The sequence below is a fragment of the Pipistrellus hanaki genome (genome assembly GCF_964339955.1).
Source record: "Pipistrellus hanaki genome assembly, chromosome: 3".
Taxonomy (NCBI): Eukaryota; Metazoa; Chordata; class Mammalia; order Chiroptera; family Vespertilionidae; genus Pipistrellus; species Pipistrellus hanaki.
In genome coordinates, this window is record NC_140505.1 from 130,814,376 (window position 1) to 130,886,464 (window position 72,089).

General features: G+C 38.7%; 1 protein-coding gene across 3 annotated transcripts; it reads left to right on the forward strand.

Moving 5' to 3' along the window:
• Positions 1-11,897: 11,897 nt before the first annotated feature.
• Positions 11,898-50,969, forward strand: MDM1 (Mdm1 nuclear protein). Of its 3 annotated transcripts, XM_084878880.1 has the most exons (15): positions 11,898-12,062; positions 13,108-13,222; positions 17,363-17,733; positions 18,985-19,119; positions 26,311-26,478; positions 28,228-28,331; positions 28,416-28,515; positions 35,376-35,405; positions 35,737-35,912; positions 37,136-37,411; positions 39,460-39,572; positions 39,668-39,777; positions 46,860-47,106; positions 48,638-48,694; positions 49,959-50,966. In XM_084878880.1, the coding sequence occupies exons 1-15, from the start codon at positions 11,916-11,918 to the stop codon at positions 50,018-50,020; spliced, it is 2,211 nt and encodes a 736-aa protein (XP_084735006.1). In that variant the 5' UTR covers positions 11,898-11,915; the 3' UTR covers positions 50,021-50,966. The 3 variants fall into 3 exon arrangements, with proteins under 3 accessions (XP_084735006.1, XP_084735007.1, XP_084735008.1); XM_084878881.1 differs by lacking the exon at positions 35,376-35,405 and having other exon boundaries at positions 49,959-50,969; XM_084878882.1 differs by lacking the exon at positions 48,638-48,694 and having other exon boundaries at positions 49,959-50,965.
• The last annotated feature ends 21,120 nt before the right edge of the window (positions 50,970-72,089 follow it).

Here is a 72,089-nt window from a genome sequence, read left to right on the forward strand (position 1 = left end):
TGATTGGTTAATTCTTGGTACCAGAAATCCTGATTTACAAATTTAGGCAAAAGATTTTTTAAAAAGTCACTTTGGAGCTAAAAGTATAGGTAATTACTATTACTATCTTTATTTGTATAAATCAATCAAAATTATACCTATCTTTTTTTTATCAGATTGGCAAAAAATATATTTTTAGTGTGTGCAGAATTTTAGAAATTAGTTTATGTGTGTCATGAGATGAAAAAGGTTGAAAATCACTGCCCTACCCTCCCTAAGCCACTGATAATGTTTGCCTGGACTAGTGTGGTCTTCTATTCCCACACTAGTCCCGTACTATTTGCCTCACGGAAGCAAGGGTAGTTCTGTAGCAATGTCAATCGTATCTTGACACTCTGATGTCCAGAACTCTGCAGTGGATCTTCATCTATCTCAGAATAAAATCCAGAGTCCTTGCCATGGTCTGTCCATAAGAGGTCATTGCCTACCATTTCTCCCCAAGCTTCCTCTACTCCACCTGCACTGGCATTCTTGAACAAGCCCAGGAAGTTCTTATGTCAGGACCTTTGCACATGCTGTTCCCTACGCCTTGAGTTACTCATTCAACAAATGTTTCTTGAGTGCCTACTATGTGTTAGGCACAGGTAGTTGGGATATAACAGTATACAAGGTGGACAAAGAACTTTGTCCCTGCTGTGCTTATATTTACAGTATGTCTGCATCTCTTGTTCCCTCTGTTCAACTGTCACCTTGTCAGAGAGACTTCCCTGACCACATGACCTACGATAGCAATCCCATCGTTCCATATTCCTTTATCCTGATTTATTTTCCTTAATAACACCTATTACCATCTAACACATCATATCACTTGTCTCCTTCCAGTAGGATGCAAACTCCTTGGCAGGGACTTTATCTTGTTTTTTCCTTTGCTGTAGTTCTAGAATAGGGTGCTTTTAAATATTTGCTAAAAGAATTAAGGCAAATGCTTGGTGAGCACTTTTAAGTTGGACACTAATTTTTTCTTTTTTTAAAAAAATATATTTTATTGATTTTGTACAGAGAAGAAGGGAGAGAGATAGAGAGTTAGAAACATCGATGAGGGAGAGTCATCGATCAGCTGCCTCTTGCACACTCCCTACTGGGGATATGCCCGAAACCAAGGTACATGCCCTTGACCGGAATCGAACCTGGGACCCTTCCCAATCAAGACGTCCCCAAGCCGACGCTCTATTCATTGAGCCAAACCGGTTTTGGCAAGTTGGACACTAATTTTTTCAATTCTGGGATGATTTCTTGCATTTTTTTGTAATTTATTTTTATATATTTTGTTCCTGTTTTCTCTTCCTCAACTCCTATTATAATGTCAGAATTTGAACCTCCTCAATGACCGTTGATTTGTATTGTCTTTTATTTGCTTTTATGGATTTTTCTTTTTGACCTAACTTCTAGAAGGTGCCCTGAACTGTATTTTCTAACTCTTATATGACAGTTTAAGATTGTTTTATGTTTTTAGTTGCCAAAGGTTCTTTTATGTTCTCCCATTGTTCCTATTATACTATTGGTATAATACCATGTTTCCCCGAAAATAAGACATCCTCCAAAAATAAGACCTAGCGCATGGAAAGATAAGACATCCCATGAAAATAAGACCTAGCGCAACTTTGGGAGAAAAAATTAATATAAGACACTGTCTTATTTTCGGGGAAACAGGGTAATCTTACCTACAAGATGGACTGCAAAGGATAAAGCAGAAATTGACTTTGTTCTTTCCCATTTCTCCCTGTTAAATCCCATTCCTGGATGTAATCTCAGTTAACTCCAAAACTTTTCAGTCACTCTTAGGAAAAGAAAAAGGCTTGGTCATGTCTAGCCACAAGAATAGCCTTCTATTGGTGGTTTAAAAAGTTCCCATGTAGAATAAAACTATGATCCAGTTCCTTTTTCCTTTCCTTTTGCCATCCCTCTCCAAGCCCCAAATTGTGCCTGGTTGGGGACAGATGCATAATTGATTTCTCTGCTTCCTTGTGTTCACTGTTCTTCAATTTCTCCCTTTTCTTCTAGGTGCCATTTCTGACATTTCCAGGGCCAGACTCAGAAGGAGAGGGGATTAATGAAAAATACCTTTTGTGGCTAGTGCTGTCTGTAATCTGATGATTTCCTCTGAGGTGGCAGGTGCACGATTGCTCTTTCCCTGGAGGGACGTTTTGGAGGTGTGCCCACTAAGACTTCTGACTGCAGCTCCCTTGGTGTGGGTGGGGTTGCACCGCCAGAGCCACCATGATCCCATCCTTGGTACCTGGACTGTAGCAACCCACCAGTGGGTCACATTTACTCTCTAGGCAAAGCGTGTCACATTTACTCTCTTAGGTAGGAGTGAACATGATCCCAAATTGGCTCCCTCCTATTTAACTTAACCCACAAGGCAACTCAGACATTCTTGTCCTACTGTGGGCATAAGTGCAGTTTGTTTCTTTCACTTTCTTCATTCTGCCATTACGCCGGCAACTCTAGCTGTAATCCTTTACCATTGTGTTTCCCTACCAGGTAGGAAATAGACAATAGCCTTTCTGTTTCACAAAGTCTCGGGAACATGTGTCAAGCGCTCCAATTTTTCCTTGAAACTCTTCTAATTCAGCTTGAGATAATGGAAAGCATACCCTTCCCTTTATCCAAAAGGCGGGTTCAATGTAGCATTGTGTAGGGCACAGTAGGTGGAAAGACTGGGGAGGAGAGGAGCACAGACATTGATTTCTCCCCAGCCAGTAAGCTGCCTAACAATTCACCTGATACCACAGGCAGCAGAAATGTCCCTGACATATCACTTTAATTTTGAGATCTGTATCTCTTACCCACAATGCTTTAGAATAGTCAAAACATATGCCTCTGGTACTCACAGAGACAGAAAATAATATTAAGAGAAATGTTATGACAGTTAATCAGTATTTATAAAGATTTTTAAGGGCCATTAGAGAATACTTGTTAAATATGATCATAGGCATCTGACAGACCTGGGCTTGAATTTTAGCTCAGCCACCTATTAGTGTGTAACCTCAGGCAAGTTATTGAACATCTCAGAATTTTAACTGCCAAAACATGTTAATGATTGCACTTACATCCTCGATATTAGAGTTGTCTGGTTGCTGCCTTGCCTGTTGGTAACTTGACCCTATCAACATTACTTCTGTCTAAGGCTGGGAACTATCTTTCCCAGAATCCCCCTTCCTATGTGGTTCTGGGATAGAGTTTGTGTATGAGACTGAATTGACTTGTGCAAGAGTCAGAAGGCAGAAGTGAAAAGAAACCATTGTATTTGAGATAATGTATTTTCCATTAAGCTATGGCAGAATTATTGGACAACTTCCTCCTTCCCCTCTTTCAGGAGCTGAGTTTCTCCACCCACACTCCAGGACTTCAGACTGAAGACATCAGTGACTCTTTTCCCACTCATCTGGCTGCCACCTTCTAGACCAGGGGTGGGGAATGTGTGTCTTGCACGCCATATAAGGCTTATGAAGTCATTTGGTCTGGCCCTGACAAGCCGTTAGGAATGAGTTGATTAATTGTTTGAACAAATATAGCAGGCTAGTTTTTAAGTTGATAATTTTATACGACCCACAAATGATGTAAAAAATATCCAAACGGCCCTTGGCAGAAAAATGGTCCCCAATCCTGTTTGAGACCTTTACTCCCACAGCTCCTTACTCAACCATGTAAGCTGTCATTTCTATACAGGAATAAATCCACATGCAGTGGCTGTTTTCCTGGTGGAAGCATTCTAATACAGCATATTCTTAAGACATGTAGCAAGCACTCAATAAACACTAGAGAATAAAAATAAATTTGAGCCTGAGAGATAAATAATGTTAAACTATGTGAATTCCACTGTTTAAGAATGGCAAAGATGAGTGGTATAAAAGCAGACTATTCTTAATACTAATACCCAATGTGCTCACATTTCTTTAACATTTTTCAATTCATGAAGCATCTGCACATATTTTACTAGTACATTTGGGTAAGATGAAGTATATTTGGAAATAGACACTACTTTCTTAATAAAAATCCATGATCAAGAGAGCATCACAATTCAACTAGGAAACTGGCTTATATTGTACAGAGAACATTTATTTGAAACAGATTTGTTTCACAGAGTTTTCTCTCATCAGGAGAGAATGACATTGTCCTCTGGCTCATGTGCCCTCTAGTGTTATGGATCCTTGGATTATAAGGAATAAGTAACAAATCCTAACACCTCTCCATATAGCACAGGTTTAGATTTCTACTCAATTTATAAAATGCACTTTATGACATGTACACTCCTTACTATACTGCAATAGATGTCAGTGCTGAGGCAGATTTATTGCCATAATAGAGAGCCAATATTATTTTTTCTTCTTGGTTCACTGATACAATTTTTCTTAATACTGTGTTTTATATGCCTACAAATCCTGGGCTCAGCTCCTCAGGTCCAGTTCCTTTCCCCTTCCTCCCTTCTAGGGTTGGGGTTCTTGTGCTCCTCTCGGCGCCATTCTCATCCTTCCTTTGCTTGTGGAATTCATGTCTTATTAGCCCCTGCATTTGGCTTTTCTAATTGCTTTAAATGGCACCAAACACCATCAGCAGCTCTGGAAGCACAAGGTTGTGGATGGTCTGCCACAGGTCCAAGCATAATACCGTACCTACAGAGGGGAGAGGGAACAGCAAAACACAGGTCCAGTGTTTTGTCTGGAGTTTTGAGCCAGAGCAAGGGCACCAATAGATACCCTCTTACACCAATGAAAGTTTGGGGACTAAGACTCTGAGAGCTGCATTGAGACTAGCTCCCAGCAGGAGGTATTTATGTCTATGGCTTCAAATATGTGTTGCTTGTTAGGAACACTGACTGCTTAGTAGTTTATGAGTACTCTTCATATCCTGCCTCAAGGAAGGATAGTTGGGAATGCTCTTTATTGTCATTCCTTTAGGGATTGTTGGATTTATACAACAGAGAGCCACTTTCCCCCAGGCTATGCCCTTCCTAGGGAAGTCCATTATGGTCCAATGAAGGACAATAGTGATAGGCCATGTTAGTTCTGGACTCCCCATGTGGGGACAGTGAGGCTGTTGTCTGGCTTACTTTGCAGCCCGACTTCTACTCAGTCCTGCTCCCTTGCTGTCCCTTCCACAGGTGTGGATTCCAAAAGCTCTCACTAATAAACGCTCAATACATTCACCTTCATTGTGGGGCCTGCTTCCCAGAGAAGCCAGCCTGCAACAGACTCTGCTCCCCACGTCCCCAGTTTCTGTCAATATTTCAATGCTGCTGTTGTCTCCTCTCCTATTCTCTTTGACCTCACCAGTTTCACTCATTTACTATCATTTTATAGACTTTTAAGAGGGAATAGAGATGAAAGTGTCTATTCCACCATTGTATTGGTCAGAGAACATAATTTATTCTAATATATATATATATTTAATTTTTATTTTATTGATTTTTTTATAGAGAGGAAGAGGGATAGAGAGCTAGAAACATCGATGAGAGAGAAACATCGACCAACGCCTCCTGCACACACCCCCTCCCCCACCGGGGATGTGGCTGCAATCAATATACATGCCCTTGACCGGAATTGAACCTGGGACCCTTCAGTCTGCAGACCGACGCTCTATCTACTGAGCCAAACTGGTTTTGGCCAGAGAACATAATTTATTCTAGTTATTTAAAACAGAAATATTATTTTCAGAATATTCAGTGCTGAAGCAGATTTATTGCAATAATGGCCTCAATTTTGCATATTTCCTTAACAGTGTGATTCTGTAACTTTCAGGAGTTGAATCTATTTCCATAGTCCTTGGATTCTGGCCAGCCTCTTGACTTGCTTTGGCCAATGGAATGCGCTAGAAATGATGTGCCATTTCTAAGCCTGATCCTCAAGGGTCCTTCCATACTTTGTTTTTCCACTTGGAACTCCATGAAAACAATCCAGGCTAGCCTGCTGGAAGATGAAGGCCCACATGGAGCAGTGATGATGAGACAGGTCAGCCTCTAGCTAACCATCAGCTGACCACAAATACATGAGCAAACTCAGTCAGGTCAGTGAAGCTCAAGCTAGACCAGTAGAATCGGCCAACTGACCCACGGATGAATGAGCAATAATAAATGATTACTGTTTTAAGCTGCTGTATTTGGGATGCTTTTTGTACAGCATTATTATAGCAACAGATGATGATACAAGTAGTTTACATTATTGGGAGAGATGAATTAGACTCTAGGGCCAAGATTCAGGAAGGCAGGTAGGTAGCATCCTTTGATCTGACCATGGTATCAGGTTTTAAGTGGCCAGAGAATGAATGCTTCCAAATCTGTAGAGTTGGCAATTCCAGAAAAATCTGTGGCCTGGTAGGTGCCTTTGTAGGGATTGTGATTTAAGACAATGAATAATTAGTAAAGAAAAGGAAGGCAATTCTTAGATAACAGAATCATCAGCAGTGAGGTGTTAAATGAAACATTTTTATGAGGCCAGATTTGGTTCGCTGTGTCTTGTTCAGCAGATTCCATTATATTATTATGGTGGCCTGCAGTGGTTTATACCTTACTGAGAATTACTGTAGTCAACCACAGCCTTATAGGGCTAGGAGTCCCTCAGGCATGCGCGCGCGTGTGCGCGCGCGCGCGCGCGCACATACACACACACACACACACACACACACACACACACATATCTAAGCTGTCCAGAGAACCTAGAGTCTTTCTAAAAGGTGCCCTATGAATTTAAAGTGCAGACACTTTGTCAACAAAGGCAATCCATAGCTATAGGTATGGAGGGAAATTGCACTGGGCTCAGTGGTAAGTCTTAATCACAGACTCTGTTTATTCTTACTGACATTAATATACAATATCAGCAATTTTGCTTCTGAAAAACAATCTGTTGATTTTTTCTTTTTTTTTCTTTAAAAAATATATTTTATTGATTTTTTAGAGAAAGGAAGAGAGAGGGACAGAGAGCTAGAAACATTGATGAGAGAGAATCATCGATCAGCTGCCTCTTGCACACCTCCTACTGGGGATGTGCCTGCAACCACGGTACATGCCCTTGACCGGAATCGAACCCGGGACCCTTCAGTCCGCAGGCTGACGCTCTATCCACTGAGCCAAACCAGTTTCGGCGTCTTTTTTCCCCCCCTTAAATTGTGCAATCACAAATCCATTCAAAGGAGAATAAAGAAGTTAATACCTATGGAAAAACCAAAGAAAATGTGCTCAGACTGATTGCTTTTTGGCAATCCAGCTGAGCTTAGGATTTACCAAGGAAACTCCAGTTAAGTGTGAGCCTAGAAGAGCTCAAGAGCTTTCCCAAGCCTGGAAATTGAATTTTCAAGTTACCTAGGTATCTCAGAGAAAATCATATGCATGCAAATACAGGCTGAAATGTTAAGAAAACTGTAGTTTCTAAAGCTGCTTTACTCCGAAACAATAAGGAAATATTTTTATTTTTTTTTTTTATTTTTTTTTTTTTATTAATTAATTAATTAATTTATTTATTTATTTTTTACATATTTTCTTGATTTTTTTTTTTATTGCCCCCCTCCCTCCCTCCCACACATCCCCTCCCTCCCCATAGTTTTATGTCCATTGGTTGTACTTATATGCATTTATACAAGTCCTTCGGTTGATCTATTATCTCCCCCTGATATCCCTACCCTCCCCACTGTAATTTGACAGTCTGCCTGTTGCTTTACTTTCTCTATATCTGTCTCTTGGTTCATCAGTTTATAAAGATCTTTATCATCCACCGATGTGTGAGGTCATGTGGTGTTTCTCTTTCGTTGATTGGCTTATTTCACTCAGCATGATGCTCTCCAATTCCATCCAGGTTGCTGCAAATGATGAGAATTCCTTCTTCTTTATGGCAGCATAGTATTCCATTGTGTAGATGTACCATAGTTTTTGGATCCAATCATCTGCTGACGGGCACCTAGGCTGTTTCCAAATTCTGGCTATTGTAGATTGTGCTGCTATGAACATAGGGGTGCATATATCCTTTCTGATTGGTGTTTCTAGTTTCTTGGGATATATTCCTAGAAGTGGGATTACTGGGTCAAATGGGAGTTCCATTTTCAGTTTTTTGAGGAAACTCCACACTGTTCTCCACAGTGGTTGCACCAGTCTGCATTCCCACCAGCAGTGCACGAGAGTTCCTTTTTCTCCGCAACCTCGCCAACACTTGTCGTTTGTTGATTTGTTGATGTTGGCCATTCTGACAGGTGTGAGATGGTACCGCATTGTTGTTTTGATTTGCACCTCTCGGATACTTAGTGACTTTGAGCATGTTTTCATGTGCCTTTTGGCCTTCCTTCTGTCTTCTTTTGAAAATATTCTGCGAAACAATAAGGAAATAGAAGAGACAACAGACAGCACGTAATTTGCCTTGCTGGGAACCAATATTGAGAAAAAGTTAGTTAAATCTTCCCCAGGATCATCTGGCCTGGATTCAGCTATCGAGGGCAGAACAAAAGAGAAAGTGAAAGGTCCTCTAGATCAGGTGTTTCCCAGGGTGGAATTGAAAAGCATCTCCCTTATCCTGTCTGCTTTTGAGCCCTGTCTTAGATCAAACTTTCTGGCACTAGATTTAAAAGCATCTTCAGAACAGGAGGGTGCTCACATTAGCTCCTTCCTTGCTTCCTTCTTTCTATGCATTTCCTGTGGCGTTTGTGTCTGTCCCCCTAAAACGACTGCAATCAGATCTGAAGGCAGGGGCTGTGTCTCAACTCATCTTTGTATATTTTCTTTCAATCCTTGTTGTCTGACAATGTTTTTGCTTATATATAATACATTTTTGTTTGTTAAATAAAATGAAATATATAGTTAGAGGCAAATACATATTATCCAATGTCTCAATTGCTGAGAAAATGAAGATACATTATTAGATTTGTGATGTGATTGACTTTATGTTATTAATAGAATGATTTATATTTCAAGTGCAAATAAAAGTTGCTTTAAAGGACTTTGATATGTATTTTTCTTAAAGAAGGAATAGCCTTACTGTGATATACATAAATGAAAGCGAATTTAGAAAAGGCTCAATGGAAGGAGTTATGTAAAGAGGATAGTTACCGATATCTTAGTTTCCATATAGTTATAAGTTGAATAAAATGTTTTTCATCTTTATAGCTACTGCTAATGGTGTTAGACTCATGAGTGAGGGGGAAAGTTATCTGTGAATGATGTCACTTTAATATATCATTTTTCTTTTCTTCATCTTTCTTTTACCCCAGCTTGTGGTATAGTATTACACTCTTCCACACATTGCTTTTTTTTTTTAGATCCCACCATTAGGTCTGCTAAGAGGGGATACTAGTGACCGAATACACTCTTTTTTTTTTTTTTTTTTTAATCTCAATAACACCTTATCAATAACCTTTTACTCCAGGGTGGGCAGTTCTCCACCCCCACCCCTTTTTCTTTTTGGTCTTTCCAAAGGCAGCCTCCTTTTGTCCCTTCAGAGGGACCAGCACCAGCTAAGCAGTTACCCCTTCTCAGAGCGGACCAACTTCATGAGGCCTCTCCAGCAAACCTCAGTGTTCAATTAATTTCAACATTTTCCTTCTGTTCTTCCAGCCTCAAGGGAGTGAGCTGCTTCCTAGAATTAGTATATTTTCTTTCTCCTTTTAGCTTTTTAAAGTTCTCCAGTAATTAAGTAACCAATAGCTTACATTACGTTTTATTTGTTGAAATGCTTCTGGCAGTTTCTGTTTTTCTGGCTGGTTCCTGATGAATATGGTACTTAAGACCTGAAGGGGGTCCAACTCCACAGGGGTCCATCCCTGAATCTGCAGGGTCCGAAGATCTGAAGGAGCAGAGCAGCCTGCACTGGCATGGGGACCTGCTACAGAGCCAGTTCCTACTCTGGATCCTAAAGAAACCATTCTGGGTCTATTTCCTGCAGTATTGGCGAATGTAAGAGCAGGCGAAACAGCCTACAAACTCTCATTTGCTAAGGTTGTCCCTTTTCCTCATTTCTACATCTTTGTCTCAAAAAATGGGGTAGACTTTCATTTAAAAATAAAGTAAAATAGTCTTCTCCCTATAAGACGTGTTAGCAAATTCAGGTTGTGACTAAGTTATCATTTTTTTTATTAATATATTTTATTGACTTTTTACAGAGAGGAAGAGAGAGGGATAGAGAGTTAGAAACATCGATGAGAGAGAATCATCTATCAGCTGCCTCCTGCACACCCCCTCCTGGGGATGTGCCTGCAACCAAGGCACATGCCCTTGATCGGAATCGAACCCAGTACCTTTCAGTCCGCAGGCCAACGCTCTATCCACTGAGCCAAACCGGTTTCGGCAAGTGACTAAGTTATTTTTACCATCTGCTGTTAGATTTTTCTGGTCGTTTATTCCCTGTTCCGTAGAGCTCTACTACTGAAGTTATTGCTCTTGTTTAGTAAACGGGCTACACCCTCAGGCTTGCTTTTACTGATTTCACCGTGGCATCACTGGGTCACAAAGCTGTGTTCAACCAGAGCTGTTTTCCCTCCTCTGTGAGATCTGTGCTGCCTTTTGTTTTAAGTTCCACAGTGTCTTGTTTGTGCCATTCTTAATTTACATGGTAGAGATGCTATCATCACCAATTAACATTTTTCAAGGGCCCCCTGCAGGCATGGCACATTGGGACTAATTTAATATTCTCTTTGCTTCCAGATACATTAGGTGGATCCTTCAAATGAATTTTTCAGGATCTCAGTGATGAAGAAGAACAGAGACATCAGTCAGGATTCAGGAGGACAAGCCTTTGCAGAACATGCTTTAAAAAAAGCATCAAGGATTGGTATTAATATTTGAAAGTTTCCTTCAGTCAACAAATGACAAAAGTAAAAGACGCTGCATTCATTGCTCCTGGAAGAAGCCTTGCCCGGGTGCCTTCAGCCATCTGCCCTTTGTTTGTGGCATTTCCCTCTTTACTTATTTCAGCCCTTCTGATCTTCAAGGCTGAGTCCAAATATTTCTCCTTGAGCCGTTTTCTAATCATCTCCACCATTGGGGCGACTCCCTCCTCTAATTCTGATAGCCTTTATCACTTATACCAGTCACTTGGAAATTTACCACATGATGCATTATACTTTTATTTAATGAATATTTGTTAATACTCCTCAAGTATATTAGAGAACTATCTATACGATTTCTTCCTTTCCCATTCTCAGGGTCTGCACGGTGTTCTGTCAATCGTAGAATATATTAAAGTCTATTGAAATGAAATCGAATTTTAAAAAAAGGGTTTGGGGGGAGGGACAGTGAGACTCACAAGCATCATTAATTAACGTTTTCTAATGATGGAGTTTTATGTACATTTTGTTTTGTTTTGTTTTTTGAGGGGGCATTGAAGGAAGCAAGAACACCACTGGAAATCAGCAGTTTGTCTTCCAATATTTAATAAAAATAAATTATTATTTTTTTTACCCTGCCTAAGTTGTATTTATTTTTTTGGCCTGTCCCTTTCGGTGTGGCAGTAAGTAGTCTAACATGGGAACAGACCTGATCACTTTCACTTCAGAAAAACAAACATTCGGTTCCGTCATACATTTTAGAACTCAGAACACACCTTTACGCCTTATGACGCCAGGAACCTAGCCTGGCGAGGCGTGCGACTCCCGGACTTCACCAGCACCGACCCCCATTGTGGCGCGGGAACCGCGGTACCCGCAGCCCCGGGAACTGTTTTCCAGACGAAGCTCCCGCGGGGCCCCGCCCACCGCGGTTCCGGGAACCTCATTGGCCGGCCCTGCGCCCGCCGTGTCTATTCGCCCTCGGGATTTGTCACGGGAGGCGGGAGTCCCCCTCCCGCGCATCGATTGGTGAAATCTTAATGACGGCAAGCAGTTTCCCAAATTCCTATTGGTTCTGAGGCCTCCGAGTGGGCGGGGAAAGGCAGAGCTACGGGGCTCAAGGAGGGAAGCGCGGAATGCGCCGGCGCGTAGTCGGGGACGCCGGGCCGAAGGTTTTGCTAGGAAACCGACTGTTATTGCCCCGCCCCCTCGGGGCTTTTGGTCCCGTTAACTGCCGGGTGCGGGGGGCTGCAGGGCCGGGCGACATGCCGGTGCGCTTCAAGGTGAGGCCGGGGTCCGCGGGCCCGAAGGCTGATGGGGGGCGGGGGAGGGGGGGCCGTGGCGGGGCGGTGCGAGGCGTGGCGGCCTCGCTGGCTCTCTGCGCCGCGCCTCTCGGCACCCGCGGAACCTGCCAGCCTCCGAGCCTGCCTGCCAGCTACAGCTCAGGAGGATGCTCGTCTCCTCTTACCCAGCTCCCTCTCCGCTCGCACTCACTCCCGACGTACCATGTGGTCCAGTCGGATGGTGTTGACATGGGTTCGGGAGGCTCCGTGGAGATGGAGGGAGAGCACCTTAGAGTGGGCTTCAGATCGGGACACTTGTGGCCTACCTCCCAGTGTAGCATGTAACGCCCCTCCCCCTTATCCTGTCCAGGTCCCATGTCTCAAAGCCTTTAAAAGATATACGCTTTACAGTGCGTATGTCTTTTAAAGGCTTTGAGACATTGGGACCTGGACAGGATAAAGATGGAGCGTGAGAAATTCACATTATGCGTCGTCGTGCATTTGGTTCGTTCACATTTCTACAATAGATGGCTGACAGGGTCCGGCATCCTTCACCGGGACGCTTGACCAAGCTTTCCCACAAACCCTGACCGCCTTAGCTTTGTGTCTTAAGGATTTGTATCCAGATGGGGAGGGGGATTTGTCTTTCTTCAATTGACTTGACAACATTTTCAAAGGTACTAGGCATGACACATAATATCGCGTACTCCTCGAGACCTTCCTTAGGATAATTATGGTGGTGAGGCTTCCGATTGTCACTGTTTTTAGGGAAGAGCTCAGGCTTTGGGACCAGGCAGCCGGAGTCTCAGATTCCTGCTAGCGTCTGCCTCAAGTGGTTGTGAGGATTAAGGGATAGAAGGCGTGTGAACTGCTTAGCACAGGGCCCGGTAAATATTAGCTATTGTTAAGGACCTCTTCTTTGTTTAACCGTCCACCTTAAGTCTTGCAAACCTTTTAGAGATTCAGAAATGATTTTTACCGATGCCTTCTTTAAAACAACCGCTCATTAATTAACATTGTACTCAAATTGTACTTTTCGTTACAGGGGCTGAGTGAATACCAGAGGAACTTTCTGTGGAAAAAGTCCTACTTATCAGAGGCCTGCAATGGCTCAGTGGGTCGAAGGCACCCATGGGCTGGACTTAGGTCAGATCAAATAGGTAAGTTGGGGAAATTAATAGTCATTATTCCTTGAATAAGCCTTGGGGTAAGTTTGCAAAATGATTAAAACATTGTGAAAATTGGATCAGTTGGCCTGGTTGACTTATGCATTCATTTATATAACAAATATATATTTTAAAGGATTTACTATAGGCCAGGACCATTCCTAGCTTCTAGGGAAATAGTCTCAAACTAGACAAAGACCCTTAAGTGTAGGGAAGAGCAGAACAAGTAAATTACTTAAGTAAGCTAGGGGATTTCAGGTTGTTTTTTTTAAAAAAATTGTAGGCGAGCATGATAGATAAGTTTGGGGAGGGATGGAGTGGAGGAAATATACTTTAGATTGGCTATTTGAGCTGATATATGAAGACAGAGTAGACGAGCCTGGGGAGGAGTACAGGGTATTGAGGAATTGAAGCTTAGATCGGTTATGTTGCCCAAGGTTCACAGCTAGTAAATGGTGGGACCATGGTTTGAAATCACGTCTGTACTGTTCAAAACCATGAGTTCAGAGGACACATTCTTGTCATCATACATGCTTCCTCCCTTTGTACCAAGGAAGCCAGAGCCCTGGGCCAAGGTTTCCTGAGGGTGGCAGAGGGGGAAAGAGACTGACTATTCTACCGGCTTACTTAATTCTCCCTCGCTAGAGTATAACATCCCAGAGCAGCACTTTGTCTGACAGCCTGTCTTCGCCGCCTTGTTACCGAGCGGTACCTGACACACTGAGGTTCTTATTAACACTGATTTCTGAATGAACGAATAAGCCTGGGTTTGAATCCACATTAGCTATGTGACCTTGGGAAAATTTGGCCTGCTTCACCAATTGAGACTTAGGAAGCACATTGCACAGACGAGCCTGGGAGGGAGTAAATGAGCTGTTGCCTGTTCAGGGTCAGACCCATACATACAGATGAATGCGTGGTGCCTCATATGTGTAAGGTGAAAGTGCCTGATGTGTGGTAGATAAGTTCCTCAAATGTTAGATGTTTTGAGTCAGGAGAAGGAAAGGCTTGAGTGGGTGCCAGGCCTGGGAAATTAGTAAAATGAGAGTGTTTCCACGATTAGGTTTGGGAAATAAAGGGAAGAGTTGAATAGAAGGGTGGCTCTTTTAGGGGTCCTTTGAAGTGTCGGGATCCATTGCCCCCAGAGCCTGACTTCAAAGGCTGGATGTCCCTATTTCTTGGGCAGGGTGATGCTCATAATCCTCTCCAAATGATCAGAAGTCCCACAAATTTATTTAGATAAGAATCCAAAATAAATCTCTCTTATAGTATGGATGCTCTACAGAGGGTCTAGAGAGAAATTGGGTAATCAAATAGTTGCCTCAGGCCTCCCCCTTACCTATTATGTCCTCTTAACTTAGATGAGGATGTTTGAGGATTGAGAGGTAATGAAATGATACTTTGGATAATGATCCTATATAATAAAAGGCTAATATGCAAATTGATCAAACTGTGGAATCACTGATCGCTATGATGTGCACTGACCACCAGGGGGAAGATGGTCAATGCAGGAGCTGCTCCCTGGTGGTCAGTGTGCTCCCACAGGGGGAGCACCACTCAGCCAGCAGCTAGGCTCACAGCTGAGGAGCACAGGGGTGGTGGCGGGAGCGTCTCTCACCTCTGCAGCAGCGTCAAGGACCTCTTGGCGGACATCCCCTGAGGAGTCTCTGACTGCCAGAGGGCACAGGCTGGGCTGAGGGACCCACCCCCAGTGTACGAATGTAGTACACCAGGCCTCTAGTACATTATTAAAGGAGGAATGGTCTAGGGAGGCATGTTAATGGAGAATAGTAGGTAAGGGGGAGGCCTGAGTGAGAACTCCAGGATTTTCATAAAGGAAAGTGGAGGTTTGCCAGGAACAACAGTAGTGTTAACTAGGACTGGGTGGGTGTTCTGTTAACAAGTGTATTTTCCCCCCATAGTATGTTTTTGCTGGTGCTGGGAGATAAGGGCAGGCCACTTGAAAATCTTCCCCATTTATTTTGTTCTTCTACCAGAAGCGCCTGTCTGTGTTAAAGCAGAGAAAAGTTTAGTGGGCTTCAAACTTCAGGCTTTCATACTCCTAAAAGAACTTAAAAGGTTTTTATATTCCTTCACATTTTTTTTGAGGGGGCTTTATTTTTATTTATTTATTTTTAATTTTTTAAATTAAATTATTATCTTTGTACATATACCCTTGTGCCCCCCCTCCCCCATACATGCCCTCCCTCCCCAGAGTTTTGTGTCCATTAGTTGTACTTATATGCATGTATACAAGTCCTTCGGTTGATCTCTTATCTCCCCCAGATCTCCCCAACCTCCCCACTGTAATTTGACAGTCTGCTTGTTGCTTTACTGTCTCTATATCTATCATTTGGTTCTTCAGTTTATAATGTTCTTTATCATCCATAAATAAGTGAGGTCATGTGGTGTTTCTCTTTCATTGACTGGCTTATTAAGTTGGTATTTATTTTTTTTTATCGTAAGTGTGATAAAGTTGAAAAAATGTGATTTCTGGTGTATTTTACTCCAATTTAGCTCATTCAATGTATGGTAAATGTTGATCATAGATATAATTGGTAAAGTTAGTCCTTGGCAAAACGAATCAAAATTATTTTCTGTGAGGAAAAAAGAGGTCTAACTTTTCAATGCAAATAAATGTGATATTCATTTCACTTGATGACCCTCCACACCTAAATTTTAATTTAAGATAGGTAGATGGAAAAGATGTGGAGCTGGGTGAGGTAAGGCATGGCTCCTTCATTATTTCTGATCTCTGCCTTCTTTGCTTTGCTGCCAGGATTTATGTTCTCTTGAATTGTTCCTTTGTTTTCCTTCCCTACCTATGAGGCAGTTTTTATTCCTGAGGCTGGTTGAGAAGTTTTTCTTTTGTGAAGTGGGAAAAGGATGATTATGAAAGGTGTGATGGGAAATAAAAGTATAGATGGCAGGTGCACCTCTTAGGCAGATCAGTGTCAGGAAGTAACATATGGAAGTTAGGATCTGGAAAATGATTTCCTTAAGCTGCCCATTTCTGTTTACCCTCTCCCCCCACGCGCAGAATATCTATATACTAGAGGCCTGGTGCATGGAATCTGTGCAGGAGCCCCGTGATTGATCGCCCCATAGGGGTAGGCCCTGCCCACCTATCCGGGACTCCTCAATGGATTGCCCCAAAAAGGTAGGCTGGAACCATGGGACCCGCCACCCACACGTGTACGCAGCCCCACCCTCCCGCGCGTGCGCCTGCTGTGCACACAGCCTCCTGGTGATCACTCATTATGGTGTGAGGGTGTCACGACCACATAGGCTTTTATTAATAGGATGCCTCCAGACATATGCATCCATTTTGAAGACCACTGGTTTAGGGAAGCCTTGAAAGGGTGGGGACTTTCTGTGGCCAATGGTTGGAACATCCATGATAGAGGCTAAATAACTATGGTGTTTTTTTGTTTTGTTTTTACCTCATGCTGGATTTTCTGTCCACCTCCTTCTCCTTCCCTTCCCTTCTAGTCTATCTTTCTTCCTCACTCTGTATAATCTTCTTTCTATATAAAGAATGACACCAAACTGGGGCAGTATCTTAGTGTCTGTCATTCCACTGAGCTCCTCTTACCTCGCAGCAGGTTAAGTTTTTGGACATTTGTTGCCAGACAGAAATATAGAGGAATAGTATCTTAGCTCTTGTTAAAAGGGTTCATTCTCTTTAATTCTCAGGAAATCAAGGCAAATGTAGAACCAAGATCCATCATAATGACATCTCATCCCTTCTCATCTTGGTCTGCTCTGCATAAGAGAAGCTTTGTGAATAGTTCCAAATTTTGACAGTACCAGGGCCCATTGTTCTGTTAAGTAGCACAGGAAAGAAATTAGAACCGGAGCAGCATGTGCTGCTTGACTTGCCAGGCCCATCACGTTGTGGTTCTAGTGACTTGTGTGAGGATAACTTGAACATTGTGACCCCAATTTTAGTATTTTTATGGTCAAACTTTTAATATTTCTTTAAAGCAAAATTAAAGATTTTATGTTGAAAAACTATGCTTAGATTCTCAATTGAATTTTATATTTCACTTCTTCTCTCATAAGTGTTATTAAAAATTGTCTCTGTAACCTTATGCTTTGGTATCTGCTACTTTTGTATACTATATTTTGTAGGAATCACAAGAGAGCCAAGTTTTATTTCAAAAAGAAGAGTCCCTCACCATGACCCACAGATTTCAAAATTTCTTGAGTGGAATGGAGCTACCTCAGAGAACTGTGCGGTTGTGTCACCAGAACCTGAAGCCCCAGAAGCACTGGAATCACAAGGGGCAGAACAAAAAGATGTTAATCAAGAAAGAGTTCTTGCACTAGAAGACACCACGGTTCCCAAGAGAACCACGTGTCACTCTCCAGACTCCAGGGCGGAAAGGGCTTCAGATATCATGGAAAATAATACGGAAGCAATAATAAACCACATACCAGCTAATGAAAATGTAGAACAGGAAAGTTGTACCAAGCCTCTCTCAGAAAAAACAGATAATAGGGTAAGTATATTCACTGTATTTCCTTACAAAAGCATATAATTTTTTTGTAGATTTCATCATTTCAGTATTATTTAATGCTTAAAAATTTTTTGTTTTCTGTCTATAGCATAGTTAACAGGAGGCTATTGACCCTATTGTGAATTAGTTCTATTCTTTTTTTTCTTTAATTCTTTATTGTTTAAAGTATCACATAGGTCTCCTTTTCCCCCCATTGACCTCTTCTCGTCACTCCCACCCCCCAGGACATGCCCTTACTCCCCTAGTGTCTGTGTCCATTGATTATGCTTATATACATGCATACAAGTTCTTTGGTTGACCTCTTACTCCTCACCTCCATCCTCCCCTACCTTCTCTATTCTTAATAGTCACTTTGTACTGGTTTTACTAAGGTATTTCTTCATTGCGTGGACAGCTTGCTTCTGGATTTTATTCATCATATATCAGTTCCTGAGTCCTAAGGGAGAGATCAAGTTGAGACAGAGAAGGGGAGTAGGTCATTACCTCTGGCAGGGATGCTGAGCTGACTTCTACCTAGGCTCTTTTCAATTTATTATTGTATACCAGGAAGAAAAAAACAAACAGAATCTCAATTGATGAGATGCAAAAGAAAGGAGAGTTTTGGCTGGATCTCAAAGATCTTGCAGTTCTCTCTTATGTCATAGCTGGCCTGCAGAAGGCCCCCGCGAGCACATAAGCAGAGGCTGCAGGGACCTGTGCAGGCATCTCACTGCCTCCCACGTTTTTCTCCATTGCACTGTGCTGCTTCCCTATTGCATGTGCACTGCTGACTGGAACCACGGAGAGGCATATAGAAGTGCTGGAGAAGAATCCATGGCTTGTGCATAGGGGAATCAAGGAAGGTGATGTGTAAAGCTGGTTAACAGGGGGAAGTGGTGTCCCAGCAGCAATGTGTGTGTGAAGTAAAAGGCTGTTATTTCTCAGTAATAGATTTAATTAAAAATAATTGGTAGGAAGGATTAATAACTGAGACTTTTTAACCCTTTTTTGAGATGCATAATACTTTCTTGACAGTATTAAGAAAGGAATTTTAAATAGATTGACAATTTAAAAGGTAGATTATCAGTTGAGAAAAATTGTGCAACAATGTGGATATCATTAATAATGCTGTACTGTAGACTTAAACATTGGTTAAGGGTGAATTTCATGTTATGTTTTTTAACCACAGTAAAAAAGAAAAATTTAAATGGAACTTTTTAATGACTTTGGGTGGGATTGTTTTTCTCCTAACAGTTGGATAGATTTCTGCAGAAGAAAGCTGGATTGACTGTTGTTCCTTCACAAAGTGTCTTGAGGAATTCTGAATATCAAAGGCAGTTTGTTTGGAAGACCCCTAAAAAAACTGCTCCAGTTTTTGCAGCCAATCAGGTAGTTTAATGGATGTAATATATTTTTGTATATCATCATTTAATCTAGTTATGTAGATTTACGTAGAACTAATTGCTAAAAGAAATTAGATACTTAAGTAGGCCTGGAGATAGGTTCTAGAGAAGTGAAAATGAGAGTCTTGCTAAAATTATTTGATTACTTGTGATTTATATTATATTGTCCTGGGCTACTGATGATCATTGTTGCCACATCTATCATATATGATAAATATGTGACAGGGTAATGAAAACTTTTTTCTCAATTAATAAGTTTTTGCATGCTGTGAGTTCTTTTATTTATTTAAAAATTAACTCGGGTTTATTCTAAAATGTGTTTAGTTGACTAATACATTTACGTGTTTTTTGTCCTCTGAAAAAGGCATAACTGCTTTGAATATTTATTTTAATAAATGCAAAATATCTTGATATTAACAGAAAATATACAATTTTATCTTTTTATTAAAGGAACAGTAATAGGAATTCACAGTTAACGACATTTATAAAATTCAAAAACTATAATGATGACTAAATGTGATATTAGATTCATTGTAACCTTACAGAATTTTATTATTAGATTACCATAACCAATAAATACTCTTGTTTTACTACTGTCATTTTCTAGACAGTTCTTAGGCTCTTAACTCTTATTTTCTTAAACGTACTCCTATACCTAGGTGGGAAATACTGCCATTTAGGATATCCTCAGAGGCTCATGACAGTTCAGACTTTTGTTTCGCCTCATCTTTTTGTTTTTCTTCATAAACACACACACACACACACACACACACACACACACACACACACTTCTCTACACATCCTCACATTCATTTTCTCCTGTATCGCAACATTCACCAGTTAGATTTAGCTAGGCAAGGACATAAATAATTTTACACTAAGATAATAATACCAGTGATTTATATATTGTGGAAGTTTTGGGCTTATTTACTTGTTATTCAGTTTTTAAAATACCTGAAATTTATATAACATTTTAGGAATGTAAAAATAATATAAAATGATATATACCCTTTATGAACCTAGTAAGTAGGATCAGTACTTTTGCTGGCTTACTAGTATTCTTGGATAGTAAGTGTACCTAAAAATTACTTAATACCGTACCTAAAAATTGTAAATTCTTTCGTTTTTATAGAGTATGTCACCTTTAAAATAGAGATGATTCCAATTAAAGTCCCATTAACAACTGTTACATATTTCAATGAGACTACTGTATAGAAATGTTCTTTTTCATAGGATTAGAAGTATAATGTAAATCACTAGCAACACTATAGTAGTTTTATTGCTTTTATTATGAGGTTTCCAAATAATTTTTTGGGAAAGCAAATACCCTTTGTTACTTTAAAGAATATCAGTTTCAGGATCTGTGGACTGAAGGGCTCTTTGAAGAAATGAAATGCTTGCTGATGGGAACCTCCAAAGGAGTCTGTTTTATCAGACTCTGGTTTCTGAAAGGATGTCTTATATTAATATGAAAAGGAGTAAGCAATATTTGCAGAAAAGTACTTGAGATTATATTGTATCTTAAAAAGATACACTGTTTGGATTCAATTTCTATGAAGATGTAGTATTCAGAGTTATAAAGAAATAATATTATTTGTGCTTACATCTTTTTCATTTGCTTTCCTTATAAAGAGTAGTAATATACCATAAAATGAAAACATATTATGAAGTATTAAGGATAAAAGGAAATATTTAAAAATAGGAACATAATAATTATGTGACTTTTCCCTTTCCTTAAACTAAAAATAAGCAAAGAAACGAAAACTGAAGAAATGAACATACCAGACATTCAAAATGTTAAGCATTTTCTATTGCAGGAAGAAAAAAATACACGTTGAGGGGGGAAAAATGGTAGCGCTGACAATAGAGTTGCCTTGTAAAGCTAATTTCTATGTTCATATTATTAAAATACTAGAGACCCGGTGCATGAATTCATGCACCGGTGGAGTCCCTCAGCCTGGCCTGTGCCTTTTTGCAATTCAGGAACCCTTGCAAGTTGTCAGACTGCTGGTTTTGGCCTGGTCCCTGTAGGCCAGGCTGAGGGACCCCACCAGTGCATGAATCCATGCACTGGGCCTCTATTGTGAATATAAGATCTTTGGTTAATTTCCCCCCTTCCCTCTGAGATTCATCAGTCTCCTTCTATGCTTCCATGCCTTTGCGTTAAGCATTTCCCGCCTTGTGGTCAGTGCGTGTCATAGCTACTGGTTGAATGGTTGAATGGTAGAATGGTTGCTCAGGCTTTTATATATATAGATGTCTATTCTATAAATTCCATTACCAAACTGATGTGAGACTTTGGGGAGAAAAGATAGAAAAGAAATGGTGCATTATTTCTCTTGGGTTAAGCATTATTTTGATTATAATAGCTATTATTCAGAACATAGTAGTAATGAATATAGGAAGTTGATCTTTGGATTTTTTTCAGTTTTATTGAGGTTTAATTGAAAAAATGATATATTTATGTGTACATATATAAGGAAATGTTTACCACAGTCTAACTAACACATCTATTCATTTTTTATGGTAAGAATATTTTTTTTTTATGCTGAGATCTACCCTCTTAGCAAGTTTTAAGTATACAATATAGTATTCTTAGCTACAGTCACCCTGCTATACTTGAGAGCTGCAGAAATTATTTGTCCTGCGCAATTGAAATTTTGGACTTTTCAACCAATATATTTCCATTTCCTTCACCCACTGGCCCCTGGCAACCACCATTCTACTCTACTTCAATGAGTTTGACTTTTATAGATTCCACATGTAAGTGCAATCATGCAGTATTCATCTTTCTGTGCCTCGCTTATTTCACTTAGCACATGTTCTCCAGGTTCATCCATGTTGCAAATGACAGGATTTCTTTTCAAGGATGAATAATATTCCATTGTATTATTTTTCTTTATTTATTCATCTGTGGATGGACACTTAGGCTCATTCCATATCTTGGCTATTGTGTATGATCCTGCAGTGAACAAGAGAGTACAGATATCTCTTCAAGATACTGATTTCAATTCCTTTGGAATTGCTGAATCATATGGTAGTTCTGTTGCTAATTTTTTGAGGAACATAATTTTACATAAGTGCATAAATATAATATAGTATAGAAATATTATGAAAGGTTAATATCCTGAATATGTAAATAGACAACAAACTATACAAGCAAGAACACTTAAAATCATCCCTCTGAAATGATTACTGAAATAATCATTGTACATATTTCAATGTGTTTTTAACATTGTTCTGAATATATATATATATATATAGACTAGAGGCCCATTGCATAATATTTGTGCAAGAATAGGCCTTTCTTCCCCTGGCTAAATATATTAGAGGCCTGGTGCATGAAATTTGTGCACTTGCAGGGCAGAGGGAGTCCCTCAGCTTGGCCTGTACCCTTTCACAGTCTGGGAGCCCTCAGGGGATGTCCCACTGATAGCTTAGGCCTGCCACCACAGCTGTGCTCTTCAGCCATGATCCTGGCTCCTTCATTGAGCGTCTGCCCCCTGGTGGTTAGTGCACATCATAGTGAGAAGTTGAGTGGCCTTAGTATATCATCAGCATATTACACTTTGATTGGTTGACCAGACAACTGGACACTTAGCATATTAGGCTTTTATTACATAGGATGTATATGCATACATGCGATCATCTTACCTAATAATAGACAAACATTAAATTGACTGTACCTCCACTACACCCACAGCCAATCAGGAGTGAGTATACAAATTAATCTGCTGATGGTGGGTTAGTTTGCATATGGAAGCTTGGAGAGGCTGGGAGGTGGGGTGCCTGCCATGAGGGAGAGGAAGGGCAGCAGAGGGAGCAACAGGAGCTGTAGGAGTGAGGATAATTTATTATCATAATATTAGTATGGTTTATGCCATAATAACCAAATGAGATATAAATTGAAAGAGTGGATCAAAAGGGAGAATGTAACTCCTATACTGTGTGTAGGGTGGAGTGGAAAGGTACAGCGAAAAAAGCTGCATCTATTCACAAGGGAGGACCTTACTGTTTGATAATGATCAAAGCTTATCTTTCCACATGTCCTTCCAGTTGGAGCCTTGGCAGCTGGGGCCAAGGCAGAGGTGGTTGGGGGTGATCAGGCAGGCGAGCGGTTAGGGGCAATGAGGCAGGCAGGCAGAGGCAGTTAGGGGTGATCAGGCAGGTAGGTGAGCAGTTAGGGGCGATCAGGCAGGCAGGCGAGTGGTTAGGGGCAATCAGGCAGGCAGGTAGGTGAGTGGTTAGGAGCCAGCAGTCCCGGATTATGAGAGGGTGCAGGCTGGGTTGAGGGGACTCCCCCACTCCTGAGTGGATGAATTTTGTGCACTGGATTTCTAATATTTTACATATAATTCTATATCCTGACCTTTTTATTTAAACTTAATGATATGCTGTGTTTTGACATTTTACCTTTTATATATTTTTTGAAAATAGGATTTTTTTAGACTATGATATATACTCATGATTTTTAAAAAAAATTTTATTGTTGAAAGTATTACGTACATTTCCTTTTCCCCCCACATTGACCTCTTCTAGCCCACTTCAGCTCTTCACCCCCACCCCTGCCCTTCACCAGCCTATTATCTGTGTTTATGGGTTATGTATAAATGCATACAAGTTCTTGGTTGATCTCTTCCCACCTACCCATCCACCCACACTTTCTCTCTGAGATTCCACAATCTGTTCCATGCTTCTATGTATCTGGATCTATTTTTTCATCAGTTTATTTTGTTTGAGCATTTTTTCATATGTCTTCTAGCCATCTGTATGTCCTCTTTGGAGAAGTGTCTATTTAGGTCTTTTGCCCATTTTATAATTGGATTGTTTGTGTTCCTTTTGTTAAGTTGTATAAGCTCATTATATATTTTGGATAATTACCCTTTATCAGATGTATCATTGCCAAATATGTTCTCCCATATAATGGGCTTCCTATTTATTTTGTTGATGGTTTCTTTTGCTGTGCAGAAGCTTTTTATTTTGATGTAGTTCCATTTGTTTGTGTTCTCCTTAGTTACCTTTGTCCTAGGAGATGTATCCATAAACATATTGCTATCAGAGATGGCTGAGATTTTTCTGCTGATGGTTTCTTCTAGGATTTTTATGGTTTCATGACTTATATTTAAATCTTTTATCCATTTTGAGTTTATTCTTGTGTATGGTGTAAATTAGTGGTCTAGTTTCATTTTTTTGCCTATGTCCAATTTTCCCAACACTATTTATTAAAGAGACTGTATTTATTCCATTGTATGTTCTTGCCTCCTTTGTCAAAATTAATTTAGTATAACGGCTTGGGTTGATTTCAGGGGTCTCTGTTCTGTTCCATTGATCTGTATGCCTGTTCTTGGCCAGCACCGGACTCTTGATTACAGTGGCTTTGTAGTATAACTTGATATCTGGTATTGTGATCCCTCCAACTGTGTTCTCCTTTCTCATGATTGCTGTGGCTATTCAGGGTCTTTTTGGTTTCATATACATTTTTTTGATTATTTGTTCTAGGTCTGTAAAACATGCCATTGGTGTTATAGATTGCTTTGGGTAGTATGGACATTTTAATGATGTCAATTCTACTAATCCATGAACACAGTATATTTTTTCACTTGTTTATATCTTCCTCTCTCTCTTTTTTCAATGTCCTGTGGTTTTCTGAGTACAAGTTTTTTACCTCCATGGTTAAGTTTATTCTAATTATTTTAGGAATAAACTTTTTTGTTGAAATGGTAAATGCCATCTATTTCTGTGTTAATTTTATATCCTGCTACATTGCCGAATTCATTTATTACATCTAGTATGTAGCTTAGAACACTTAAGCTAAAAATAAACATTTTGCTTATTTTGCTTATTGTCCAATCAACAAATTCTTTGGTTGATCTCTTCCCACCCACTCAGCCTCTCACACCTTCCCTCTGACATTTGTCAGTTTGTTCCATGTATCCATGACTCTAATTCTCTTTTATTCATCAGTTTATTTTGTTCATTAGATTCCACATATGAGTAAGATCCCATGGTATTTGTCTTTCTCTGACTGGTTTATTTCGCTTAGCATAATAATCTCCAGATCCATCCATGCTGTCACAAAGACTAAGAGTTCCTTCATTTGTACAACTGCATAGTATTTCATTGCGTAAAATGTACCACAGGTTTTTTTATCCACTTATCTACTGATGGATTCTTGGGCTATTTCTAGATCTTGGCTATTATAAATAACGCTCCTATGAACATAGGGGAATATATAGTCTTTCTGATTGGTATTTCAGGATATCCTATATAATAAAAGGGTAATATGCAAATTGACCGAACAGCAGAACGACTGGTGCTATGATGTAAACTGACCACCAGGGGGCAGATGCTCAATGCGGGAGCTGCTCCCTGGTGGTCAGAGGGCTCCCACAGAGGGAGCACTAAGCCAGAAGCTAGGCTCACTGCTCACTGCTGACGAGTGCAGTGGTGGTGATGGGAGCCTCTCCTGCCTCCGTGCAGCACTAAGGATGTCTGACTAACAGCTTAAGTGGGGAGCAGGCCTAAGCCATCAGTCGGACATTGCCCCAAGAGCTTCCGGATTGAGAGAGGGCACAGGCCAGCCTGAGGGACCCCCTGAGTGCACGAATCTCATATACCAGGCCTCTAATTTAGGTATATTCCCAGAAGTGGGATTGCTGGGTCAAAGACAGCTCTATTTTTAATTTTTTGAGGAAACTCCATACTGTTTTCCATAGTAGCTGCATCAATCTGCATTCCCACCAACAGTGCAATAGGGTTCCCTTTTTTCCATATCTTTGCCAGCACTTACTTATTTGTCTATTTGTATGCCACTTTGCCCATATTTAAATTGGATTGTTTTCTTGCTGTTGTGTTGAGTTCCTGAATATATTTTGAATATTGACCCCTTATGAGATCTAAGGTTCTAATGTTTTCTTCCATTTCATACATTGTCTCTCATTCTGTTGTTTCTCTTTTCTGTACAAAAGCTGTTAGTTCGATACAATCTCATTTCTCTATTTCTGCTTTTGTTGCCCTTTGGATTTTATTTAGACATGTGAAATGAAAGTACAGAGTCATATATAATTTGCCTTTTTTATTTTCAACTTTGTGCATGAAAAATTTTAAGCTATTGAAAAACTGATTTCTGTAATAATTAAACAACAAAAAGTTAAACTAAACTAATTTTTGTTTTAAGGTTTTCCACAATAAAAGCAAATTTGTTCCACAATTCAAAGATAACTCAATAATCCATGAAAGTGAATACAAAAGAAATTTCAAGGGTTTGTCTCCTGTGAAAGAACCAAAATTAAGAAGTGATTTGAAAGAAAACGGACATTTTGAAACAGTATCTCCTGAAAAAAAGGTATTCATCAACTCTTTAAACAAAACAAAATCCTCATTTTAGACTCTCACATTTTTTTCTTTCACTTACTCCTTGGCATTTTTGTTATTAGCTAGTTCATTAAATCATTTGTTTGTTCATTAAATGGCAGATTCATTGAGCACTTAGTAGGAACTGGGCACTGGGTAGCTACTGAGAATACAATAACTATGCTCATTTCTGAGCTATTGGGGAGACAGAAGTGAAAATAGCTAAATGTAATACAGAGTGATGAATGCTTCACAAATACAGCAAGTAAATCTGCTATGTCTAATATCAAGTGATTGACTTTACAGTGATATGGGCTTCACAGGTCACAGCAGTAAGAGAAACACATACTTTAAATTAAATAATGGAAATAAAACATAAACACACAAACACACATATAATATTTTATTTTATTTTTAAAACATTTTTACTGATTTATTTTAGAGAGAGAGAGGAATGAATGGTAAGGGAGGGAGAGAAACATTGATGTGAGAACGGAACATTGATCGGTTGCCTCCTGTGTGCTCTCCACTGGGGATTGAGCCCACAACCCAGGCATGTACACTCACCAGGAATTGAACCAGCAGCCTTTTGGTGGACTGGACAGTGCCGAACCAACTGAGCCACACCAGCTCAACATATGTATTTTTTTAAAAATATATATATTTTATTGATATTTTACAGAGAGGAAGAGAGAGATAGAGAGCTAGAAATGTCGATGAGAGAGAAACATTGACCAGCTGCCTCTTGCACACCCCCTACCGGGGATGTGCCTGCAACCAATGTACATGCCCTTGACCAGAATTGAATCTGGGACCTTTCAGTCTGCAGACCGACGCTCTGCCATCGAGCCAAACAGGTTTCGGCTCAACATATGTATTTTAAATCAAAGTTCTAGCATGCCAAATTATAGTCAGTGTAATTCACATACTTTACCTCAGGATATACAACTACCTGCTTCTTTGTGAATTTATAGCTATTTAAGTTGCAGTATCGGGTTGAAATTATTGTAAATTATAAGTAAACTAGAGGCCCAATGCAAGAAATTTGTGCAAGAGTAAACCTTCCTTCCCCTGGCTGCTGGCACTGGCTCTCCTCGAACCCGGGTTTCCTTCCAGCTGCCAGCAGGCACCTGGGACCTGGGCTTCTCTCACAGCCCCAGCTTCATCAGGAAGGTTGTCCAGAAGGATGTCTGGTCTAATTAGCATATTATGCTTTTATTATTATAGATGGGGTATAAGTCCTATATTATATCTGATGCTTTTTGGGTTTTAAAAATAGAAATTTTATGACTAAAAGTAAAACTTTTGGGGCCTATGTTGTTCTTGGAGAGAAAAAAGGGAGATTAAGTTTTTAAGTAAAGCAATGTGGTAACTTATTATTGGGGTCTTATATTTAATTACTATAATATAATTAATTAAAAATTTAGAGTATTAAGGGCAAATGTTAGATCACTGCTCAAAAGGTAGTAATGAAAAGTTTATTTACTTTGGTATTTATTTGTTAATTCAAATTTTTTTTTCTAGTGAAGGAGCTAAAATTTTAATTGTTAGAAAATGAAATTATATCCTGAGCTATACTTCAAAAAAATAACCAGATATACTAGTTTCAAAACTTCTTTGTTGATTTCTTGTGATTTCTATGTTATCTTTAGTCGTTAAAGCTTTTTTCTAAAAACAAAATTGTAATACAGTATTGAAGTAAACTTTATAATGTTTATGCTTTTAAATTTTTTCATTTTAGTGTAATAAAACAGACGATTCTTTAAAATTAGAAGAAGAAATGGAATCAAAAGACTTAAACCAGCTTAAAAAGAAGCTCACTCCTTGGAAACATCAAAGGCTTGGGTACGTATTTTATAAGATAAATACCATAGTATTTAGATGATTGACATGATGATGAAATATTTACTCTTATTTCTTTGCTGTTAGGAAGGTGAATTCTGAATATAGAGCAAAATTTCTGAGCCCAGCCCAGTATTTATATAAAGCTGGGGCATGGACACAAGTGAAGGAAAATATACCAAATCAGGTGAGTCTACATAAGCTCAGTAAGCCTACATTTTCTTTTAGCCTTTATTAGTAATAGATTTAGTAATAGAGACAATATAAAGATGTATGATACAATAATAGCAATAAAAGTATCAGGAACTTAAAGTTGTACATAGTAGGCTATAATTTATCAGTATGTTTACTTTTTAAAAACACCAACTAGCTCCTTAGATAATAATAATTAATTATTATAAAGTCTTTCAAGTTAAAAATACTTTTACAGTCAATATTCAGTTTATAGAATTGTGGTATGATATATTTTATTATTTTATAACATATTCCTACCTTTGCAACTAAAGATTAATTAATTTTCTAGATTAGTTTGTCTGACAGTGGTAGCCCCTATCATTATGTACCATTACAGTCTGTAAGTACAGGGAAGGAATGGCCTGTGCTGATAGAGGTTTGAGTTATGGTGTCAGGATACCCTGACATACGGGGGAAATTTTGAGAATCCTCAAAGGAAGTATAAGGGAAAGAGTAATCCTTGAATTAGTAAGTGCTAGTTTAGTACTAACTTCTTATAGTCAAAGGATAAACAGTGGAGCTTTTTTGGTTGTTATATAGTTAGCATCTATTAAACCACATCGTGAGGGTTTTCTGCCTTTTCTGTGTGAGTTAGCTAAATTAAAACATATTAGTTTAGGTTATACATCAGCAAATACTTCCTCCCCCTATCATTGTAAAGAGAGGAGTAATTTGGATGGGGAATGAATCTTTTATTTAATTCCATACTTAAAACCGTGGCTGACAATTACACACAGAATGTGGCCATAGAGGACTGTGTGGTCAGCCATTCCACCTGTCCTATTTTTTTAAAAATGTATTTTTTTATTGATTTCATAGAGGAAGGGAGAGAGGGAGAGAGAGAAATATCAGTGATGAGAGAGAATCACTGATCAGTTGCCTCCTGCATGCCCCCTACTGGGGATGGAGACCACAACCCAGGCATGTGCCCTTAACTGGAATCAAACCTGGGACCCTTCCGTCCGCAGGCTGACACTCTATGCACTGAGCCAAACCAGTGAGGGCCCACCTGTCCTGTTTTTTAGGTGTTTCATCAGGTTGGTTCATGAGAAGGTCCTTGTATTGGAAAAACTATCTTAGTCTCTGAGACTTCTTTAAACTACTAAGATGAATTGGTATTATTAAGTGCTAGTTTAGTACCAACATCAGATCTTAATGGACTAAGGCAGGGGTCCTCAAACTTTTTAAAGTGGGGGCCAGATCACTGTCCCTCAGAGAGCTGGAGGGCCGGACTATATGAACTACTAATTCCTACTGTAACACCTCGGCTGCGCTCACTGCCCAAAAAACCTGGCGGGCCGGATCAGACTCCTCTGCGGGCCGCATGTGGCCCGCGGGCCGTAGTTTGAAGACCCCTGGACTAAGGGGATCCTTGTGTCTGATGGTCCTTATGCTGCCCTGATAGACGAGAATATTTTTGTTGTTAATTTAAGAACTGTCTTTTCAAGGTTTCCTAATATGATACCTTGGTGTGACTTTTGAGGGGAATTTGTTTCATTAATTGCCATTAGTGGTGATAAATTAAATTTAAATTAGTGGTATAGTTTGCCTTGACCTTTATTAGCAAAATAATTCAAAAAGTAAATTGAGTTAGAAAAGAATAAGAATTTTCAGTAAAGAGGTCAGTGATCACTAATGGTGATAAAAGTCTGTAACCAGGCCATAGACTTTAATGTGGCCACGGTCTTTATTTAAGTTTTAGTTTTGTTTTGTTTTCCTACTAGAAAGCATTTACTGAATGGTAAGGGTCTAAACATAAAGTACTCCTTTATTTTTCCACTCCTAACATTTAATGAAGGAATTTATTGATACTCATCAATGCACTTAATGTCAATGACTTTATTATTTTAGAATGTAAACTTATTTTTTTGAATCATATTACAATTTTCTAGCCCATATATCATCTTCATTTTCTTCTATGTTGTTTGAGATATTACTTTTAAAATCTATTTATAGTCTAGTCACTGGATATTGTATTCTAAGTCCCAGGTATCTAGTCATATAACATTAAGGTACAATTGGTTTTATTGGTCCAGTGTAATTTTTATTTTTTATCTCCATAATATAAGTATTGTTTTTGTAAAATGCTCACTTAAAGGATTATCTTTAATAATAAACAGCAATTGTAATTGTTAGCGCCTTTCCTCAGAATAGCTATTGAATCCATGTTAAATTTCCTTTTTTCTTGATTGTTAGATAATCTAATAATTCAAATTACATTAAGATAATTTAAAAATTTTAAATAATTACAGTTGACATACAGTATTAGTTTCAGGTGTACAACATAGTGATGAGACATTTGTGTACCTTATGAAATGATCCTATATACTATCTAATAAAGGGAGAATATGCTAATTGACTGCTACTCCCTCACAAAGATGGCAGCTCCCACAGCCAATAGGAGGGAATATGCCAATTGACTGCCATGCCCTCAAAGATGGTGGCACTCAGTTCCCTCAGCCCTCCAGGCACCCAGGACCAGCCCAAGGCACAGGCAAGCCTCGGATGGTGGCTGCCCAGCTGCCCAGGGCTGGTCCAAGGAGCAGGTAAGCCTCTGATGTCGTCTATCCAGCTGCCTAGGGTGAGGCACAGGCTAGCCTCAGATGGCAGCTGCTTGGCCGCCCGGGGCCGCCTGAGGCTCAGGTAACCAGGGCCGGCAGGGGCTTGCACTGCTGGCAGGGGCAGCAGCAGAGCTGTGATCGCCGGGTTGTCTCCTGCCCCCGAGGGCTCCTGGATTGTGAGAGGGGGCAGGCTGGGCTGAGGGACCCTCTCCCCCCCAGTACATGAATTTTCATACACCGGGTCTCTAGTAGTTATTATAATACTAGAGGAACCCCACTGGTACAAGAATTGGTGCACTGGGCCTCCAGTATGCATATAAGATCTTTGGTTAATCTCTTCCCATCATCTCCCCTTCCCACTTCCCTCTGAGATTCATCATGTCTGTGTGTTGAGTGTCAGTACACATCATAGCTACTGGTCGAACAAACAAATGGTTGCTTAGGTTTTTATATATATAGATTACTGACTATATTTCAAATGCTATACTTTATATCCCTGTGAATTTTTATAACTGGCAATTAATCACTTTCGTCTTTTTCACCCAACCCCCTCTCATTTCCTGACCTTCAATTTGTTCTCTGGGTAAATTTTTTTTTTTAATGTGTCTTTCACAGATAGGACTTTATTTAAGATAAAGTTCCACATTCTGTAATTTGACAGACATTGTAAGGACTACTAGATATAAAGATGATGCCTCCTCACTTTTGGGAGGTGATTTTTAGAAAAAGAGAGTTTTTATATTTTCTCCCCAGTTTTCTACGTTTGAATTTTCTGTATATAGATTTTAAGTGATTTAGTTAAATTCTTAGTTGGGGAAAATAAATTCAGAAATGAAAACATTCTACTCATAGTGTTTATTATATCATGTAATCTGATTGCATTACTTTACCTGGAAAAAGATATGTGTGTTGTTTCAGTTGAGTTTGGAATGGTTTATTTATATCCTTTGTAGTGCTTCGGGTTCTTGGCTGTAAGCATTGTTCTTAATATTTTGTACACACCAAACTCTAGTAGAACGCCTAAGGAGATATAAACCTCCTAATTTTTATTGTTGTTGTTCATTTTTCCATTGATTTTTACAGAGAGTGGAAGGGAGGGGAACACACACACACACACATACAGAAATATCAATGTTAAGATATCCATTTGTTGCCTCCGGCATATGCCCCAATCTTGGGCTGGGGATCGAGCCTGCAATTGAGGTGCTGTTGGGGGCCAACCTTCTAACTGCTGAACTGCATTGGCCAGGGCTCAACCTCCTAATTTTTATCTTAGTTTAGGATTATAGAAGTTTAAAATTATGTATTTGTAAAACATAACATTAAATTATTAATAAAGATTGCTGATAAAGTAAATTTGAAATATTGTTTTGAATGTCAGTAACAAATAGAACAGTAAACCAAAGTTTTACAGTATTTCTGTATCTCTTCTCCCTTTTTAAAAAAGATTGATGTCAAGTAAAACTGGATCACTGTGTACCTGGAGAGCATATTCATCTGTCCTCTCATTTATCAAACAGTAAGGTCCTCCCTTGTGAATAGATGCAGCTTTTTTCGCTGTACCTTTCCACTCCACCCTACACACAGTATAGGAGTTACATTCTCCCTTTTGATCCACTCTTTCAATTTATATCTCATTTGGTTATTATGGCATAAACCATACTAATATTATGATAATAAATTATCATAGAGGAGAAGGTTTACTCCTCTACCAAACTGAGCACATTGTATACAGGGACTTGCTTGCTTATCTTTGGCTCCCAGCCTTTTAAGCTAAGACGGAGCACATAGTCCGCACTCAGGACAGGCTGTGGAAACAATGTTTAAATGCTACATTCTTCCTTACCTCAAGGAGTTCATAGGTTAATGGGAGAGAATGACACTAGCAATTACTTCCTGTAGGATAAAATAAGTACTAATAGGGATTTGCACCAAAGGCTTTAACAACACAGAGGAGGAATCAATGTAAGGCCAGCAGATTTTATCACATTCTAGAGGCCTGGCGCATGAAATTTGTGCACTTGTAGAAGGGGTCCCTCAGCCTGGCCTACTCCCTCTTGTAGTCCAGAAGCCCTTGGGGGATGTTCGACTCCCATGGGGAGCAGGCCTAAGCTGTCAGTCAGACATCCTTAGTGCTGCTGCGGGGGTGGGAGAGGCTCTCGGCACCGCCACTGTGCTCGCCCGGCTCCTGGCTGAGCTGTGCTCCCCTTGTGGGAGTGCACTGACCACAGGTGACAGCTCCTGCGTTGAGCATCTGCTCCCTGGTGGTCAGTGCGCATCATTGCAACCAGTTCTGCTATCATAGCAACTGGTTCCATCAGGTCAAACGGGGTCTCAACATCCCCCAAGGGGGTCCTGAGTTGTGAGAGGGCACAGGCCAGGCAGAGGGACCCCACTGGTGCACGATCAGGGCTGGGGAGGGATGTGAGAGGTTGAACAGCTGGGGAAGGACCACAGAAGGGCTCCAAGGTGTGTGCAGCATGTCTCGCTCACTCATGATCGGCTGGACACCAGCAGCAAACTAACTTACCTGTTGGAGTGACTGGTCAACTGGTCAACTGTGCCTTGTGGTGGTCAGTGCACGTCATAGTGACTGGTTGAGCATCCTTAGCATATTATTAGCATATTACACATTGATTGGTTGAATGGATGAGGTTAAGCCTAACTTAGCATATTAAGCTTTTATTATTTCAGATTATAGTTTACTATTTTGTGGGGTTAAAAAACTAGTATATTTTAAATATATTTTTTAAAAGTTGAGGTTCTGCTGATTCCAAGGAATTCTGAGGAATTTGAGAGGGAAGCCTTGTGACTCTCATTGGGGGCTTATACTGATAGTAACTATATATAAAACTAAATTAAAACTTGGGCTTAGGGGGTTGGGACATTTTAGTAGTCATCCAGGGGCAGAGAAATAGGAGTAATTAGGAGTAGCCATGAAACATTTGAGACATGGGGTATGTATTAGAAATAAAATCTGGATTATATCATGGTACATTATAACAAGGTTTTAGTGCATTCAGAATGCCTTGGTTAATAATTCAATAGACTTAACTCATGTGTTAAATGCAAAAACCACTACAGTAAGTCCTCACTTAATATCATTGATGGATTCTGTGACTTTAAGCAAAACTACATATAATGAAGCCAGTTTTACCGTATGCTAATTATATAAACAAAAGAGTTACATTCCTGTGGCATCTGATCAGTATATATAATGATGAAACAATGTTGAACTAAACCAAATTAAGGATCTGTTAAACTTGTAATATTCTTCAAAGTATAGGCATTGACAGAAATGAACATGGCTCAATTTTTTGGTCAGTGAAGAAAACAATATTTTGAATTATCCTTTAGTGATGTTTCAGGTTTAGTAATGGTAAAGGCAGATGTTGTCCTTTGACTTTGGCTAATTCATTAGAGATGTAATATTTTTTCTTTGAATTCTGTAGTATCTTGGTAAGGAGTTGAGGATATGTTTCTCCAATGCTAAGTTTTAGTATTTGCTTTTTTTGTATTTAAGTAAAAGCAAAGCAATTTAAAAAGACAGTATCCAGATGGAATGCTTACATTTCATCTTTATGATAGAAAAAAATTAGGTCATTTTGAGAATAAATATTTTTTTATTTTACTTTAATTTTTGTTGAGGTAACATTGTTTATAACATTTCACAGATGAATTTAAATAGGATTTAAAATAATTTATATTTTTACATTATGGACTTATATTTATGGAAGCCAGTAGGTGGCAGTATGATATATACAATGAAAGAGTTTCAAAGGAGGGTAAGAGTCCATTTCATATACAAATATGATATTTGTATATTAGAGAATTCAGATCACTGTATAGTTCATCAAAATATTTTTTGTATTCTGCCACTTTGTTGAAAATATTACAATTACTACTTTGGGGGCTTCTCTACTGAAAATAACTATAAAACTAGAAAATTAAAAACAAGGCTTAGGGGGTTGAGGCATTATAGTAATTTGTCCCAGAGTAAGGAAATAGGAATGTTAATTAGGTTACCTGTCATAGACAGCATCTGAGCTATGCAATAATGTGGTTGGTTTTTGAAGTTATATTAACAAATCTTGGTTATTGAATTAAATATTACTAAAATACCAAAAAATTTGGTTGACAATTTTGGTATATATATTTAGAAGGGAGAATAATAGGTATTTTATTGATTCCCATGAATATTCATTTATGGTATTAACCTGTCATTAAGTATGTTTCTGTATTTCTCCTCTAGGGTTCTCTAAATGCCATGTGGTATGCAGAGGTTCGTTGCTTTTGAGTTTTTAAAAAACTGTAATAATGCATAGAGTACTTGTGTAATTTCAGTTGAAATAAGAAGTAGGTGTCAATATTTTTCTTAGCTGCTACAGATTTCTCCCTGTGTGCTGGCTTGAAATAACTGCATTGTGCTTTAGCTTGTCTGTTTTAATTTCTGCTTAAAAATTCACATAATTTGATAAACATATGTGGCTATTTCTGCCTTCCTTTCTCTTTGGTCTCTGGTTGTATGTGCGCAATGTCTTTGATATGCTACTTGATGGTGTTTGCAAAGGAGCATTTACAATAATGTATGATGTCTTAATTCTCCTGTGTAGGTTAAAGAACTTCGAGAGAAGGCTGAATTTTATAGGAAACGCGTTCTGGGCACACATTTTTCTCGGGACCATCTGAATCAAGTTCTGTCTGATAACAACAGTTGGTGGGATGTCTCCTCGACCACGAGCTCAGAAGGAACCGTTAGCAGTAACATTAGAGCACTAGATCTTGCTGGGTGAGATGTTTTTTGTTTGTAGTGAAAAAGTATGCTGTAGCTTATGTAGATCATGGAATTAAATAGGTAAATGACATACTACTCAAAATCCATTTTCTACTTAAATGGAGATATGTCAGCCATATATTATATTTTATTATTTTTAGTTTACTTTCTACATACTCACTTTAAACACTTGTGTATAAATAATACATAATGTAAATCTGGAAGACTGGATTTTATAATGTTCCTTTTTAATAATTAAAAATATAGTAGGGATGATTATATAGCAGATGTAAAAGAACTTGAAAAGTAAGCTATTAGTACATATCCATTATCATTTATTAATAAATTTCTATGGTTATTATGGAATGTAGGTCCTACTTCTATGGGAGAATTCTCTGCTGTGTTGGGCTTTAAAGTGAAATGATCTAACTTTTTATAAGAAAATTAACACATTGATATGTAGCAAATAAAATAGTTTTTAGTTGTGACAGTGTATTAATATAGTCACACATAGCAAATTGAACTATAAATTCTAATTATGTGACATCTGATTTTAAGTTCGTAAAACCTGTTCTTTAGTAATGTCTGGAAAAGATTAATCTATCTAAAGTATAAAATTTGAATCAGCTTACCAGATCCACAATTATATTCGAGTTTGTGCACAAACTAATTGAGCAAGTTAGAACATGCGGGGTCGGTCCTAGTTTATGTGTATAATGCCAATTTAGGGGATATGCATGAATTTTGTCAGTAGTGGTGCAGGCATGTATATGTGAAGACAGGAGAAGAGAAGATAAATATATTTTATTTTGGAGTATTTAATTATAGATCATAACTTTAATATGCTATACTGCAAAATGAATTCTTAGGTTTCCTTCTTTTTAAAAAAAAATATATTTTATTGATTTTTTTGCAGAGAGGAAGGGAGAGAGATAGAGAGATAGAAAAGTCGATGAGAGAGAAACATCGACCAGCTGCCTCCTGCACACCCCCCACCGGGGATGTGCCCGCAACCAATGTACATGCCCTTGACCGGAATCGAACCCGGTACCTTTCAGTCCGCAGACCGATACTCTACCACTGAGCCAAACCGGTTTTGGCATTAGGCTTCCTTCTTTAATATCTGTGGGAAATATATAGTTGTGAATAGTGGGAGGGAATGATGGAGTCATTAAAATTGGTATAACTAGAAAACTCAAACTATTCAAGTTTAAAATAAAGCTTATTTTGTTATGCAGAGATCCTACAAGCCATAAGACTTTGAAGAAATATTCTACAAAACGAGAAGGAAAAAAGCCTATCTTGGAAGAACAGCCCCAGAAAAATACCACGGAGAAATTGGGTGTGTCAGATGCTTCCACTGTACCTGTCAGAAGGCGCCTAGCCTGGGATGATGCAGAGATCACCAATGAAGACATGCAGAAAGATGCAGGGGACAGAGGAAGGGACAAGCAGGTTTATATGGGAGAGTTGGAAGTACATGAAAAATCTAAGGCAGACAAGATAAAAGAAGGGTGAGAGTTTTAAATTAATATATAGCAGCATTGTACAGAGTTAATATGTATTTTGTTACTAATTAAGTATACTGGGCTTTTAGTTTTATGATTAATAAAGATTTTATTTTAATCTCAGGAAGTAGGCATTCTGTATGGCTTTTAATTTTATTTGATCAGGTATTTGAGTCATCTGAACTTAGTAATTGAACACTTTGAATGCTGAGCTATTTGGGGAGGAAGTAGTGAATGTTATTTTCATTTATGTCCTGCTAATTATGATTTGCCAGATTTGTAAATATGTCTGAAGAATGACTTTCTGTAAGATTTAAGGTTATTCTTTTTTTTCCTTTTTTTTTATTAAGGTATTAGATGTGTACATATCTTTCCATTGCCCCCCCCCCCACTTCCATACATGTCTCTCCGCCCCCCCCCCCCCAGACTTTTTCGTCCATTGATTTTGCTTATATGCATGCATACAAGTCCTTCGGTTGATCTCTTATTTCCCCCATATCTCCCTATCCTCCCCGCTGTAATTTGACAGTCTGTTGCTTTACTGTCTTTGTATCTTTTTGTTCATCAGTTTATAATGTTCTTTATTATTCATAAATGAGTGAGGTCATGTGGTGTTTCTCTTTCATTGTCTGGCTTATTTCACTCAGCATGATGTTCTCCAATTCCATCCAGGTTGCTGCAAATGATAAGAATTCCTTCTTTTTTTAAAAAAATATTTTTTATTGATTTTTTACAGAGAGGAAGGGAGAGGGATAGAAAGCTAGAAACATTGATGATAGAGAAACATCGACCAGCTGCCTCCTGCACACCCCCCACTGGGGATGTGCCCGCAACCAATGTACATGCCCTTGACCGGAATCGAACCTGGGACCTTTCAGCCCGCAGACAGACTGACGCTCTATCCACTGAGCCAAACCGGTTTTGGCGAATTCCTTCTTTTTTACGGCAGCATAGTATTCCATTGTGTGGTTGTACCATAGTTTTTTGATCCAATCATCTGCTGATGGGCATCTAGGCTGTTTCCAAATTCTAGTTATTGTAAAAGGTTATTCTTAAATATCAGATGGTTATACCAAAAAAGAATGAAAGATAATCCTATATAGTAAAAGGCTAATATGTAAATCGACTGAATGGTAGAACAACTAGTTGCTATGACACACTGACCGCCATGGGGCAGATACTCAATGAAGTGAGTGTGCTCCCACAGGGAAAGTGCCACTGAGCCAGAAGCTGGACTCACGGCTGGCGAGTGCAGCAGGAGAAGCCTAAGCTGGCAGTCTGACATCCCCCGAGGGGTCCTGGATTGTGAGAGGGCACAGGCTGAGCTGAGGGTCCCCCTCCCCAGTGCACAAATGTTGTGCACTGGGCCTCTAGTGTTTTATAAGTTAAAACAAGTGATTTGGGCAGATAGGTAATTCCTGTTGATTTATATTCAGATTTTTTTGAGAAGTGATTCTCTACCATTGTACTGGTGCTTTTTGTCTATAGTTCAAAACTCATCATTCTTTAAAAAAATAAATAAATAAATAAAAAAACAATATATATATATATATATATATATATATATATATATATATATATATATTTCTTTTAAAAATATATATATTTCAGAGAGGAAGGGAGAGGGAGGGAGAGGTAAAAACATCAGTGATGAGAGAGAATCATTGATCAGCTGCCTCCTGCACGCCCCCCACCGGGGATCAAAGCCACAACCCAGATATGTTCCCTGACCCAGAATTGAACCATGACCTCCTGGTTCATAGGTCGAGTCGCAACCTCTGAGCCATGCTGGCTGAGCTCCCTATTGTTCTTTTCATGAGTTTTGCAGTTAAAATGAGACTTAGGGTCTGATTTAATGAAAGAATTCTCTGCTGCGTTCTTGCTACTTTCAATGATCTTCTCTCTTTTCCAGTATTCAGCCACTCTTGCCTGCCTGTGGATTTATTTATTTTTTCAGAAACAAAATGATCTTAAAAGTTTCATATTTTATTATTGCATAATGATAGCGAATTTCCTGGAGGAAATGCTTCATAATAGATTATTTTAATTTGTAGGTCAGATTCTTCTTCTGTATCCTCAGGAAAAGGAGGCAGGCTTCCTACTCCGAAGCTGAGAGAACTTGGTGGAATTCAAAGGACTCATCACGATCTTACCACTCCAGCTGTTGGTAATAGGCAAACACTTTGCAGCTCTTATTTCACCTGCCTTATCCACATGAAAATGTAGTTTAATTGAAACTTATCATCATCTGCATTTTTTCAGGTGGTGCTGTTTTAGTGTCTCCATCTAAAGTGAAGCCTCCAGGCCCAGAACAGAGAAAAAGAATGTCTCTGCAGGATGGCTTAGAAACTTCAAAGAGTGACTTTAGAAAGGTAACTATTTCTAGTTTTGGGGAAAACATCTCTTCAGGAAGTGATTTTGCTAATCACATGTAATAAAGGCTAATTTCAGACTTTGGAAAATTTTGTGTATCATATGTGGAGATAATTTATTAACTATATTAAGTAAGGCAGAGGCATTGAATTGTTTGTTTTTTTTTTTCTGTTGTATGACATTATATTTCTGCTACATACTTTCAAATCTTGTCAGTAATGACTCAGCAGGAAGAGAAGAAAAACAGTTCTGTTTATTGAGTATCTAATGTGTAGCAATTATGTTCCAGCTATATTTTAGCATCAAAGATATAACCTTATTGAACTTACATTCTAGTGGAGGAGACAATAAACAGGATAACTAGGTAAAATATGTAGTATTGTAGATGGTGATAAGTACTAAGAAGAAAAATAAAACAGGGCAAATGAATACGAAGTGGCCAGGGAAGGTCTCACTGAGAGGGTGGCATTTGTGCAGAAGCCGAAGCTATTGAAGGATTGACCCAGTTGCATTCTAGGCAAAAGAACAGCAAGTGCTAAGGCCTGCGGGTGAGAAGGTAGCTCATTTCTTCAGGAACAGACAGGAAGTCAGTGGACTGGAACAGAGAGCAGGAGAGGGAGAGTAGTATGGGCGATGAGTTCAGAGGCATAATGGGCCTTATAAGTCATAGCAAAGACTTTCAATTTTATTCTAAATTAAGTGGGAAGCCTTTGGAGAGGCAGAAGAGTGATATGAGTCAGTTAAAATATTCAGGCAAGAATGATGGTAGTTTGGATTGTAATGGAGGTCATATGATAAAGTCTGATTCTGGATATTCATAGAAAGTATAGTTGATAAGATTAGCTGATGTATAAGATATGGGGTGGGAATAATAGAAAAATCAAAGATGACTCAGGATTTTTACCTGAGCAATAAGGATGGAATTGCTTTTTAACTGAGATGGGGATGACAGTATGAGGAAAAGATTTGTCAGGGAAGACCAAGAGTTCTGTTTTGGACATGTTAAAGTTGAGAAGCTTATTCGTCATACAAGTAGACATGTTGGGTAGGGAGTTGATTGTAGTGTAGAGGAGAGGCTGGGCTGCAGAAAGATTTGAAGGCTCTTTATCGTAGGTGGTACAGGTATGTAAGGTCTGGAGACTGGTGAAGGTCATCTTGGAAGTGGATATTAGAGAAGAGTATATATAAGTCTGAGCCCCAGGCTTTTAATATTGGGAAGTTGAGAAGTAACCAGCAAAGAGACTGAAGAGAAACAGCCATCAGGTGTTGGGAAACAGAAGAATGTGGCCTCCTGGAGGTGTGAAGGAGGAGGGAGTGTTAATGCTACTGATGGGTCAGTAAGGTATGAAAACTGATTATTGGAGTTAGCAATCTGGAGGTTATTGGTGAATTTCTTTAGGGGATTTTGCTGGAAGCTATTCATAAATTCCAGAGGGCACAGTAGAAAGTTATTAGGTATTGGGGAGAGGCGAGAGAATGAGTCAGAGCAGTCCCCCAAACCTGCTCATAGCTGGTACCCACTAAATTGAGTTGAAGGAGTATGACTGGAATGACAATGTCTAAACTATATCCTGTTATTTACCCTGTTACATATCACACACATTATTGATAATTAGCTTTTTTAAGAAAACAAAGGAGAAAAAAGATTGCTGCCTCTTAGCAATCAAGGGGATAGATAATGAGAAATAACCATATCTAGCTCCTGGTACAGCCCCTGGTTATGCTGGTGGCAGAAAATTCACATAGAGGGAGTTCTTATCAAGTGATTAATAAGAACCCTGCTGGTTTATTAAAGGAAGTGTGACAATAGGAATTCGGAATATTGATTGGAATCAGATTTCGGAATCTTTGATCTCCATGGACTGTCCTGCTCTTTCCTCAGGAATCCAGATTGTCATGTGGAAGGTGTGAGCTTCTAGTTAGTTTTGCCCACAGGACTGACTACCTTCAGCTAAAACGAGTGACCCTAATCCATATTTGCAGCTGGATTTATATATATTATTTTTATTTATTATGGAATTAAGTTTTTGAATAACTAAATAAAATTAATTTAAATAGAGTAATATTGGCCTTTAACTTTTTAATGCCAATATCCTCTTCATCGTCTATATAGCACAGTTGTAACATTTTAATTATAAACTCCTCTAAAATAAGCAGGCTTCTTATTAACTTGATAAGAACTCCCTCTATGTGAATTTTCTGCCATCAGCACTACCAGGGGTTGTACCAGGAGCTAGATTTGGTTATTTCCCATTCTCCACCCCCTCCCAGCAATCATTTTCCCCCCTTTATTTTCTTAGAAAAGCTAATTATTAATAATATTTAAAAATGTAATAATTTTTCAATAAATAAATTAATTGATATCATTCTACATTTTTTTTTACTATAGAAATTAGGGAGAATCTTATATAATAAAAGCCTAATATGCAAATTGACTGAACAGCTGAATGACTGGTGGAATGATCAGTCACTAAGATACGCACTGACCACCAGGGGCAGATGCTCAACACAGGAGCTGCCTCCAGTCCCACAGGCCCCCACCCCCAAATCACCCTGCCAGTTGCCCTGCAGAAGGAGGTAACTAGCAGCAGCAGCAGTGGCTGAGGGTGAGGCTGGTGAGTGAGCAGCACCCAGCAGGCCAAGGCAGGTGCCAGCGGGGGTTCCCTGATCACCCTGCCGGTCGCTCCACAGATTGGTGCTGATCACTGGGCAGGCTTGGGGACCCTATCAGTGCATGAATTTCTTGCACCAGGCCTTTAGTGGCTACACTAATAAAAAAGAAACAGGCAAATTAATTATCACTCTGCTATGCCAAGCCATGCCCACCAGCTGATCAGGAGTGAGTATGCAAATTAACCTAATCAAGAAGATGGCGGTTGGCCACGGAGCTGGAGCAAGCAGGAGGCTTGGGTTGCCCCAGCAATGGAGGAAGCCAAGCTTCCCACCCACCCTGGCCAGCCCTGGCCTCTGCTCAAGGCTACAAAGTTTCAATTATAGAAGGTAAATAAACCCTAGATAATTGCTTACAGCCGGCCCTGGCCTCTGTTCAAGGAGGCGCTGAAAAAAAGAAAAATGGAGGGGCTGGGACCTTGGATTGCTGGGAGGTGGGATGGGGGTGGGGTGTGGAGGGGTGGTGATCAGGCCAGGATGGGATGACAGGGGCAGTTTGGAGTGAGCAGGCCAGCAGGGGCGTGGTGGTGCAGTTGGGGGTTATCAGGCTTTCTGGCTTGCCCAAAAGGATTGATGGAGGGTGCTGTGCACTGAGGAAGAGAACTCTGGACAGGAACCACTTTTAGAGAGGAATATTGGGAATTTCATTTTTATTCACTCGATTCAGTATTTAATGTGCTCTTATATATGCCAGCACTGTGCTAGGACCTGGGGGTTAATTGATATTTAGAACAAAATCCTTGCCCTGCATTTTTATTGGGAGAAACAAGACAAATTTTATAAAGACAATTTAAGGTAGTAGTAAGTGCTATGAATGAAATAAAATGAAAAATGATTTCCAAGGTGTGGATGAGGCTGTTTTACTTTGGGCCATCAAGCGAGGCATCTCTGAGGAGGTGGTGCTTTATCTAAGACCCAACCAATGAGGGGAGGAGCCCAATCAGAGATCTGGGGCACATATTGTTTTCCAGGTAGAAAGAGCAGCAAATGCAAGTGTATAACAGAGTTTTTAAGGAATGAAAAAGGCAGTGTGACTGGATCCTGGAGAAGGAAGAGGAGAGCTGGGAGTAAGTTTGGAAAAGGGAGGCTGGATAAGGAATGGGAATGTTGTTCTGCTGCCACTGGGAAGCCATGGGAGGGTTCGAAGCAACAAAGAAAATATAAATCTCTGGTTTGCATGGTGAATGGCATCGTTCACTGCTCAGTGGAGAGTGGACTGTGCTGGGGGAGAGTGGAAGCAGTGAGGCCATAAGGAGGCGTTAAGCTCAGAAATAGATCACAAAGTCGTTAAACTGGGACCCTCCGTGTTTAAAACAGTCAGGTCTTTTTAACAACAGCAAAATCATTTTCACAGAGACCTCAAATTCTATTTATGTGTGTAGAAATGAAAAATATCAAGGAACAGTTTTCCTAAGTGATACTTCTAGTTAAAAAAGGAAAGCAAGAAGATTTGTGGTTTTTATCTTAATCTTGATTAAAAAATATGTGTTTGTTGGATAATCCTAGGCCATGTCCACTTTAAAGCAATAAGCTCTTTAATTGCAGAAAATGATACCTAAGATCAGAAAGCATTGTTTTGAATATTGCATTGATAAACTCAAAGTTAAATAACTAAAGGCAACAATTACAAGGATTAATCAGGAAAGTTTGGAGCTGTATTTGATTTTACTGGTTTACATTCTCTTAAAAAAGTGAAACTACCCAGAGACTTTTGGGATAATGATATATTATCATTGTGGAAAATAAAAATATTGTGTCAAAATAAAAAAGGAAATAAATTATGTACACTTACTGTTCGGGATATCCACTTTTAAAATTTTGAATTATTTTGGGATAGTATATTTTTTATTATACTGTAGATAAGGCTTTATAGTCTATTTTTTATCACTTAGTAATGTATTATGAACATATTTCCATGTAATTAAATATAATTTCTATATGATTTTTAATAACATGATATACAGTCTGTATTATACAGTCATTGTTTTAACCACATGCTTATTGTTGAAATCTATTTTTAAAAGTGAATGCCTATTGTTATTTCTTAATTTTTCTATTTTGAAAAAAATAGGATGAAATACATCCTTTAGCTAAATTTCTGTTGTCTTTTGTGTAAATTTCTAAGTGGTGAAAGGATTCAAAATTTTAAGATTTTAGCTATGTTTTGCCAAATTCCCCAAAAGATTGTGCTTCCAACAACACTGGCAGTTCTGGGTATTATAGTTTGTTTTTTCAAAAAAGTAATCTTTGTAATTTTGGAGGTAAAAAATTAGTACTTCAATGATTTTATTTTGAAATACTTTATTATAAGTGAAGTGAATATGTTTGACATTTATATTTTGTGTGTATATGAATTGCTTATACATATCCTTTTTCTACTTTTTAATTAGGTTTATCTCTTCTTACTATATGTAAAGAAATAGTTATGTAGCAATTATAGTAATTCATCAATTGTTTAATACATATTTTCCTCAAATTTGATTTTTCTTTTATTTTTTAATGTTTATATATATTTTTTTTCTATAGCTATATTGGTTGTTAGGCTTATAAAATCTTCTGCATATGGACATTACATAAAGTTCCCCTATATTTTCTCCTCCTGCTTTTATAATAATCCTAGAGGCTGGTGCACAAAATTCATGCAAGTGTAGGTTTTCGTTCTCCCAGCTGCCAGCATCTGCTTCCCTCTGGCACCCAGGATGCAGGTTTTCCTCTGGATGCTGGCAGGCACCTGGGACCTGGGCTTCCCTCACAGTCTTGGCTTCATCCAGAAAGGGCATCTGATCTAATTAGCATATTACGATTTTACTGAGGCCCATTGCAGGAAAATTCCAGTAATAGGGCTTCCTGCTGCGGTCTCTGCCACCCCGCCTGCTTCCTTCCCTTCTCCTGCTTCCCTCCCTTCTCCACAGCCCCACCTGCTTCCCTCCCTTCTCCACTGCCCCGCTTGCTTGCTTCTCGGCAGCTTCACTCCCTTCTGCAGTGCTTGGCTTCATTCTACACTGTCTTCAGTCTTGCTCTGAAGACAGTGCCTGGATATGCAAATTAATTGCCATCTTGGTTAGGTTAATTTGAATACTCACCCTGATTGGCTGGTGGGCGTGGCTGGTGGGCATAGGGAAGATACTGTCAATTTGCATGCTTCTCTTTTATTAGATAGGATTATTATAGACTAGAAGTCTGGTGCACAAAATTTGTGCACTGGGGATTGCCCTTCAGCCCAGCCTGCACCCTCTCCAATCATTTTCATTTAAAATTACTAAACTGCCCATTTAGTAGGACATTTCTCTCACAATCCAGGTCTGCTGGCTCCCAACTGCTTGCCTGCCTGCCTTCCTGATGGCCCTAACCGCTTCTGCCTTCCAGCCTGATCACCCCCTAATCACTCCCCTGCCAGCCTGATTGATGCCTAACTGCTCCCCTGCCAGCCTGATTGCCCCTAATTTCCCTCCCCTATAATCCCCCCCAACTGCTTTCCCCTGCCTAGTTGCCCCCAACTTCCATCCTCTGCTGGCCCAGTCCCTCCCAGTTGTCCCCCTGCTGGCTTGAGCACCCCCAACTTCCCTCCCTTGCAGGCCTGGTCCCTCCCAACTGCCCTTCCCTGCTGGCCATCTTGTGGTGGCCATCTAGTGTCCACATGGGGGCAGGATCTTTGACCACATAGGGGCAGCCATCTTGTGTGTTGGAGTGATGGTCAATTTGCATATTACTCTTTTATTAGATAGAATGGAGGCCTGGTGCACGGGTGGGGGCTAGCTGGTTTGCTCTGAAGGGTGTCCTGGATCAGGGTGGGGGTTCCCTTGGGGCACGGGGTGGCCTGGGCGAGGGGCCTATGGTGGTTTGCAGGCTGGCTATGCCCCCGGCGACTGAAGCGGAGTTCCTAGTATCTAGGATTTATTTATCTTCAATAATTGAAACTTTGTAGCCTCTAGCAGAGGCCAAGGCAGGCCATGTCTGCAGAAGCTTGGCTTCCTCCATTGCCAGGGGCAACTCAAGCCTCCTGCTCTCTCCAGCTCTGTGAGTGCTGCCATGTTTGTTGGGATTTATTTATTTTCTATAATTGAAACTTTGCAACCTTGAGTGGAGTTCTGGGGCAGCCAGGGTGTGCGAAAACCTTGGCTTCCTCCATTGCCAGGGAAACCCAAGCCTCCTGCTCTCTCTGTGGCCGCAGCCATCTTGGTTGGGTTAATTTTCATACTAATTCCTGATTGGCTGGTGGGTGTGGCTTGTGGGTGTAGCGGAGTGATGGTTAATTTGCATATTACTCTTTTATTAGGACATTTTTGTGTGTATTTAAATGTTTTATATATATACTCCCACAGGTATATATATGTGTATATATGTGCACTATACACACACATATGCAAACATACACACGTGTTTTTATTTGTGTGTTTTTTTGAACATTTAGAAAGAAGGTCATGTGGTAACCCTCCTGACTTCTCCAGCTGCTGGTATAAAAACAGTTGATCCCTTGCCTTTAAGAGAAGATTCTGAAATCAATATCTCCAAATTTTCAGAATCCACTCTTCCAGTTTCAAAAATTCCAGAATATCTAACAAACAGGTCTGGGCAGTCTCCTTCTCCACCTTCATCCTACTGGCATCCCTCTCATCAAATTAATGGCTCTCTGAGAGATCCAGAATTTCAGCATAATGGTAATTATTTTGGTTTCAATTTTTTTCATTTAAAATGAAAGTCTTATACATATAGGTACAAAGCCTGTAAGTATCTACTAAATATTAATAAATTATGTTACTTAGTTTTTTAATTAGTGTATTTTATTTAAATAGGAGTTTAATCTTTGGAACAGTTCATAGTAGTGTACCCAAGTTTACTTTTGTATAATCATGATGTGTCTCTCAAGTTCTTTCCCATACACATGCAGGCAGTACACGAGATGCCAATAGCATCCTTTCCTCAGTGTGACAACCAAAAATGTCTTCATACATTGCCAAATGTTGCCTACGTATAGAATTCAGTGAATTATTTTCCTTTAGGTTTATTGGGCATTGCTCTGCTCTCTTTTAGCTTATACCATTACCATTGAGAAGTCTGTTGCTCTCTTTATTTTTCATCTTTTCTATGGGTCTTTTTATTCCTGGAAGCTTTTTTTCGATCATTTCTTTATACCTAATATGAAATTTTACAATAGTTCTTTTTTTCATTCATATTGCTGATACTCAGTAGGCCTTTTCAGTTCCTCACTTCTAGGACATTTTCGTGAGTTGTTTAGTAAGTAATTTCTTCCTTTCCATTTTCTGTTTTCTTTTTTTCTGATACTCCTATTATTCAGGTGTTGACCAAGTAACCATAATCTTATTTTCTTACCTTACCTCTCTTATTTGCCATCTCTGTCTTTTTATTTTAATTTGAAAGGGTTACACATTTTAATTGGCTCTATTTTTAACTTTTAAGAATTTTTTTAACACTGCGTTTTTTAAATACAGCATCCTGTTTTTATTTTATGGATCACATGTTTTATCTCTTTCATAAGATAAATAATATATATGATCTCAGAGTAGCTTTGATAAGCCTTTAGAGATGAAACCTCCATTTCTCGTTTGAAAGAGGAGTGAGTAGCTGCCCACCTGGGCAAATTTAAGGAAGGATCTGGCAGTCTTTTTTTTAAGTTTTTATTTTTAATTATAAGTAGTTATTTTTAATATTTTGTATTGGTTTCAGGTGTACAGTATAGTGGTTAGACAATCATACACTTTACACAGGGTTTCCCCCAATATTTCTAGTATCCAACCAGTCTCCTGGTTCAGTCCTATTCTCACTTCAACTTTCAGTGCTACTCAGTACTCCTAAATGCTGAGCCATCAGGAGAACAAAATGGTTGCTTCATGGTTTCCCTCCACTTATATCTTAAGAATATATTTTTATTGATTTCAGAGAGAAAGGGGGAGAGAGAGATAGAAACATCAATGATGAGAGAGAACCATTGATCAGCTGCATCTGTACGCCCCCTACTGGGGATTGAGCCTGCAACTCAGGCATATGCCCTTGACCAGAATTGAACCTGGGATCCTTCAGTCACCAGGCCGATGCTCTATCCACTGAGCTAAACTGGTTAGGGCTAATAAAATTTTTGATAGCTAACTTTCACTAAGGGTTTGCTATAAATAAGATATACTGTTGGGTAGCTTTGAAAGATAATTTCTTGTGCCTCTTATTTTTTTTAAGTGGGAAAAGCAAGGCAGAACGATTTCCAGTTACCGCAGCATGATGCCTTTGATGAAGGTATTTCCATAGTCAATAACACAAGATAAAAGTATGAAGCTTATTATATGGCATTTAGTTTATAATAATATAATCATCTTACAATTGATCAGCACTGTACACTTTACACAGTACTTCCACCAGGTGTTACTTCATTGGATCCTTGAAATCTTATGAGGGAGGTGAAGCTATCTCTATTTTACAAATGAGTAAACGGAGACCTAAAGCCCGGTAAATAGTTTCTAAAGCAAACAGGTGATAAAAGATTGAGCCTCACACCACACTGAAGTCCATACCCTCTCTGCTTTCCCCCATGTAGGTGGGATTTGGCCTAGCATTATATCCATTATTTTTCCAAATGCAATATATTTTTATCAACTTTTAATTCCAAAAATATATAATTTTGAAATATGAGCTTTTTTTTTTTGGTGTAGTTTTCATAATGACAAATTCATTTGCTTCTAATAGGGGCAGGAGAAATTTTGAATTCTTGATATGAACAACTGAAATGACAATTTTAATTTATCCTTAGAAATATGAAATTACTGAATTTGTAAATTTTGGGTTTGAAAGTAAATTTAAATTAATACTTTATGTATTTTAAGTTCATGTACATTAAAGGTTGTTTTTCCCCTTAGCAAGTTTGGGACGTTTTTTTCAGAATTTAGTGAGCTGGAAATTAAGTTGTTATGTTTTCAAATGCAAATATCTGGACAATTTGAATCCAGTTCTGTTTTCTTTTTAATGGAAGAACAACATTTACAAATAATCGTATAATAGATTTGCTTACTCAGAGTGAGGAATTTCAGTAATAATGAAAGGTAGCATATTAAAGTCAAATAATATTTCTACATTAAGTAAGATTATTTTAAATGTGATGTAAATACCATGCTAAGCGATGGCATTTTGTTTTTAAGAAGTTTTAAAAAGCTTTTCACTCAGAACAGCTGTACTTTTTAAAGTAGGACAGGACAGTCTGATGATGAATTATTTCCAGGTAATACTGAAAGCATAAGCTGTGTGTTGAGGTGATGACATTGTGGGATTTCAGGAAGGAGACAGAATGCTCATTTAACATTTAAATGTTTCATTCTGAATATAGTAAACTTGGTAAATTTACTATGAACTGTACTGAAAATATTAGTATCTTATATTTCAATAGAGTACTTTTTTCTATCAGTCAATATTGATGTTACAAAGCTTAATGCTTTTTCTTTTCTGTTATTGTTATAAACAATATTTTTATAAGGTATTTTTTGCACTGACTATAATTCTTTCATTGCAGATGAAGACAGATTATCTGAGATTTCTGCTCGCTCTGCAGCTTCTAGTCTCCGGGCTTTTTAAACTCTGGCACGAGCTCGGAAAAGGAAGGAGAATTTCTGGGGCAAATTATAATTAAACACACCTGTTTGAGTTACTTTTATCTAGGGAACTATTGGCACAATTTTTCTTTATTGCTCCATTCTGTTAAGACTTTTTAAGTACTGGATTTTTTCCTAACAATTCCTACTTAAGAAGAATTATTTGATTTTTCAATAGCCAATTCAATTTACTTGGAAAATTTTGACACAGGTTTATACAAATTTAACTTTTAAAAAATTCTTTTTACATTTATTCCAAATTATAAAGATATAGATTATAAAGTTCTTCACGTGTCCTAACTTTTGTTTTAGTGTTATGGATAGCTTGTAGAATTGTGAATTTTACCTATCCAGAAAATATTCTAAGCTAAGTAAAAATTGAGTTCCCAGTGTGAAGAATATATTTCTCTAATATTGCTTCTATTATCTTTATAATTGTAGATGTCATAAAATTAATGTTTTGCTCTTATTTTTCTGTAGTGTTTATTTTTTAGTAACTTTCGTATGTGGTTATAATGTTAAGATACTTTATTTTAGATTTAAAATACTAACTGTATATATTTTTCTTATTTATGTAACAAAGTTTGGTGAGAAAATATGTATATTTTTTATCTTTGTGTGTGTTCTATTTGTATAAGTACTGGCTTATATTTGAATAATGTCTGAATTTTGAAAAATTATTTGTATAATGGAAAACTAAAACTTTGTAGATATTTCAAAATAAAAATCAAGTATTTCAATTCCCTGTTTATTATTAACATAATAATTCTCCAAAATATTAGTACATGGAACAAATAATTATATTTTAGGAACATTTTACTCATAAAAGGTTAGTCAAATGTAATAGTGCTTTTGCAGCAATCCAAATGCAATGAAACCAACTCCATGATATTTTTGTATAAATGTAGAAAAATATAGAATTTCCAAGGCAGAATAATTTTTTAAAAATTTAACACAAACTTTTTGACTATACTTCTTCACTCAGGACATGTTCTGTCTTTACTTTGCAAATCATGATAAATGTAATTTTCTTAAAATAGAGTTTTTATAACAATAAATAAAAGTTTTATAATAGTACATAAAATGTATTGAAGATAAAATAAACGATTATTTGTGCTTATTGGTTAGAAAACAAATAATCTGTTCTAAATTGCTTTCTTTGGTCAAAAGTGCTTATACAAAAATCATCAATTCACAGTAAGTTTGTCAAAGATCTGAGTATTATCATCTATACTAATAAAAGGATAATATTCTAATTAGGCCGGACATGTTTTGGCCATCCTTCAAGACAAAGCCACAGTGGCGGGGCTGAGGCAGAGGCAGTTAGGAGTGATAAGGCTGGCAGGGGAGAGCAGTTAGGGGGATCAGGCCTGCAGGGGAGAGCAGTTAGGCAGTTAGGGGGATCAGGCTGGCAGGGGAGAGCAGTTAGAAGGATCAGGCCTGCAGGGGAGAGCAGTTGAGAGCATCAGGCAGGCAGGCAGGTGAGCAGTTAGGAGCTGGTGGTCCTGGATTATGAAAAGGATGTCTGACTGCCGGTTTAGGCGCAATCTGAGAGGGTGCAGGCTGGGCTGAAGGACCCCTCCCATGCACAAATTTTGTGCACTGGAACTCTAGTGGGGTTATAAAGAACTGGGACGTACAATTATTTGCTTACATTTCACTGGCCTTGTAAAATAAGTTTGTTGATAAAAGTTACAAAGGCACTAAATATGGAAATAAAAGTTAAAAATTAGTGTATAAGTGGATTTTTGAACACAAATCATCTTGGATTCTGTATAAAGGTCTACTGAGGCATATTAGTTGCAAAGTAAATTTGGAATTGAGAGATGGTTAGTTGGCCTGGACAGAGTTTTCAATGGCTGACCACTGATTTATAGTAAAGAGAGGAATTACAGCTATCTTGCAGAGAACTGCATAGCTCCGTCTATCTTACCTAAGCTATAGATGGTAAAGTCTGGGTTCACACACTGGAATAAATCACTCCACATGAACTTGATCTATCGAGTGTTGGGTGGGTTAGGGTATGATTCTCATGAGGTCTTTACTCCATTCTTGTACTGCTGACCACCTCTCCAAAGCACTACTGAGTGGCTCAGGGCAATGTTGAGGGATCAGTATTGTTCCATCACTTGAACTAAAAGATCAATTCAAAGGACCTGCATTTGAATTGGGTAAGTAGTTTACTAGAGAAATGGTTCATGAGATTTAATGGTATTTAGGAGCTGGGATTGCTAACTCAATGTTTTAACAAATTTTATTAAGATATTCTTTCATGTATAATAAACTTCAATCATTAAAAAAAATTACAGCTCGAGTTTGGAAAGAATGTATACATCTGAAACCAACACAAGAAACATTACATTTCCAGTATTCTAAAAGTTTCCTCATTTCCTTTAGCAGTTAATTTCATCCCTCCCTATATATAAACCCAAACCAGTATTATAAAGTGGTGATAATAATTTTTGTCAAAATTGATACTTCATAAACCGGACTGGAGAGAGAACATCAGAATCACAATGGAAGTTTTTCCAAAATGGACACACCTACCACCCTTGCTTTTCCATCCCCCCACCTTCACCCTAGATGCTGAGATTCCCATGTGTCCCTGGTTGAGAACTAGGACAAAAATGCACATATGTGCATATGGAAACTGCATGTTCATTTTTGCTTTCATCTCTGCATCTTTTTGGGAATCTGAACTCTTAAGAACACCTACAAGATGATTTTGAAAATTAAGGATGAAGAACATGATAAATTGCTTAGGGATGATATGAGATTTAAACATAAAAGACATCATTTTACAAATGGGAAAACACTCAGATTAAATGACTGGACAGCTAAAAGATCTCATAGCTGGTAACTCAAATCTAGGTCTTACTCGAAATCGTCCCACGCTGCCTACTCTCTAGTGTTAAACTTGAGTCCTACTGTGATTCAGTTCTCTGATTCATTTGGGAATTAAAAATCTAACTTTGCTTTCTTAGAAGATAAATGAAACACCTACCTTTCTAGTCAGGAATAAAGAGTATACGGGCATATAGATATATTGTACAAATGGGTTCAACCAGAATGAAATTGAGTTAACACAAGTTTATCCTTACAATGTTTTAATTGGCTACCCAGGATGGATTTTGTACCTTTGTTGTAGTTGTAGACACCCAAAAAATATTTATCCCCACTTTTGGAAATTTACCAAAGGAACAAGTAATCTAAAATGTAAATGATCCTGGAATCATTTACATTTAGTTTTGGACTATGTTTTGGTACTTTCACATGTGGTAGCATTGGGCATGTTGGCATACTCAGGGCCCATATTTTGTCAAAATGCCATCATCACTCAGTTTCTGCTGCACAAAGGCCACTTCAGGAAGAAGAAGTCTCTGTCACCAGACTATGGTTGTGCCCTGCTGAGTGTGGGTCAGCTGGGGGCTCTGAAACCAGTCTGTCCCTGTAGCTTAACTCGTGAATTAAAGGCAGGCCAATGCTCTCTTTGACCCTTTGCTGGTCAACACTAATGTTGATCCTACACCCGGCTTTGACCACCTGTGTCTTTTCCTGTGGTGAATGGAAACAGAGCTTCACCTCCTTTTTCTCTCTCAGGTTTAAAGCCAAAATTGCTTAAACTGTATTTCATGTTTCATTCCCACCCTGGTCCTACAAAGCCTGTCAAAGATAGTGGAGGGCAGCTCTCTCATAGGACTATGCCTGCTCTATACGGCAGGTAAGAGGGAAAGAGGGCATCCACTTCTCTTCCACCAAACACTCCATTTACCAGTTCCATCCATGCCATCATTCTGCCCCAGATGTATCAGAGCATGTTCTTGGAAACTGAGGGAGCAATGAGGACGGGGGTGGGAGACACTCAGTTTTTCTGGAAGTCAGGGCATGAGGCCAACAGAGTGTTGTTTGGGAAGTTCACAACCTATTTGAACCACCTAATGGACAATTTAGATAATGTTGGTAAATTGTTCAGTTTCCCCCCAATATAGTCTAAAACCTAGTAGTATGCTGAATCTGTTTTTTGGGCCAATTGTAAAATATGAAGAACATTTGTGAGCAACATATTAAACCAGTAGTTTAAAATTTTCCATGGTGACCGTATTTATACCATGGAAGTGAGCATATGCTATGGATCAGGGCTGCCTCCCCAATTACCCTCCCTGGGCGGTTTACAGCCCCACTGCTGCAGCCACTAATGGTGTCAAGACTTCTCTTTCCATTCATTTCCTGATAAAAACCCACTCCAGAAAAAATAAAAGAGGCAGCTCAAGACAAGCTACTAATAATTTACTATACTGTTCACATATTCCTTGGCTTATAAAAATAAAGTTTCCTTTCTTGGCTGAAGTGCATCTAGAAAATAAAAACAAGCCACAAATAGCAGATACTAATAGACTGTAGAGAGAAACTACCCATGATCCACCCGTGGGACTAGCCAGAGATGGAATTCTGTATATGTGATCCCGATATGCAGGTAGTTTGGGAACCACTGGCTTTGGGGTTATATATTGAGCTTTGAACAAACTGGCTAAACTTTTGAGCCTGCATTCCTCATCTACAAGATTTACAATTCAATGGTTTAAGGTCTGTAAAAGTGTTTCATGTAGTCAATGTTATGTAATTCAAAATGTTCAGTTGTGTTGAAGACCAAATCTCTCTAAAGCAGTGAGAGAAAAAGGCGTGTTTTCGAAAGCAGGAGGCAGTGTTTCCTGAAAGCCTGGCATCTCGCACCCTCGTCTCTCTGTGATGACCTACATTCCGCTCGCACAGAGGCCATTTGGGGCAGGAGTGCTGAAATGATTTGTCTGCTTCCGTTATGTGGTAAAGCAAAAAAGTCTGCGACTACAGTATTATGACTCAGCGACTCCAGAAGGTGGAATCAATTACCTGATATATGCAAACTGTACGGGTATAACCATGAATTGGAGATCTTATCAGGTATGAGTCAGAGATAATTACTGATGAAAGGAAAGATAGTAAGGTTGGTTCCTGGATGAACATGCAGCCAATATAAAAGATTTCCTACCGTGCTTCAAATTATTATTTTTTAAAAAGATGAATTAGAACTTAAACTTTTATAATTTCAAGAATAAAAATCTAAACTAAACATAAAATGTAAAATGCCACACATTTTGGAAAAACATAGAAGCTTTACATTCATAGATATAAGTATGGTCATGGTTTGGGCTTATCACTCTGAGAAATTTTGCTGACAATGAGTACCTTTGCATTTGCTGTTCCCGTTAAAAATTATTCAGGTCAAAGCCGTTAAGGTTGTAGAAAATCCAAAGAGAACTGAAAATTGGTTTGCATGACCATACTCACACTTTTGGTTCCAAAGAACCAAAATAATGTTAGAAACTTGAATTTGTAATTTTGCAAGATGAAACATCTGAAGGGCTTTACTAACTAGAGAGAATAACCTGGCATAAACAATCGCGCTACATTAATCATGAATTAATTACTGTGAATGGTAGCTGATGTTTAAAAACATCACCGATCCATGCTCTAAGAACATGGCAGTTTATTCCATTCAGAATTAAAATGTAAGGATCAAGAAAAAAGTTTTTCATTCAGGTTTTAAAAATTTGAATAAATATAAAAATACAGAATAGTAGAGACTAATATACCAATATGAATAGCTCTTTAGTCATTACTGAAATAACATAAAATAAAAACAGCTAAATACTTTTGATTTGAGAAGCTCCTAGAAAAACATCTGATAACCCTCATTTTATAAATTGTGATTATGTTCGTTCATTCACTCATTTATTAAAACTGCATGCAAAATTTGCACAGGTATTTTCTGCTATGCACACACATTAATTTAGTGTCCCTTCAGGTAATCCTTCACTTAATCTTAAATCCATCGAAAGTTGCAAAGTAAGTTACTAGACATTTAGCAATTGTTTTTTGTTAATCCCATATAAGGAGAAAGATCATTTTCCACTCCTGCTTCACGAAGTTTTGAATTTTCTATGACAACTATTTTCCATTTCTTCTCTCTGAAGGTCAGCATATCCTGCAAGCAAGTCTTCCTCTTCTTTTCTGGTGTCAGGTTCTCTTTGTTAAACTCCTAGTTCCTAGTAATGATAAATCCAAGTCACAATAAAATATTGTGTATGGTTTGTGTGTGCCTATTATGTGTTTACATGTGTGTTAATAACACAAACACACAGCCATGTATAATTTACTGCAGGTGCTTTATTTGCATTAATTAAAAGAAAATTATAATAAGTCTTGTAAGCTTCTCCCTCTGCCAAACCCACCTACTTTCAAGGGTATGTGCCCTGTCTTTGCCTTCTGGTTTTCCATGGGTCCAAGGCATGGAAAGAGACTGAACATAAACTGTGCACCTATGGATGAGGACAATGATGGGTGGGGAAAGGGCAGAGGGTAGGGTGGGAACCTGGTGGAGGGGAGCAACGGAGGGGGGGGGGGAAGAGGAACATCTGTAATAATATGAACAATAAAGATTAAAAAAAATGTGTTAAAGTATATTTCCATATTTTTCTCTGGTTAAATAAGTAAACTTCCGTAAGTCTTTCTATAATAGATTTTCTTTAACAATCTTAATAAGACCACAAAGAAGCTTAGAAAAAGAAATATCCGTCAGTGTTTGTTCTAACAGCTTATACTCTTAAATCAGACAAGAGAGTGTTTGAATCTTGATTCTGCCACTTGTTAGCTATGTGACCCTGGGCAAGTTGCCTAATTCTTCTGAGCACCAATTAGGGAGTATGTTAAATAGGAATAATAATATCTTGTCTCAAATAGTTATTGTGAGAATTAAATAATTTTAAGCAAGTGAAGCACTGAGTGCTGGCAAATGGAACTCAATAATTGCAGTTATTACTATTAGCTTCTAGCTTATTTTATAAAATTGCTCTATTTTATAGAAAGTGAGGGATTCCAGGAGAAATAAAATTATTTTAAGTTAGTATTTTAAACAAGTGAGACAGGAGTTTAGGGCAGTGCAAAAGGCCAGGAGGGCCAACCCTATCAGGTGTCTTTTTATGCAGTCCACAAGCATTCTCTCAATCCTACCACCCACATGAGCAGGACTTGAAAGAGAAGTTAGAGAAAAGACTGAGGATATTTTTCATATGAAAACAACGACAGCAAATGCATCTACTTTGAAGATCAATCAGAGAAGTATCCAGTAAAGAAGTGTATTATTAAACCAGCTACCATGCTGGCTAACTGGAGCGCAGTACAGCTTGAGAACACTCTGGGCGCTCACATCTCAGCACTGAGGGTTGGGGAGCACTGTCAGTCACTGGCTGAAGGATGCTGGGATGGGGAGGGAAGTGGATAAGCGTTAATAGCATAAATACCCTGGCAACTCTGCCTGAAGAAAGGGATGAGAAAGCCCTCAGGCTGAGGAGAGCAGGAGTTGCAGTTGGAGGTCCGCAGAGGTGCACTGAGAAATCTGGGGGGAGGAGGGGCGGGAGGCAGAGGGCGGGGCACTCCTAGTGTCTGAAGTCAAGTTCTAAAAGTCTAAGGACTGTCCCACAACTACCTGCCTTGTGAAAATGAGCAAGCATTTTCTTTTTTTTTTTTTTTTTAGAACATTATATTAGCTTGCTAGGGCTGTCATGACAATTTATCACAGACTGGTGGCTTAAACAATTTATTTTTTCACATTTTTGAAGGCTAGAAGTCTGAGGTCAGCTAGTTTGGGACAATGGTGTGCTAGAGCTGTTATGGGCGACCCTCAAATGACGACCGCCAGTCAGCCAAATTGGAATTTAGGAAGCCTTTATTATGAACTCGAGTCCGGGATCCCGTCTCAACTGACACAGCAGTGAGCAATGAGAGCCCCGACCCACTCCAAGCATGCTACTTTTATCCCCGTCTTAGGGATGCCTGGCAGATTAGGATTGGCTAAAAGTTTTAACAAAGAAACGTCAGTTATAAGTTATAGAAAAATTCCACTAGTACAATAACATTTAAAGTTTATACAACACCTGGGGTGGGGGTTTATTTTCAGCTTAAGCAGTCTCTGTTTCACCTGGTTTGGTCTGTTTGTCCTGCCTTGTGGCTACTGGTAACAGGACGTGCCTGCCTGGGGGTTGAGCCTTGCAAAAGAACTATTTTATGACTAACAGTTATGCTACATTCTTTTCTGTGGGTCTGGTTGCTGTTCCTTCCCTGGCCTGGAGTCCTGCCTCGACAGGGTGTTGCTAGCCATCTGGAGCTCTGCCTCCACCGGGTCTTGCCGGCCACAACAGAGCTGGCTGCATTTGCTCATGGGAACCAACGGTGGCACCTTCAATATTCTCATATTGAGAGCTTAAAATTGGCCATGGAGACACTGGAAATTTTAACAAATCAAGACTTCTCCTCTTGGAGAACTGATTGATAAACATTTACCACCACACCACTGGTTTGGGAACTCTGAGAAGAAAGGGCATCTCTGTTTCACGCCCTAGGTAGTATCTAGAGAAGTGGCGAACCTTTAGACATCTGTCTCACTCAAAGGTTTGGCAAAAAGTAGGAATGACTGTGCCTGATTTTAGTAGAAAGGTTGTAAGACAGTAAAACAGTATCCCAGAATTTCCCATGGCCATAGATGGCATGAGAGAGCACTCACATTTGTCCTGTGCTTCTGAGAAGGGCTCAGAAGTAATTAAAATGGAGCCATGACTATGGGCTTTGATGATCACCAATCAGTCAGGAAGATGTACTAGTGCAGTATGTCTCAGCCGATAAAAGAGTGGTGACAACAGAGGACTTAGTCTCTTTCTTGCCCACACTGTGAGCAGGAATGATAGAGAAATGAGAGGGATTCCTAATTGCTTGTGATGACCTGGACTCCATTCTACCACCCACCTGAATGGGACTTGAAAATTAAGACCCATAATAGAGAAAAATGAGTGAAATATTATTTTTTGCACACGAGTTTGTAGGCTGAGCTTTAGACTCACCACTTGAACTGTTAAGAAAGGCATAAGACCCCGTGGGGTTTCTCTTCATCAATTAGTTGAGAGCCACTTCTTGAACCTTTTAGTGGATAAAGTTCTAAACATTTAGGAAGTAAAAGCACCACAGTATTAATAAATTTAGGATATCTTTTGGGAAAAGCATCTCCTTGGGTGATGTGGTGGGTTAGCATATAGGCTGTGGAATTAGACTTTCTGAGTTTAGATCTTTGTTTTGAAATGTTGATGTAATCTCTTAGGCAAGTTATTGAATAGCTCCCATAAGTAGTTCCATACACATTGCCTTGTACACAGCAAACTCTAGCTATTATTAGAAGAGATGTAACAGTAATCAAGGCATTATGTGACCTACATTATTTAATTAAATTTTCTGAACAATCTTATGAATGTTGTCTCCTGCAAGTAAAAAATAATGAGGCTGACACTGTGGAAAACAGTGTGGAGTTTCCTAAAAAAATTAAAAATGGAACTCCCATTTGACCCAGTTCTAGGAATATGTCCCAAGAAATCAGAAACACCAATTGAAATGAATATATGCACCCCTATGTTCATAGCAGCACAAATAGCTAAGGTTTGGAAACAGCCTAAGTTCCCATCAGCAAAGAAGTGGAACATCTACACAATGGAATACTACATTGTGGTAAAAAAGAAGGAACTCTTACCATTTACAATAGCACGGATGGAACTGGAGAGCATTATGCTAAGTGAAATAAGCCAGTCAGAAAAAAATAACCATCACATGGTCTCCTTCATTTGTGGAATATAATGAACATACACTGATGAACAAAAAAATAGAGCCAGAGACATAGAAACATCAAACAGACCATCAAACCACAGACAGTAGGGAATTAGGGAATGTGCTGGGGGATGGGAGTGGCTGGGGAGAGGTCAATGGCGGGGGGGGTGGGGGGGGGAGACATATCTAATACTTTAAACAATAAATAATTTAAATTAAAAAATTATTGAGACTGAGATATGTTGAAATCCAAATTCAGATTTTTAAATTACAAAACCATGTATGTTCCTCTCTACTGCCATGAAGAAATTAATGGACAAGGGGCTCCTACATCTCATATCAGAGGAAAAATTGATAGTTAAATGTTGTTAAACTGCCCTAACTGGTTTGGCTCAGTGGATAGAGTATCGGCCTGGGGACCAAAGGGTCGCAGGTTCAATTCAAGTCAAAGACACATGCCTGGGTTGTGGGCTCAGTCCAACGTGCAGGAGGCAGCCAATCAATGATTCCCTCTCACCATTGAGGCTGCTCTCTCTCTCTTCCTCTCCCTTCCTCTCTGAAATTATATATATATATATATATATATATATATATATATATATATATATATATTTAAAAACTCTATAAACTAATGGCAAGAGGTTCTGATTCTAAAGTCATGAGGAGCTACATAAAATCTTTTTGACTTTTGAAATATAAATGAAAAACTAAAAGGTTTTTATTAGAGAAGAATATAGAAATCAAGTTTATTCTAAACAAATAAAGCTCAACCACTGATAAACATCCACGTACACACATCAATTACAAATGCTTTTTGAAAACTCAGCCTTCACAAATTGCTTGTGAAACTAAGTCAAGGGCATCGATTCCAATAAAGGGCTTTCTAAATCTGGCCCCCTTGCAAAACTGTGGAAGGGCCATAGAAATACCACTGGAGTTAAGCGTGCTGGGTTTCCCTAAATGGGATTCCCAGATAAGCACCAGCCTCTTAGAGCTTGTGGTGTCTCAGAAGATAACAGATAAACGCCCCTGCACTAGCGTGTCAGTGAAATGATTTCTCTGGGTAATGGTTCAATTCTTAGTCACTAAGTATGGTATTGACTGAGCTACCTCTACGATATGAATATCACTGTTACCATAAACAATGGAATAAGAGAATTGAAAAAGAAAATTAAAGAACAATGCAACAGCTAAAGCCAAACTACTCATACCTGTTCTATGACTAGTATTAAAAAGATAAGAGACAACAAGTGATGATCAGGCCGTGCAGACAAAGGGAACCCTTATGCACTGTTGCTGGGAATAGAAACTGATGCAGCCGCTATGGGAAACAGTATGGGGGTTTCTGACAAAGCTTAAATTTGAACTACTATATGATCTAGCAATTCCACTTCTGGGTATGTATGTGAGTAAAATGAAATCACTGCCATGAAGAGATAGATGTACCTCTATGTTCATTTCAGCGTTAATCACAGTAGCCAAGACATAGAAGCAACCTAAGTGTCCATCGATGGATGAGTAAATAGAGAAAATGTAGTGTGTATATATACAATGGAATATTATTCGGCTAACAAAAAAAGCAAATCCTGCTTTTTATAATGATTTGAATGAACCTTGAGATCATCATACTAAGTGAAATAAATCAGAGAAAGACAAATGCTGTATGATCTCACATATGTGGAATCTAAAAAAGCCAAACTCATAGAAATAGAGAGGAGAATAATGCTTGCCAGGGGCTGGAGAGTGGGAGAAATGGGGGAGGTATTGGCCAAAGGGTACAAACTTTCAGCTGTAAGGTTAATAAGTCTGGGGACCTAATGTACAGCATGGTGACTATAGTTGTCAATATAGTATTGTATATTTGAAAGTTGTTAAGCAAATAGATCTTAAATGCTCTCACCTAAAAAAAAAAAAAAGGTAAGGTGATAAAGATTTTAACTAATCTTACTGTGTAATCATTTCACAATACTTACATGTACAAAACATCACATTGCATACCTTGAACATACATATGTTATATTTCAATAACATACGGTATCAATAAATCTGGGGAGGGGGGAAACCAAGCTGCTATTTGTACTTGTATTAAAAATATTTTCTTTTTTCACCCAACTCTCAACCCCCATCAGCAAAGAAAAAAACAAAATTCATAGACACAGACAACAGTATGCTGATAACCAGGGGAAAAGGGGGGGAGGGGAGGTAAGAGAGGGTAAGGGGAGATAAATGGTGATGGAAGGAGATGTGACTTGGGGTGGTGAACATACAATACAATATAAAAATGATGTATTACAGAATGTACACCTGAAACCTATATAATTTTATTAACCAATGTCGCCCTGATAAATTCAATAAAAAATACAGATCTTTGATAAACTTTTTAAATGATTGATAACTTGCTTGGAATGTATTTTAAAATTTGACCAATTATTAATAAAGTTGAAATGTTTAGTCATTTTCTTAAAAAAAAAAAAAAAAAAGATTCTCTGAGGCCAAATGATTGAACTGCTTTTAAAGGCTTAACTGAGTTCAAAGATGTCCATCCTCGGCTGAGATTTTCTCCTATACGTGGTTAAATTGCTGTAAGTGGCTTACTCCTCCTTATTGGAGTAGCTTCCTAGGCCCGAAACATAAAGAATGGATTTCTTTGAAAGAGTTGTCACATTAGAAACCATATCTTCAATCTCAGAACTGTGCAAATTTAAATCTTTAATTTAAATCTAGGTTGACATGAAAAATAAAATGACTGGAAGATTATGACATTTTTGGTAGCCTTCCTTCAAAACTGCATTGGCTCTGCATGATATTTTACCTGATGAGATAGATACAGGACAACAGGCCCCCTTGAGCACAGGCCTAATAATATTGACGGTTACTATTTACTAAGTCCTGATTAGGTAGCAGGCATTGTGCTCAGTGTCTGTATATGCTTAATTTAACCAGTTACCACCTTTATTTTGCAGTTGAGGAAACTGAGTTTTACAGATTCTGAGTAACTAAGCCAGGTTCACATTAAGTCTGAAATTTAAGCCCAGCTGACTTTGGGGACCTGTCTTGGGCACCATGGTATATTGCCTCTCTCAGAAAATATAACCAGTAAACAATTAGACTGAATCCACCAGACTGTAGAGTTCTCCTTTGTTCAGCATTTCTGCCCAGTAGAACCTAGATTCTTTTTCTTGGGTGAGGTACTGTAAGCGCAAACCTAACACTCCCATATCCTGACTTCCCTTCACATATGGAGTCTTCCTTTGATCACAGTCCTGTGTGTGGAGATCCTTGAACCAGCCCATCCTACAAGCAGAGACTCCTGTCTATCTGGCATGTGATAACTCCTCCTACAGTGGGAAAAAGAGGTTTTTAGGGGCCTGGTTAGAAGTTTACCTGAGGATATGATTTTTCATATGTTACAATAAAGAAGAGACATAAACACGGGCTATTTTTCAGTTTCCATATTCTGTGTCAATATTATATTTCTTTAACATCTTATTTTTTAATATAATTTAATATAAATTCTTTATTGTTTAAATCTCCTTTCTTCCCCCACACCCACCCCCCACTCACCCCCCTGGTGTCTGTGTTCATTGGTTATGCTCATATGCATGCATACAAGTCCTTTGGTTGATCTCCTAGCCTCCTCCACCTCCCCACTTTCCCTCTTAGGTTAGATAGTCTGTTTGATGCTTCTGTGTCTTTGGCTCTATTTTTGTTTATCAGTTTATGTTGTTCATTATATTCCACAAGTGAGTGAGATTATGTGATATTTATCTTTTTCTGACTGGCTTATTTCGCTTAGCATAATGCTCTACAGGTCCATCCATGCTGTTGCAAATGGTAAGAGTTCTTTCTTTTTTATAGCAGCATAGTATTCCACTGTGTAGATGTACCTTTTTTTTTTTTTTTTTTTTTTTTTTAATTCAATCATCTGTTGGGCACTTAAACTGTTTCCAAACCTTAGCTATTGTAAATTGTGCTGTTATGAACATAGCAGTGCATATATTCTTTCTGATTGGTTTCTGGTTTCTTGGGATATATTCCTATAAGTGGGATTACTGGGTCAAATGGGAGTTCCATTTTAATTTTTTGAGGAAGCTGCATACTGTTCTCCACAGTGGCTGCACCCATCAGCATTCCCACCAGCAGTGCATGATGGTTGCTTTTTTTACACATCCTCTCCAGCAATTTCTGTTTGTTGATGTATTGATGATAGCCATTCTGATGGGTGTGAGATGGTATTGCATTGTCGTTTTGATTTGCATATCTCATATGATTAGTGACTTTGAACATGCATGTACACGTCTCTTGGCCTTCTGTATGTCCACTTTTGAAAAGTTTCTATTTAGGTCATTTCTCCATTTTTTTTGATTGGGTTATTTATCTTCTTTTGTTAAGTTGTATGACCTCTCTATAAATTTTGGAGATTAAACCCTTATTGGAGATAACATTGGCAAACATGTTCACCCATGCAGTGGACTCCTTTGTTGTTTTGTTGATGGTTTCTTCTGCTGAGCAGAAGCTTTTTGTTTTGATGTAAAGAGGAAAGGAAAGGGAGAGACAGAAACATCAATGATGACAGAGAATCATTGAACTGTACATTCCCCACCAGGGATCAAGCTTATAACCCAGGCATGTGCCATGTCCAGAACTGAACTATGACTGCCTGGTTCATAGGTTGATGCTCAACCACTGAATCATGCTGGCCAGGCATATTTCTGTAATATATCATTTTATTTTATTTATTTATTTTTCTTTTTAGGACACAAAGTTTTCTTTAATTATTTTTTTTTTGGGGGGGGGGGGAGTAAGGGACTCCACACTTCTACTCAATTAAGATAAACATTTTTATTAGCACAGAAGTATTTCTTCCCCCCTCCCCCTCACATACACACTTATCATGCCATAAATCCATAGGAGATGGGTTCCAGCAGCTCAGGCTCCTTTCCATGGGTTCTCACACAGTGTGCTTCTCTGGGTGGAGCAGGCTGATGCTTCAGTTGAACCCAGGTACCTTTCTCTTTGGCCTCCTTTTTTTTCTGATAATTTCCCTTCACACGTTTCAGAAAACTATCAAAGCGCTTCATGTGCTTAATATGCTCAATATGTACATTCATTCTCTTGACAAGAATCTTTCCCTTAACTTGCTTGTTCACAACAATGCCAACTGCTATGGGAACACTTGCGGGGCATTCCTTTTTGAACAGTGCCCATTCCCTTGATGTCCACAATATCACCTTTCTTCTAGATTCACATGTATGTGACCAAAGAAACAACTACATGTTTTCTAAAAGGTCTAGAGCAGTGTTTCCCAAACTTTTGACATATGTGTACCCCTTCTATAATTTTCGTAATGCTGAGTATCCCTCATACTCATGAGAATGTAGAATTAGGTGCAGCTAAGTACGGTGCAGTGCATATCCCCGCCAAACTCCGGTGCAAAGCGTACCCCCACCAAACTCTTCCCATACCCCTGGGGGTACGCGTACCGCACTTTGGGAAACACTGGTCTAGATGATGTATATTACCCAGAACTAGTGCAGACTGCATAGGCTAAGGGCCCAGTCCTGCCAGGCTCCCTCATTTCAGATGCCAGCTACAAGGTTACCCAGAACACCCTTCTGTTCAGCTGGGCTACAAATAGAGTTCCCATAATGCCCTTCTTAGATTCAATAATTTGCTATTATGGTTCACAGAACCCAGGGAAACATTTCACTTATTACTCATTTATTGTAAAGAATATTATAAAGGATACAAATGACATGAAGAGGCCTGGAAGGGTCAAGCATAGCAGCTTCTGTCCCTGTGGAGTTTGGGTAATGCCATGCCCTCAGCAGGTGGATACATTTACCAGCCTAAAGTTCTTCAAACCCCTTTGTTTATATGGAGGTTTTATCACATAGGCACAATTGATTAAATCATTGGCCTCCAGTGATTAACACAGACTCCAGCCCCTCTTCCCTGCTGGAAGGTCTGAGGGTTGAGGTTGAAAGTCAAATCCTCTGATTCTGCCTTGATCTGGTTTCTCTGGAAATTAGCTCACATTCAGAAGCCATCTTTGAGCCCAACTAGAGGCACCTCTTTAGCATATAAAGAGTCATTCATTCTTATCACTCCTGAGATTTCAAGGGTCTTAGAAGCTCTTGTGTCAGGAACCCTGGACAAAAACCAAATAATATAACAAAAGATGCTCCTATCACCCTTACTTTTAGGAAACTACAATGATTTCCCATGCTCTGTGTCAGGTGCCAGGGACCAAATATATATTTCTTACTATATGACAATATCACATCTGGTGATGTTTCTGTATCAATATGTGGAAAGCATACACTTTTTTTTTTTTTTTTTTTTTTTTTTACTGTTTACATCTGCATAGTATTTTATTTGTGTGGCTATACCATACTTTATCCTAACTAGTCTATGTTAGTGGGCTTATGGGTCATTAGGATAATGTTAATGGACATTAAGTTTGTTTGAAATATTGTAATTACAAACAGCATTGCAATGAATAAACTGGTACAAATTATGTTTTTCTTATGCAGCTGTATCTGTAGGATAAACTCCTGGGAGTGGAATTGCCAGGTTGAAGGGCAAATGCATTTTTGATGATTACTGTTAAATTTTCCTCCATAGGCCTCTCCACTGCCCTCCAGCAAGGTGCTGTCACACTCTTGGATTGATGCCCATCTAACAGGTGAGAAATGGCTTCCCAATACAGTTCTGACTTACAGTTAGTTGTTTTTTTCTGTGACTGAGGTTGAGAATCATTTCATGTGTTAAAGGGCATTTAGAGACCCATTCTGTGAAAAATATATAGTGTGGACATTACATTGCCTGAGATATGAGTTATAAATATCTTGCCTAGTTTGTCACTTACCTTCTGAGTTGCTTTTGGTTATCTTTATTATTACTGTTATTTTGCCAGTTAGAGGGTTTTTGCTTATTATATAGCTGAGTGCGTCATTATTCTCTCTCATAACCTATGGACTTTGAATCGTAGAAAGGCCTGCCTTATTCTGCTATAAAGGAATTCACCTTTATTTTCTTACATTTTTGAAGTTTCTTCTGTTTCCCCCATGTTTAAATCTTTGATTTATTTGATTTATAGCATTCTGATGAGTATTACTTTATTTAAAAAAATTTTTTTTCATGTGTCCCGATAATTACCCTAGCCCTGTTTTATTAAAAAGTCCACCTTTACTCCACTGATTGGAGATGTTCCCTTTATCATATGGGAAAGCCCAGTAGGCATCTGGTTCCAATTCTGACTCTGCTTTTTGTTGTTGCTCTATTCATCTAGTAGTACTACACTGCTTCAATTATTGACATGTTATAGCATATTTCAATAATTTGTGACACTTCTTTTAGGGAAGAGAAGACCTCCTCTTAGTGCTTCAAATGGGAAAGTTGTTTCTGTCAATTATATCGCGCGTAAAAGTCTCACCTTTTTACACATCAACATATTAGTTAGTACCAGGTGCCTCCATCGCTAACTTCTTGAGGCAACCGCTGTCATGTACCTGGAGTTGGATGATCTTTTACAACTTCTAATTGTAGGGGCAGGGGAGGCGTGGTATGAGAATTGCATGGGGTTGAGGGTGAGAGGGGAAGTGATCTCTTACTCTACTGGGATGTTTGACCAATTCCCGAAAAAGCATACCGAGAATATCTGCTGCCATCAAATGATATATAAGTTGAAAGTCTTATGCATGATGCCTGTCTCTTAGAATCCTAAACTTTCTGCTCACTTTCAAAAAGATTTTATTATTGTAGAGCTTGGAAAAAAAGGGGAGAACCCCATGACCTTTGGCTAAAGAGCCTCCTAAATCATTTTTTGTCCACCATGTTCTCAAAAAAAACAGAACCACCGTGTAAGAGACTCTCTAGTGTCGTCTTCAGGTGGACACGTGTACACCCAACTCTTCCCAATTCCAAACGATGTTATAGAATGACATTTAATTAAGGGAAAATGTATGGGCAGCATAAAACAAACCTGTGAATCTCCCCACGGTGTAGGCAATATGAAGATTGCCCTTTCATTGAGCCGCCATGGTAATAGCTTATTACGAGCCTGCCGCTGTGCTTTACTTTCTGTTGGATCCTCAAGCAGCCCTGATGAAGATAGCTCCAAGGGGTTTAGTAATTTGCAGGCAGCAGGAGCACAGCGGGGCTACTTTTGCTTGCATGTGTGACTGTGAGCTGGGCAAGGAGGGGGGAGCATGGGGGTGGGAGTGGGCAGGAAACCCTCTGTTTATGATACTACAAATCTCTGAGTCATTTTCTTTCTCAGTAGGTGCCCATGTTATTAATCCCCAGATTATTTGTGGTTTGTTTTTAGCATCTCTTGCAACCCCCACTCCCCCACCCTGCTGCCCGCCGGGGAAATGCCTATTTCTTCCCATCACCTTCTGTTTCTCCTACTTTGCAGTAGTAAGTTCTATCTTCTCTCATTTTTCTTCTAGATCCCTATGGCATTTGAAAAAAAAAAAAAACTTCAGTGGCTGTTCCAGGCTGTGGCAAGCATCCTCACAAAGCTTGTTCTACATATTGGCCAGAGATCCACCAATCTATCCGGTCTAGTAATAAGTAATGTCGTTTTTAATCATTCGTTTAAAATCTTGCTTGGCGTTGACTTGTATTGGCATAACCTTCAAACACGTGGTATCTACAGAACGTGTGAAGTGCAATTAACAAGTTTTGCTTGAAAATGTTTGTGTTTGGTTTGGTTTTTGTTGCAAAACTAGGGCTAAGAAGATGGCGGATGAAGAGCATATTCGGCACTGCATGCTTTACGAGTTCCAATTAGGAAGAAAAGCAAGTGAGGCTGCAAAAAACATCTGTAGTGCTCTTGGTCAAGATGCAGTTAGCGCCAGAAAATGCCAGCGTTGGTTTGAGAAATTTCGCGAGGGAAATTTTTCGTTAGATGACAAGAGTGGTCGAGGCCATGTGTCCAATTTTGATCAGGAAGCTCTTCAAGCTCTTTTGGTGCAAAATCCTCAAATTACCCAACAAGAGCTTGCGACAACTTTAAATTGTCCACAAAAAACAATTTCCAATCAATTGCGTGCACTTGGCAAAGTCCAAAAGTTTGGAAAATGGGTTCCTCATGAGTTGAGCGACAACAACCGTAATCAAAGAGTCACAATTTGCAGTTCGCTCCTCTCTCGTCAAAACCGTTTGCCGTTTTTACAGCAAATTGTTACCGGAGATGAAGAATGGGTGCTATATGTTAATTTGAAAAGGCGGCCTCAATGGTTGGACAAAAAATGAGGCTCCGCAGCCCACGCCAAAACCTGACTTGCATGCGAAAAAAGTGATGTTGTGTGTTTGGTGGAATTTTAAAGGAATTCTTCATTATGAACTTTTACCATCTAACCAAACCATTACAAATGCAGTGTATAGTGCCCAATTGGAAAGGTTAGCCCAAGCTTTAAGAGAAAAAGAACCCGCGCTGATTAATCGGAAGGGCGTAATTCTTCACCACGATAACGCACGACCGCATACTGCAAGAATCACTGCTGAAAAACTGCGCCAGTTGGAATGGGAAGTTCTCCCTCAACCTGCATATTCTCCTGATATTGCCCCTTCCGATTACCATTTGTTTTGTTCTTTGCAAAACTTTCTTCTTGGAAAAAAATTTAATAATGAAGAATGCCTCAAAAATGCATTGACCGAATTTTTTGCATCAAAATCACAAGAATTTTACAACAGAGGGATTAAAATGCTTTCTGAGCGTTGGGCACAAGTAGTAGAAAACAACGGCAACTATATTGTTGATTAAATTTTGTTGTATTGTTTAAATAAATTCGATTTTAAAAAGTATTAGAAAACGACATTAATTATTACTAATTATTACTATTCTATTAATTATTATTAATAGAATGCAATGCTTGGGGTAATGCCATTTGCTATTCCAGAGTTTAGGAATTTACCAAATAATTTACATCAGAGGAGGTAGAAGCATAGAAGTCAAGCTTGTAGACTGTAGAGCCTGTGTTTGAACCTTAGCCTCATATTTTATTCTTGGTGCAATCTTTGGCTAGTTAATTTTGTACATGCCAATATGTCAATTAATGATAATTGTACCTGTAATAATGATTGGTTAGGTATTTACAAATATCTGTTCTTCTCCTTCTAAGTAAATTAAGAAATGGTTTTTGCCCACTTCTTTGAAGTTAGACATGACCATGTGACTTGCTATGGTCCATAAAATATAAGTAGAAATTATGGGTGTCACTTCTTGTCAAAACTTCTAAGAGTCAATGTGCTATTTGTCATTCCCTTTCTCCTTGTTACAATGACTAGAGATATTCCAGATGGTGGAAGCTCTGTCATGCTAACTGACAACTATATAGAGCATAATTTCTAGCTACAGCATATGAAGACTAAGCCAGAAATAAACCTTTATTTTATTAAGCCACTGCTGAATAACATAGCCCATCCTATTGATATGGTAATTTCTTTGGGTTGTAAATACATTTAAAGAAGCAAATACATGCAACATCCTTGGAAACACTAAATAGAAATTAGTTGTCATTCTTATAGTAGGTTGTTGCATTGGAACTGCATATCTATCGACTATGTCTTTGGTTGCATAATTTTGCTCACTTTTTCATTTGGCAACAGTTTTGTAATACAATTATTTTTTATAAATAGAATACAAAGGGTATTCAGTCTTTCCTCCAGCATAGTTAATCAAAATTTGTTTTTATTAATAGTAGTTTAGAACACTTTGGGGGCTTTGTAATTTTTATGGGTGGTGTCATGTAAATTTTTATGATGGTTGCTAAATTTGGGAAAGCCTACCAAGTTTCTTTTATAGGCAAACTTGCTCTTTACCATACTGCTATAGATTCTGATAAATTCTGTTTCCTATAATGCCTAATAAAAGTGATCAAAAGGGATAGTGTTTTAAAATTGTATACACTGCACTATTAAACATAGTTTTGACAGAGAGGGAAAAAAATGTAAGCTCTAGCCCTAGGCGGTTTGGCTGAGTGGATAGAGTGTCCACCTGCGGACAGAAGGGTTCTGGGTTGGATTCCAGTCAAGAACACATGCCTGGCTTGTGGGCTCTATCTCCAGTAGTGGGCATGCAGGAAGCAGCCAATCAATGATTTTCTCTCTCATCGTTGATGTTTATCTCTCCCTCTCCCTTCCTCTCTGAAATCAATAAAAATAATAATAATAAAATTTTTTTAAAGAAATGTAAGCTTTATGAGGGTAGGGGTTTTCTTGTGTTTATTCCTCTTCTACAATGCCAAGGACAATGCATGTAGTAGGTTCTCAATACAAATTGTTCCCAATAGATCTGGTCTGTTGCGCTGGGAGGGACCTTTGACATCATGTGCCCAACTTTACAAAGAAAAAGACTCAAGACCAAAGAGGCTGAAAATTTTGTCTACAGCCCACAGCTAGCTAGTGGCAGAATTATGGCTAGAAACCCAAGACTTCACTCTTACTTCAGTGTACATTTTTCCTACACTATGGAGCCAAAAATAGGAGAGTGGAAATGGGAGAGAGCAAAGGTATTTGGCTACATCATTGCAACAGGAATTTCAATATATGAAGGGGCTAGTAGACTTCCTAAGTAAAAAAAGAATATTGCAAAAGAGTATATGTAGCATGACTCCATTTTTGTAAAATAAGAACAATTCAGGCAGCACACTCTTTGGGGGGGAAAATTGAGGATCACTATACTGTTAAAGTGGTTTTCTCTGCATGGTAGAATTCCAGGGAAACTTTGCTTTTAACAGTACATATTTCTGCACTATTTGGATTTTACTTAAGTATTTATTACTTTTGTTAAGAAAAAAATAAATAAAAGAAATACTTTTAACACCCACAGAGAAAAGTCCACCACTGTTGGAACTGTACCATGTTGCTTACATATTATAGCTGAAAAATTATGACAAATAATACAAGCAAGATATACACATTTCCTAGTTTAATGAGCAATATAGCTTAAGCTCTCAATCAATCATTCTATTCATTTAATAAACATTTCTAAAGGACATTTAGAAATTATAAATGAATATAATTTACATATATAAAAGCCCAGTGATTGGAATGGCAGAATAACCAGAATGACCTGTGGCTATGAATGGCGCTGCAGCAGCCAACCAGCCTGATCTGGGCCCTGATCGTCTCTCCCCTCCCCCACTCCCCCAGCCGGCCCAGCCCCTAATTGGAGCTTACATTTCAATGTTGAATGTCTTCCCCTCTGAAGAGCAAAACCAAGTTTCCTCAAATGATGCCTCCCCTCTTTTCATTTCTTCATCCTCCACCCCAATTATTCTCTAGCTCATACCAATCATACTCTTGCTTCAATCATCCCTCCCAAAAGTGCTCTCACAAATGCCAACAATTACCTTATG

Bases quoted from the DNA above. Each gene is read 5' to 3' on its own strand.
- MDM1 (XM_084878880.1), top strand. From the start codon at position 11,916: ATGCGCCGGCGCGTAGTCGGGGACGCCGGGCCGAAGGTTTTGCTAGGA. The intron at 12,063-13,107 runs GTGAGGCCGGGG...TTTTCGTTACAG, and splicing joins ACATGCCGGTGCGCTTCAAG to GGGCTGAGTGAATACCAGAG. The intron at 39,573-39,667 runs GTAATAGGCAAA...GCATTTTTTCAG, and splicing joins TCTTACCACTCCAGCTGTTG to GTGGTGCTGTTTTAGTGTCT.